Below are 72089 nucleotides of genomic sequence, written 5' to 3'. Positions count from 1 at the left end.
TAATTTGTCTATCTCTCTAAAAATCATAAGCATCATTTTTACTAAGATTGTTAGTAAAACAAAACAAATACTAAGAGTGTTAGTATTATTTACATAATATTCAAGTGTTATATGGTTAATTTCTAGTTAAAATTAATCATATGAGTTGGAGGTTTGTTCTTGGGTGCAAATTAAAGGAGCTCTTCTAATTTGAAGATTGGATGATCTTGCCATTCTTAATAGCTCAAGAACAATCAAGATGGGTGATCTTGGTAGTGCCGAAATACTACCATTTCTCAATGTAAGGAAAATTGTTTTCCTCTTCTTTCATTTTTATGCTTTTATATTGCATGCATGTTACATAGATCATCAAAATAATAAATTATGAGATAATTTAATTTTTATTAGAGAGTCTAATATGGATCTATGATCTTTCATTATATACCGCAAAAAAAACATACACTAAACTAGCTTGACAAGGCAGGCTAAATTTGGATGTAGTTAAGGGTAAAAAGGCAAATTTGGCTAAATGTGGAGTTAAATGGGTAAAAATGAAAGAAAAAGGGAATGTAAGCACCTCCCTGCATGTTACACCAACCACCAACCCGAATGTATGCAGACAAAAAGCAATTGAATTTAATATATGCGCAAATTAATGTTACATGTTATGCAAGGAGTAACTACTCACAATCCTACATGAAACTGGTCATAAATTACACCAGTTTATACGGCTCTAAAACTTAGAATATATGAGTAGCTTGCCAAAATTTCAGGTCAAGTCTGTTTGTTCGGCTATATTTTTAACATTAACTCGTAGATATGCATATGACAAAGCTAATAAGGTGTCAATTCAAGCAAGGCTTAAGCAAAAAGACAAATTATAGTGCAATTTCATCATTGAAATCTACCGTTCCGACTCGACCTATATGCAAAAGTAAACGTAAAATTTTTGAATTAAATAAAAACTTTTAATTTTTATGAGATTTTTGAATTTTTATAAAAATAAACAATAATGTATACAGAAATTAAACGTAATAACATAAATGCAATAAAACATAAATGCAGACACAGATATGGATGCATAACCTCATATAATACACTCGATCGAAAAATTTGACACGGCTGTCGCAACCCTATCAAAGATAAAACCAACTGGCTCTACTAATGCAGCAGAGGTAAGTCGGGTATTGTATCCACATGGAGGCGGTCACTATCTACTCGTTATTCAGTCTGTCTAAAGTCACGAAACGGGGGGTTGAGTTGATTTCTAACCAAGAACCGAATTAAAAGCAAGGATGAAATAAGAGATTAATCAAGTAGGGAGAAATATGCCAGGATATCGGTTCACCATGATATTATACAAATCAGCTAAAGGTGAGGTCAATCGGTCTGATGTGAGAATGGTAAAGGAAAGGTCCTTTCGGTCCGCTATCGGCCCTAAAATACTACTAACTTAGCTTTCACCCTCATTAAAGTATATTGTTCATAACATGTCTGTTCATTCCAATAGTTCGATCTAGGTCTGAATTTAACCAAGTTAACTAATTCAGTTGCATGCATTCAACTAAATGATTATACTTATATTGCTAATGAAACAATTCTCACAACAAAACCTCCTAAACCAACAATCACATCATCGTTATACTACCATGGTTCCCCTAATCCCAGCATTAAAGGACTAGCTACACATGATAACTAGTAAAACAGTAACGAAAGAATAAACAAGAACAAACATAAATAAAAGATTTAAACAAAAGAGAGGAAAGATTAAATAGAAAGAGAGTAAGAGAAATATTACATAAGCGAGATCCAGAAAGTAGAGAAACAAAGTAACGATGAACAGTAAAGAGTTCTTCTGGTGAAAAGTGTTCATCCTAAACCTAATGACGTCTCTCCTATTTATAGGAGAGATATTTATTAAACCTAAGATACTATATTAAGATAAAAATTCCGCGTCCACAGAAAAGCACTCCATCGAGCACTTTCATATCACTCGATCGAACAAATCCAAGCTAAAACCTCTCGATCGAGTACTTTTGTTACTCGATCGAGGATCTCCGATTAAGCACCTCTCGATCGAGTACTTTGGGTGGTCGATCGAGTAGATTAGGTGGTCGATCGAGTAGATTAACCTCTCGATCGAGCAATGCTCAGCGCGTAATTCCTGCTTCGCGCACTAAATTTCATACAGCCGCCATTTCTTCGTTACTTGGGAAAACAGAGCGTTTTTTGTGGTGTTGGAAATATACCAAGACAAGCTTTCATCACCAATTAGAATCACTTGAAAATCTGTTGTAGAACTCGAGATATGGCTTTTCAAAATAGGCACTAGTAATTTAAAGCTCTTCCTTTGCTCGCCTAGCTACCTTACTTCTATGCGCATCTCAAAATAGTAGTCTCCAAGCTACGAATCAACTCATCTCCTAAATGCATGCATATGGGACTGATAAAGCCACAATTCCGCTACTTTTGGATCTGTTCCTGCAATTAAGTCCAAACAAACCAAAGTAGACTATTTGGGGCATTTCGCAATACAAAATTACGAGAATCGCATGGAAATACGTGCATTATAGGCTCAACAAGACTATATAAAATGCACGTATCATAAGACATGACGTCTGATAAGGGATCCGTATGACTTCCGGACCCGGTACGCCTGGGCGTGTCCCGGTACTTTATGGTGAGATGTGGTGTCGTGGGCGTGTTCCTGGCACCGGTGGCTGCGGGTATGTCTGGAGCGTGTCCCGTTACCGACATGGTAACTGTTTTTCATTTACAACTTCGCATGTTGCATATTTATTTACTACGTTGTGTCTCATATTAAAGGATTGAAACTGATCTGTGGTGTGTCTGTGTAATTGTCACCTATTTCCGGGGTGACCTGTTTCGATCCATATGATATTTCCGATCATATAAGGAGCAGGTTGAGTACATGTTAAGTTGATGTCACGTGGGAAGCGGGACGAGCTTTGGACTTATAGTCGAGTCGGCATGAGATAGTTTTCTTTAGTATAGTATAGTAGTCATGAGTTGTATCATTTATTTCATTTATTCATTTATAGTTATGTAATCCACTAAATACTTTATTTATATTAATTGTTTCTTAATTGCAACTCCGATTTCACCGCCTCGCGAAACCGAGATGGTAACATCTCCCAATTACCTTGGCTGGGTAAGAAGGGGGTGTTACAGGTCGGGTAAACCTTTACGTCTTAGCGATGAGTGAAATTTTACCCGATCAAGTAAAGTTTCGCCTTTCAGCTGCAGGCTCGAAAAACAAATTATGATAAATGAGGGAGAGTATGACACAGATTAGGTTAAAACTAATTAATAATGCCTAATACGCTTGTTTTATGGTGATAAAAAAGGCCCAAAATGTCCAAATGTGGGGGTGGAAAATGGTGATATCACTATACATAAAAAAAAAAATTAAGGGATATTTTACATGGTACCCCTTAATTTTTAGCCTTTTTACATGGTATCCCTACACTTTTTAAGACATACATGGTACCCCTAATTATTGTCATTATCACTAAGTGTACCCTTAAACTTTATTTTCCATCAATTAAACTCAGTTTTAGGCGTTGATCACTGACTTGACGCGTAACCAAACTTGTCATTTATTATCCCATGACATAAGGACTCTATTGGGCTCAATATCCATCTCGATCCTAATAATTATTGATATATATGGGCTAAAAAGTTTTTGACGGAAAATTTATCGAATCCTTGCCAAATTATCACGTCCAAAGATGGATATTGAGCCTAATAAAGTCCTTATGTCATGGGATGATAAATGCCAAGGTCGGTTACGCGTCCAAGTAATCACCTAACGCCTAAAACTGAGTTTAATTGACGGAAAATAAAGTTTAGGGGTACATTTAGTGATAATGACAACAATTAGGGGTACCATGTATGTTTTAATAAGTGTAAGGGTACCATGTAGAAAGTCAAAAAATTGAGGGGTACCATGTAGAATATCCCAAAAATTAATTAAGTTGGACCCCAAATTAAAGTAGCAATATTGTCACAGACTAGACCTGGCAAAATGGGTCACTCGGGTCTGGTACGGGTCGGGTCAGTTTGGGTCGGGTCATTTTTGGTCTGTCACATATTTTGGGTCGGGTTGGGTCGGGTCGGGTCACTTTCGGGTTTCGGGTCAATTTCGGGTGACCTGTTGTCGGGTCATTTCGGGTCGGGTCATTTTCGGGTATAGGTTATTTTGGGTCGGGTTGCTTTTGAGTTAATGGCTAAGCACTTAAGCTAATACTATTTTGATTAAGAAATACTAATTTGCAAATTTAACTATTTATTATGGATTATTGTAAACAACGAAACTTTATTTTGATATATCTAGTATCAATGTGAGTTAGTACTAGTCGTTTCGGGTCATTTTGGGTCACTTCAAGTTATTTGGGATCAGGTCAGTTATGAGTCGGGTCTTTTCGGATTGGGTCACCTCGGGTCGGGTCAACATTGGGTCAGACAATGTTCGGGTCGGGTCAATTCGGGTTACGGGTTTAGCAAATTCGAGTCATGTTCGGGTCTCGGGTCAGCTTTTTCGTGTCGAGTCATTCGGGTCTGACCCATTTTGCTAGGTCTATCACAGACACTCAACCTTGGTATCGGAAAATTATGGTGAAGCAAGAGTATGGTGAAGCGGCTGTTGTAGTCTTGTAGAGGACTTTTTAATTGGGTAAAAAGGTAGGTAAAATATAGTATTCCCTCCTAGTCGCCATATTGTTCAATCTTTCTTTTTTTATGCTAGTCGGGTTTTGTTCCCTCTCTCTTTATTTGAAAACCTTTGTGTAGTTCAAATTCAATTTTATGTGGGGTAGAGTGTTTTGTATGGTCCAAATTCATTTCCTTAATTTTTATATCCAAAAGAAAAGGAAACAAAACAGCGGCTGAGAGAGTGTAATATTTAATATAAAAAGTTGAAGGGTAAAAAGGTAGTTAGGTAAAATATATTTAGGTACCTGAATTTCAAATACACCCCAGGGTAGCATTTCATTACCGGTAGCTTATTTAGCTAAAAATGTTACTTGCCAAATGCTTTCAAAAATTAAACTACCTGAAACTTTTGATAAAGAACTACTTCGATAAAAAAAAAAGTACCTTAAACGCGCTGTCAAACAGAGCCTAAAACAAGTAAAACAAGATATATATATATATATATATATATATATATATATATATATATATATATATATATATATATATATATATATGAAACCAAACACATCTAGAAATCTGGTCTCTTGACTCCTTTCTTGCCCAACCATTTTCTTCCTCTTTTGTTTTAGCAAATATTTCTTCGGTCTTTTTTATTGTTTTATTTTTACCTTCTTTAAGATATGAATATATGATTATTTTTACTCTCCATTTTTTAGCATTGGAGAGTTCTTTAAAATTAATACACCTTTACTTTAAATGTTTAAAATAAAGATGAACTTTCACATATAAGGTTCACGAGTTTAATCTTTTACATATAAGGTTCACGAGTTTAATCTCGTGATTTGATTTTAGCAAAACTCTATTAGAAATTGTGTTGGAACTATTTGATTTTTTGGTTGTTTTCTCCAATTTGAGCTTTTATTTGGAATGCATATTTGAATCTTTAAACCTCTAGTAGAGGCTGTGAATTTTTTGGGTTTTTCTCTCCTGTTATTCAATTGTTTTTCTTTGGAACTGTAAAGTTTTATAGGACTTTCTTTGAAAGTACTAATTTGTACCCTTTGTTGCCTTTATTTTGTATGATTTGGGTAATTTGAATGGTTTTGACTTAGTAACCGTTCTCATCTGCGAAGATGTTATGGATCAATTTCGATTGATCTAGTTTTCTTTCCTTATCAAAAAAAAATAATAATATTAGAATTTAGCTCATAAAGGGAATCATCTTATTATTGATAATTTGTTCGTCGTGCCTTGATACAATGAGTCGATCATCATCCCTTATTCACTAAACAAATAGGCGAAACTCTAAATTTTCCAACCTAAAACATACAACTTATAATTAGGCTGCGCTTTATATTTGTAGTATATTCTATATATCATTTTGTTGTGTATAAATGGGTTTAATATTTTAGATTGAAATATTAATCAAAATCAAAATTTTATAATTTACAAAGATTTGTCTCCATTTTTTGTTTGTTTTTTTTTTATGATGGTTAAAAAAATAATGTATAAGAATTTTATGATAAAAGTTTCATTGATTTTTCTAATGATAGTTGCAGCTAAAAATGCGACTAAAAAATAACCTATTAGTAAAACTTTTTACACTAATATAATCAGTTTCGTGTTAAAAAAAAGTCATTGTCGATAATTAAAATACTCATTTTCATGACTTCATTTTACAGTTTTATTTATTTTTTTCCTCAAATCAAAATACAAAGATGAGATAGGTGAAAAATAAAGGAGTTATCAATTTAAAATCCCCTATTCACTAAAAGAATAGGCGAAACTCTAAATTTTCCCGCCTAAAACATACAACTTATAATTGGGTCGGGCTTATATTTGTAGTATATTCTATATATCTATATTGTTGTGTATAAATGGGTTTAATCTTTTAGGTTGAAATATCAATCAAAATCAAATTTTATAATTTACAAAGATTTCGCTCCAGTTTGTTTGTTTTTTTTATGATGGTTAAAAAAATAATTTATAAGAATTTTTTGATAAAAGTTTCATTGATTTTTTTAATGATAAATTGTTACTGATGTGACCATAATTTGAGCATATTTAGCCCCCGAATTAGCCTTGTTCCCATGCTTTTTAGTGCATATTTGGGTCATTTATTGTCTTTAGTCCTTTGTTTTGCATATTCTTTGAGGTTTTGATCCGTTGGTAGGAAAGGAGTGCAAACCTTGCATTTTCATGGCAAAATGGAGCTAAATTGATTGAATTCAATGACCAAACATCAAAGAGAAGACAAGACTAGAAGGACTTTGTACATACTATAGTAGATGGGCAATGATGAGAAAAGATCCTTGCATCCCCGAGGAAATCTTCAAGGATTTTATGAAGAGAAAGGAAGAAAAGAAGAAAGGAAGAAGCTGACAGAGAATCCGAGCGGATTAACCACAATCCGCCCGTCCAGCACAAGCAATCCGAGCGTCTTCCTCAGCTGGACGCTCGTCCAGAACCACCACAATCCGCCCGTCCACCCCAAGAATCCGCTCGTCCAAAAGACCCACAATCCGCCCATCCCGTGCTCTGGACGCTCGGATTGTGTGACAGGTATTTCGTCTTCTACATGTTTTATGAAGGATGCGCATATTTTTCAAAGATCGGCGAAAAGGAGACCGGCATCTCTTTTGAGAGGAGCGATTCCTCAAGGACTTAATCGTCATTTAAGCCCTTAGTAAACCCTAATTTGTGTACCTAATCCCCACTATAAATACCCCATTAGTCTAATTAGGTTATCATGTTCTTCTTAGCAATCTCTAGTGTAGTTTATATCAATCAAATCTCTCTTTAATCTTGTAATCAACTTTTAATCAAGTCTTAATACAAATCTCATTTCCTTAATCTCTCTTTTGTTCATCTTTCATTTTGGGTAATTGAAGATTATTTGGGTTATTATTGGGAGATTGACAACCTTCCAATCAATCATCAAGTACTTCTATTATTCTTTGCTTTATTATTGGAATCATTAGTAGGTATAATTCTCTTAATCCCTTTTTAATTATTGTTAATTATCTTCATTTATTCATCATGTTTTACTTTGTTGGTATGATTGACAACCTTGCTAGCATGTTCAACATGATAATGAGTGAGTAGTTTCCTTAGCTAGGGTTAATGGGTAATTAGGGAAAACAAACATGGGGGATGATTCATGCTTAAATTAATATGTTTTCATAGTTTATTTGCTTGTTTGTTGTGATCTCAACTTATGCAGATGTTATGTTTGATGAAATGCGAGCCTATGAATCCTTGCATTTATTACCCATCACCTATCTTTTCAATGAGACTTGTAAGACATAAACCAACTCGAGTCTTATTAGACCATGCATATAGTTGAGTAGGGAAGATTAAGTCGACTTGTAGGTGTTGTACAATCTAATCGATTCGGGTCCGGGACCCAAACTTTCCTAGGATTGTAAGATATAAACCAACTCGATCCATCACAACAATAATTGTTTGCTTATAATTTGAGAATATGTTTGTATGATCAATTCCCATGAATCCCCTGTGACCCCATGACACCCTAGTGCCTTTTATAAATTGTTTACACCCCTTTTTAATCATCTTGCTTGTTTACTTTCATTGCTATTTAGTTTAGTGATCTTCTATTCAAACCCCAAATTGTGACACCTCTAGACACCGCTAGTTGCAATTGAAAATCTCATCTCAATTCCCGTCCCTTGGGATCTGATCTTTACTTGCCTCTTTACTAATTGTAGAGTTGTTTGTGGAGTTATAAATTGTGTTTTAGTCTAGGTGCTCCTAACGACAAGTACCGAAAACTAAACCTCCAAGTGAGCACGACCAAAAATGGCGCCGTTGCCGGGGACGGTATTAACTTGATTTAGATTTTCTTAAATTGTTATTTGTAGTGTCTTTCTTTACCTTGGGGAAGTAAAGCTCCTCAAGGTTTGTTCTAATTATTTTCGAGTTGTTTGATATTTTGCATGTCTAGAAGATCACAAGGTAACTTGTTACCCTTTGATCACGAAATTGAAAGGACTTTGACAAACAATAGAAGACTTGCTAGAGGAATTTTGAGAGGTATTGGTGAGGTTGTAGATATTCAACCAAACATTATTGAGTTCGTCAACCCTTTTGCAAGAGAAGGTGAGGAGAACCCAACACAAAATCCAACACAAAATCAACCCACAATGCCAAAATTTTCATCACATTCCGTACCAACCGAGGAGAACCTACCCAATGGTACTCCCACACCCCAACACTTAACCGGAAACTTCATTGCCAAATCCGCATTTATCCAATTAGTCGAAAGAAGCCAATTTGGGGGGATGCCTAGTGAAGACCCTCACTCTCACATGGAGACTTTTTGTGACTATTGTGATGCGATTTCTCAAACCGGTGTAACTCAAGACCAAATTCGATGGGTCTTATTTCCTTTTTCTCTAATTGGCACCGCAAAACAATGGTTGAAAGGCCTTGATAAGGCTACCCTCAGAATTGACTCTTGGAAGAAGTTGGCTCTAGCTTTCTACAAAAAGTTCTATCCACCGGAAAAGACTAACATGCTAAGAGCTCAAATTACGGGCTTTAAGAAAAGAGATGAAGAATCCTTATATGAAGCTTGGGAGCGATCCAAGGGAATTGGTCGCTCATGTCCTCATCATGGACTTAGCGAGTGGTTCTTGGTACAACAATTTTGGAATGGTCTTTATGAAGACTCAAGAAACATTCTCAACATGGGATCAAATGGTATGTTCACCGAAGTTGACGACAATCAAACTTGGAACAAGATTGAGGAAATGTCGGTCCATAATTCACAATATAGTAGACCTCGCAAGGCTACTAGAGGAGGAAAGCATGAAGTGGACTCTATTAGTCAATTGGGTGCTCAACTTAGTGCTCACATTGATACCATCAATTTGATGTTCGAAAAAGCTATGGCTAGACTTGAAGAAGCCTCAAAATCACCAAAACATCATGTTAATGCCATGACGGCATGTTCATCAATCCCAAGTGGGATATGTGAGAATTGTGGAACTTTGGGACATGACCAAATTGAATGTAGGGGAACAAATGAACAAGTGAATGCTTTTCAAGCATACAAGAGTGGTACCCCTTATTCAAATTATTACAATCAAAACACCAAATTCCACCCAAATCTCTCATACAAAAGCCAAAATGTTCAAAACCCTCAACCAACATACACCCCATCTCCCATGAGAAACCAAAATCAAAGACCCTTTTACAACCAAAACCAAGGTTACCAAAATCAAACTCCATACAATCAACAAAATGACCAAGGTTTTGATGTTCAAAAAGCGTTCCTCCAAATGCAAAAGAATCAACAAGAGTTTTTCACTCAAATGCAAAAGGATAGTCAAGCAAAGGAAATCACCATCAACAACATCCTAGCCCACACCAAAATGTTGGAAACCCAATTAACTCAACTAGCATCTTCAAGCTCACAAAGACAAAAGGGGTAATTACCACCTCAAAGTAATCCCCCAAGACATGAAACGGTTAGTGCCATTCACTTGAGAAGTGTTACGAGATATGAAGCACCAAAGAAACAAGTTGAGGATGAAGTTGTGGAAGCTAGTGACAAAGAAGAAGTTGTGCAAAACTCCAAGGATGGAGAACCATCAAAAGAAGAAGTTTAAAAGAAAAGCGAAGACAAGGCCAAGGAGAAGAAACCCATTGTGATTAGACTTCCTTTTCCAAGTCGTCAAGCCAAGCCCAAATTTGATGACCAACTTGGAAAATTTATGGAGATTGTGAAGAATTTGGAAGTCTCGATTCCTTTCACGGAATTAATCAATCACGTGCCGGCCTATGCAAAGTACATGAAAGACATCCTTACGAAGAAGAAGTCGATCCGGAAGATTGAGACTATCGCCTTCACTAAGGTGAGTAGTGCAATACTTCAAGGGAGTTCACCTCCAAAACTTAAAGATCCGGGAAGCTTCTCAATACCGTGTACCATTGGCGACACCACGATCAACAAAGCCTTATGTGATCTAGGGGCTAGTGTGAATGTTATGCCATATTCGGTAAGTAAAAGGTTAGGTATGGGAGAGCTTAAATGTACCAATATCACACTCCAAATGGCCGATAGATCGACGAAGACACCATTAGGGATATGGGAAGATGTTCCCGTAAGAATTGGGAAATTTTTCATCCCGGTGGACTTTGTCATTGTTGACATGGAAGAAGACTCCAATATTCCAATCATTCTAGGAAGACCTTTCTTGCACACCGCGGGTGCGGTGATAGATGTGAAGCATGGAGAGCTCACTCTAGAAGTGGGAGATGAAAGCATAACTTTCAATCTTGACAAGACCATGAGAGCTCCCCGTTTGCATGAACCATGTTTTATGGTTGATCATTATAGCCGGAAGGATGATAGGAAGAAGTCGGAATTCCAATGGAAGAAGAAAGTCGATGATGCTCCATCAAGAGAGCAAGGAAATTGTAACAAAGAGAGCTTGAAAAGCTCACCAAAGTCAAGCAATGAAGAAGAGGGCCTCATTGGCCAAAACAAGAAAGTGGGAGAGTTGTCTCTATCAACTCAAGAGATCTTTAGTGATCAAGTAGACGAAGTTTGTGGTCTATGGGACGATGAGTTTGAAGGGATTTTTAATCCCTACATTGGTAATGCTATCGATCAAGACCAACATGAAGGACAACAAGTGCAAAGATCTATTGAGGATCTTTATCATGACAATGAACAAGCTTTTGACTACTTCTTCAAGGTGTTGAGTAACATCAACAACACCTTGGACATGCCCCCATGACATCTCACTAAGGATGAGAGTTTGGTTGAGTCCTCTCCAAACCACCATTTGTAAATATTTCTAACTCCCTAACTTCCATTTTAATTCTTACATTGCATTTTTTGTCATTTTTGGATTTTTATGCCTTGATCAAGATATTTATCATTTTTGAGAGAAGTGAGGGAGGGACTAATGATTTTATTGATGTGTAGTGCTTCAACTTAGTGTGGGGATAGTGATTGTCTAGGCTACTCATGCCTTCGTAGTGCCCCTATAATGAAGAACACGGGATTTGAAGAATGAAAATGACACGGGATATGCAAGTGAACGGATGGAACTGAATCCGGGTAGACCAGGTGGAATCCGAGCGTTCTTAAGGGAATCCGCTCGTCTTATGGGAATCCGAGCGTCTATGGGAGAATCCGTCCGTCCAATTGAGCTGCAAAATTGAAAATTTTGGTTTGTTAGAGAATCCGAGCGTCCCAGCTGAGAAGACGCTCGTCTGAAAGAATCCGCTCGTCTTTACAAGAAGACGCTCGTCTTTTTGCCAGGGCAGATTAAGAAAATTCGCTGTAACAGAATCCGCTCGTCTTTAAGGGAATCCGCTCGTCTTACTTGCAGAATCCGCTCGTCTTAACTGAAAGACGCTCGTCTTTAGGCGAGATTTCCTGAAGCCAAATTGAGCAGAATCCGAGCGTCCCGACAGGAATCTGCTCGTCTTCCCCCTGCAGTTTTGAAAATTTCGGATGTTTTAAATACTCCTTCCCACATTCATTTCATTCATTCATTCATTCAAACACTATCCAAAAACCCAAAAACCCCAAAACCCTCATCCTCTCCATCACCAAAAACAAATTTAACAAAATCAAATTCAAACTTCCTTACAACAACAATTAATCACTCCTTTTACAATAATAATCAATCCAAGCACCAAAATCTTCAAACTTTGAGTCGATTTTTGAAATACAAAGGCAAATTCTTTCATCTTAAAATCGATTTGGGTATAATTGGAAATTGAAGATTTTCAATATTTTCTTGGTATAATCATCAATGGCAAGAACAAAAGGAGCAACAAAGGCACTCAAGGCAAAGGCACTCTCAAAAAGGCAACAATGCCTTCAAGCAAAGAAAGCTTCAATGGCTATGGTGGTTGCTAATGCAAACTTGGAAGTTCAACAACAAGATCTTCCCTTGGAAGCAACAACATCAACAACTCCGGAAATTGCTCAATTATCAAACTATCCGGAAGTAATTTTCATTTCTAACTCCCATAGGAATACATTTGCCAAGTATGCTAAGAAAGCCATTCTACCCACCAAATTCATATGTGAAGATGCCTTGAATAAATTGGGTGTCCTTGAACAAACAAAAGCCTTCTTCGAAGCCATGGGGTTGGGAAAATTGTTTACTAATAGAGAATTGACATACCCCTCCCTTACCTTGGAATTCTTAAGTTCATTGAAAGTGACTAAGGTAGAGACTAGATCATACATCGAGTTTCGCCTTGCCAATGTGAATAGGCGCATCACCTTCGATGTTTTGAGTAAAGCATTAGGCCTTAGTGATACACCATATTATCATAAGATGCCCGAAAAGTATGACCCCGCTCCTCTTTGGGAGGCAATTTCCGGGAATAAATTTGTGAGCTTTCATGCTTGTCGCGCTCTATTAGTCCACCATCCGAGCATTAGAGTGTGGCACAAGGTCATCGGGAATACTATAATTGCAAGAAAAGACACTAACCACTTTTCCAAACTCGATTGTGTTCTACTTGAGTCGGCCTTAAATGTCGGAAGGGAATTCACTAAGCCTTACAATGCTCTAAGGCTTTTGGTGGAAAGATGGCTCAATGTTGATTGTGGTAAGGAAGGCACCGCTTTTATCGTAAATGGAGGTCTAGTTACTCTCTTGGCCAAGCACTTTGACGCAAATTTCAACAAGGATAACACCTATGTGGCGATCAAAGGGGGTCATCTCATTGACATGGATGCCATGATTAACAAGTACAAGTGGGTCAAGCATAACTCTCTTGACACCAACTATGGGTGGCTAACCAATGATGCTAGATCTTTCACTTTGCCTTCCAAGATTTGCCGGTTGAGTGCTCATCGAACAAACTACCTACTTCCACTCTCCAAGGCCGCCGAATACATCATCCGTCAACAAAGGGGCGAGATTGAAGAGCCCTCCTCCTCCATTGTCACACCACCCTATCCATTCAAATATCAAGAGTTCAAACCCAAAGATGTTGAAGTGGGCAATGACTACATGACTCTACTTATGCAAGAGATGCACAAACAAGCTTATAATGATCGAGTAGATGCATACTTGGCCCAATATCCACTCCTCCTTCATTTAGCTAGGCAAGGACTACTTGATCCTTCATGTCCTTTGCCTAGTTGGGCGGATAGGGAAGTCTTCTTTCCAAGCACATCTAGGGGTGAAAGATCGGGTGAAGATGAGAATGTCGATGATGAGGGCGTTGATGATGAGGGCGTTTATGAAGAGGTAGATGAAGAAGAAGAGGCTAATGAAGATGATGAAGGAAGTGAGCAAGGAAGTGAAGAGGGAAGTGGAGATGAGTCCGCTTCTATGGAGGAAAATGATGACAATGATGATATGGTGGAGGACTAGCAAGCTTTGGAGGCTCATACCCTCTTGAGGTTTGTCTACTTCTTTCTTTGTTTTATTTATTTTATCTTGATCATAGTTTGGAGAGTCCTAGCAACATGAGGACTAATACCTCGACCCCATTGAGGTGTTCTTTTATTGTTCCCATTGGAAAATCCAAAATGACAACATTTAGTTTCATGCATTGCATGTTGTGTGCATGAACTACCCCAACATTTAAGACATTAGAAATAATGTCTATCTCGGTTTGGGGGAGTGCATGCATACACAACGGGAGGTAATCTAAATTACGCTCTCCGTCATAAACAAAAAAAACCATGCATCATGTAGTGTAGATTAGTATAGCTTGCATTTAGTATAGAAATCATGCATCATACTTGCTTAATTTCCTATCATATTGGCCATTGAGGACAATGCCCATATTAGTGTGGGGATGGGAAATTCTAACTTAACTTTTATCCAAAAATCCGAAAAAATCAAAAATTTCGAAAAAATCAAAAAAATTGAAAAAATTGAAAATCCAAAAACAGGTTCATTTCCTTTGTAGTGTAGACTTGTATATATTGTTGTATATATTGTGTTTGTTCTATCCTTGTTCACATTGATCGACTACGCTATATCCGAGATATGAGGATATTGAAGACCGCATGGTATGATCTTTCCAATCTCCTTTTTCCTCTTTATGTTAATGACTATGTGGCTTTATTTTGATTGATGCGGTATAAACAATGTGAATTTAGGACTTGTATTTAGATTATATGGCATATTAGTTGGTAGAATCATATGCATTAGGATGTATATATGTTAGTTGCATCATGGCATGTAGTTGCATGTTAGAAAAATTTTGCGAAAACGTCTACTTGGGAAGCTTGACAAGTGTATATAGGCCCTAGTAGATGATTTTTCTTCTTAAGACTTTGCTTGTTAGAATACTTGTAAAACACCTTAGGATGTGTCATGGTAGTATCCTTTGACCCATGGATTAAGGCCTAGTCAAGAGTACCTTGTGGTGTGATAACTCCTTGGCTACCGTTTATTCCAAGGTGACCCTTGAAACCATGCATCCATCATCCATGTTCTACCATATTTTTGTCATCAAAGGGAATGGGCACAAAAAGAAATTGATTTGAGTTCAATGAAATGAAAACTGAAAGAAAGTTTGCAAAAATGCATCAAATGAAAAGAGGAGCAAAAATAGACTCCTAAAGCTTCAAATATAAGGCACCCTCACTACATATGGGGTGACATTGAAAATGTTCAAAAAAAAATGCAGAATTTGAAAAGTTGTCAAGTATTGAAATGCCAAACATCAAAAGAAATGGCAAAAGAAAGTGTTCTCAAATGTTATATGCCACAAGAAATTGGGGGGAAAAACAAAAACAAAGCAAACTCCCAAAATGAAACTCAAATTCTATCGATCCATTTATCCATCCTATCCACTTTTGTGCATGGTAGAGAGGGGACGACCCTTCTTCTTGTCTAGGCAAGAGGGGGAATTCCGCGATCCTCCAGTGTTTCTAACACCATAGGGAGTCTATTCTTGACAAAAGCATTTAACGATTGAGGACAAAGGTACCCTAGCTTGACACAACTTGGAGGTGATTTATTGGTATCCTTCTAGGCTTAGTAGTTTGAAGAAATAGCATCTATGAAGGAGTGTGTACCCTTGAATTGCTTCCCTTGTAGATAATTTCTGCCACTTAGATGAGGAAAGTGGCTATTCTTTTGTAGATGCATCCATTACTTGATTCTATGTGCTTTAATGCTTGGATGTGTCGCCATTTTTGCAAGACCCACCTTGCCTTGCAAGAAGGCATCCTACCTCATGGTTGTCTTGTTGTGAGTTGAAGGGGCGGAGTGAGACCCGCTAGTTGTCTCATATCGGCTATGCTATTAGGTTAGTTTAAATAACGGTCCTAGTCTTTGTCACCTCTTTACTCGGGACAAGCAAAGGTTCGGTTTGGGGATATTTGATGTGACCATAATTTGAGCATATTTAGCCCCCAAATTTGCCTTGTTCCCATGCTTTTTAGTGCATATTTTGGTCATTTATTGTCTTTAGTCCTTTGTTTTGCATATTCTTTGAGGTTTTGATCTCTTGGTAGGAAATGAGTGCAAACCTTGCATTTTCATGGCAAAATGGAGCTAAATTGATTGAATTCAATGACCAAGCATCAAAGAGAAGACAAGTCTAGAAGGCCTTTGTACATACTATAGTAGATGGGCAATGATGAGAAAAGATCCTTGCATCCCCGAGGAAATCCTCAAGGATTTTATGAAGAGAAAGGAAGAAAAGAAGAAAGGAAGAAGCTGACAGAGAATCCGAGCGGATTGACCAAAATCCGCCCGTCCAGCACAAGCAATCCGAGCGTCTTCCTCAGCTGGACGCTCGTCCAGAACCACCACAATCCGCCCGTCCACCCCAAGAATCCGCTCGTCCAAAAGACCCACAATCCGCCCGTCCCGTGCTCTGGACGCTCGGATTGTGTGACAGCTATTTCGTCTTCTACATGTTTTATGCAGGATGCGCATATTTTTCAAAGACCGGCGAAAAGGAGACCGGAGTCTCTCTTGAGACCGGCGATTCATCAAGGACTTAATCGTCATTTAAGCCCTTAGTAAACCCTAATTTGTGTACCTAATCCCCACTATAAATACCTCATTGGTCTAATTAGGTTATCATGTTCTTCTTAGCAATCTCTAGTGTAGTTTATATCGATCAAATCTCTCTTTAATCTTGTAATCAACTTTTAATCAAGTCTTAATACAAATCTCATTTCCTTAATCTCTCTTTTGTTCATCTTTCATTTTGGATAATTGAAGATTATTTGGGTTATTATTGGGAGATTGACAACCTTCCAATCAATCATCAAGTACTTCTATTATTCTTTGCTTTATTATTGGAATCATTAGTAGGTATAATTCTCTTAATCCCTTTTTAATTATTGTTAATTATCTTCATTTATTCATCATGTTTTACTTTGTTGGTATGATTGACAACCTTGCTAGCATGTTCAACATGATAATGAGTGAGTAGTTTCCTTAGCTAAGGTTAATGGGTAATTAGGGGAAACCAACATGGGGGATGATTCATGCTTAAATTAATATGTTTTCATAGTTTATTTGCTTGCTTGTTGTGATCTCAACTTATGCACATGTTATGTTTGATGAAATGCGAGCCTATGAATCCTTGCATTTATTACCCATCACCTATCTTTTTAATGAGACTTGTAAGACATAAACCAACTCGAGTCTTATTAGACCATGCATATAGTTGAGTAGGGAAGATTAAGTCGACTTGTAGGTGTTGTACAATCTAATCGATTCGGCTCCGGGACCCAAACTTTCGTAGGATTGTAAGATATAAACCAACTCGATCCATCACAACAATAATTGCTTGCTTATAATTTGAGAATATGTTTGTATGATCAATTTCCATGAATCCCATGACACCCTAGTGCCTTTTATCAATTGTTTACACCCCTTTTTAATCATCTTGCTTGTTTACTTTCATTGCTATTTAGTTTAGTGATCTTCTATTCAAACCCCAAATTGTGACACCCCTAGACACCGCTAGTTGCAATTGAAAATCTCATCTCAATTCCCGACCCTTGGGATCCGACCTTTACTTGCCTCTTTACTAATTGTAGAGTTGTTTGTGGAGTTATAAATTGTGTTTTGGTGTAGGTGCTCCTAACGACAAGGACCAAAAACTAAACCTCCAAGTGAGCACGACAAGTTACACCTAAAAATGCGACTAAAAAAATAACTTATTAGTTAAACTTTTTACACTAATATAATCAGTTTCGTGCTTAAAAAAAGACATTTTTGTTAATTAAAATAATCATTTTCATGACTTTATTTTACAGTTTTATTTATTTTTTTCCTCAAATCAAAATATAAGATGAGATATGTGAAAAATAAAAGAGTTATCAATTTAAATTATCAATACTATATATTAATTCCAGAAACCAAGGGACTTCCATGTAATTAAATAAATCTATACATATTAATTATACTATATAGTTTTAAATCGCTAGCGTCGTGTGATGGACCTGAACAAGGGACTTCAATGTAAATATTATATAGTTTTGGTTAAAAGTATAAATTTAGAGAATATTAGAATATGGCGAGTTTCCTTAAATAAACGGGTCCTACTTATGATATTAATTAGTATAAATATGTTAATTATTTAACATACATAAATATAATATAAGTATATGTTATATTTTGGAAACTATTAAAAGGTAAGTAAATCAATTCAGATTTCCAAAAAATATAATATTCCATAATTCATTAGATTTGTAATTTAATTAGTAAATAATTATGATTACTCTTAAATAATGTTCTAATCTAATATTTCAGATTTATTTAAATAAATAACTCTAATACAACTAGATAACCAACTATTATGATAGTAACCTTCTATGTGAGTAGTAAAAGCAACAATAATATATAGCAACAGGAGTAGTGAAAGTCATACTAGCAGCAATGGGGTAGTGAAATTAACAATAATAAATGCGGGAGTAGTGAAAGAAAAAATAATGACGGCGGGAGAAGTGAAAGTAATAATAGTCACAACACATATAATGAAAGTAACAGTAGGAACAACAGAAGGAGTATGAAAGTTTAACTAACAATTCGATTTTAAGAAAATATTAATTTATTTAAATATACGAGTTTGACAAAACTAACGGGTTAACCGTAAAAATAGCAGAAATAGTAAAACAAACAACAGTAACCGAAGAAGTAGTGAACGTAATAGTATTAACAGGAGATGTAGTGAAAGTAATAATATTAATAGCGGGAGAGGTGAACGTGTCTCATATTGATTAATTTTACCTCTCATCATAATTTCAATATAGAAATTGTAAATGTATGTGTTAACCAAATTTAGAGAAATCATATTTCATAGAAAATAAAATTTAAATGTTAAATAAAGGTAGCCCGGGCGTAACCGGGCACCAAACCTAGTAGTATATATTAAATCCAGAAACCAAAGGACTTCAATGTAATTAAAGAAAGTTATATAAATTAATTATACTATATAGTTTTAAATCAATAACACCGTGTGATGGACCTGATTAAGGGATCTCAATGCAAATATTATATAGTTTGGGTTAAAATTAAATTATATAGAAGTTTGGTAATTTTCCTAAACATGGTCAATTACCTTAAAATAAAATAATTAATTAAGATGGTCAATTTCCTTAAAATAAAATAATTAATTAGTATAAACATGCACACTTATGCTATTAATTATTATCATCATAAAATTATATATTAAATTTAAAATCTATGCAATTTTATTAAACTTTATAGTTTATTAGATGTATAGAGATGTTAATTATTTAACATAAAAAAATATAATAAGTAGGTTATAAATAATTCAAGTTAGATTCCATAATACTCCCCCTATTCAGGGTTTTCTTCCCTTTGTTTGTTGGCACGAGTATTAAGGCGAGGAATAAAATAAGAGTAAAAGAGTTGGGTGGGGTTGGTGATGGGAGAGAGGGAGGAATAATTAGGAGTTAAATAAGGAATTGTGGGGCCAAAACATTAAGAAAAGTAATAAAATATGGGTAAAAGAGTTGGATGGGTTTGGTGATAGGAGAGAGGAATGAATAAAATAAGAGTAAAGTTTTCAAAATAAAAAAGGGGAAGAAAACCTGAATAATCCGTTTTAGGAAATAGGGAAGAAAACAGTGAATGAGAGAGAGTATATAATATTGCATAATTCTTTCGATTTGAGCATATATGTAATATATTTATATAAATATATAATCCTCTTAAAATTGCACGCCTAAGTAGTAAAAGTAATTTCGTCAGTAAAAAAAAGAATTGTAGTAACATTGAATATAGTTATATGATAGTAATCACTCATTTGAATAGTAAAAGTAACAATATTATCAACGAGATTAGTTAGAGTGGTAGAAACAACAACGGGATTAGTGAAATAATCAATATTAATGCGGCAATAGTGAAAGTAACAATAATTACGGCCGGAGTAGTGAAATTATCAATATTAATGCGGTAGTAGTGACAGTAACAATAATTACAGCGGGAGTAGTGAAAGTAACAATGATTACGGGCAAGTAGTGAAATGTTATTACTATTGTTTCATTAATAAGAGTAAAATATTAATAGCGAGAGTAGTGAATTTGTCTCAAAATTTATTTCATCGTAATTTTATGATATGTTATAAAAAATATATTAATGATAAATTTATGGGTTATGCAACTTTAAGTAATTTTATTTAATGAAAAAAAAAATTAATGGTAAGTAGAGGTAGCCCGGCGGATATATATATATATATATATATATATATATATATATATATATATATATATATATATATATATATATATATATATATATATATATATATATATATATATATATATATATATATATATATATATATATATATATATATATATATATAGTCGGGATCCTGGTGAGAACCACTAATATAATGAGAACCGTGAGAACCCTTACTAAATCATCATCAAATCTAGTTCCGAAAGTTTTGATGGATCATTGACCCTTAGTTTAATTTATTAAAACTCATTTTTAGTATAGCTAAACAAAATTTATTGAGTTTATTAACAAAATATAAAATTAATGTACAAAGTACAATTAGGTATAATAAAATGGCTATAGATGCACGAAAACGAATACTAGGTGCATAAAAATTGTTACATGCATGAAAATGATTACTAGGTGCATGACAATATCAGGCTCTAGGTGCACGAAAACGAGTTCTAGGTGCATGAAAATTGTTAGATACATGAAAATGAGTAGTAGGAGCATGAAAGTTAATAAAATGTTTCTCGTCTCAATTCCGGTCAATAATTTATACTTTTTGGACCAAGAAATATGTTATCTAGCTATAAAATTCTATTCTGAATCCAAATATGTCGTTATTTTTTAGAAAAAAAAATCCGTAAGGTAGAGTTCTCACGGTTCTCACTATGTAGGTGGTTCTCACTGGATCCCAAATATATATATACTAAACAGAACCGAATACTCTACCCTATAATATAATCTAGAATATTCTAAATATACTATCTCTCATTTATTCTATATAACATATTAGTATATGTCATATTCCTAAATTATGATATGTCGATATCTCAACATATTCCAAAAAAAAACAAATCTGGAAATCTATTGATGTAAAGGTTAAAGTGTGGTTTTATGATGACCAGTTCCCATACGGTTGTGCGAAATCATTACACCAGACTGATTACCAGAGTACCCATAACGGATAAGGCCATAACTCCCAAAAACTTAAACAATTACCTATTTTTGACCCAACAAAATCATCAATATTCGTATCCATCCAATTATCTTAAAAACATCAATATAACGACTTGAGATAGTCATGCCTACGTACAGGGGCGATTTTAGGATTCGATAGAAGGTGGTGCATAGAAAAATTTACAATGAAAAAATGAGTTATATATTAAAAAAACTTATTTAAATGAGTAAAATGTACAGTAAAAGAACATAAAAAAAAATTCTCAATTGAAGGATTGAACCCATGACCTTTTGGTAAAAAACAATATCACCAACCACTAAACCAACATAATTAATGTGCTCATACCCATCAAATTTGTATTAAGTTATGAAAAAGGGGGTGTAGATGCATCCCCTGCACCCTCAAGAGAACCGCCTCTACCTACGTATGTAATGTAATAACCTTGAATAAATCACGAGTCGAGGCTGACTTGCATTTGTGTTTGCATGAATCAATCTGTTTGGATTTGGAGTCAATCCCCTATTTACTAAATGAATAGGTATTCTCAGAAATTTTCCCTCCAAAGAGCATCTTTCTAAATAAGGTAACTAATAACAATTATATATACATTAACTAAGTAAGGTAACTAATAAATATAATAATTTATTTCATTAACTTATTATCTTTTCATTAAAATTAATTTTTTCATCAAATTATATTTTTTTTTATAGTATCAAATTATATTTTTTTTGACTGAACTCTAATTTATAATCTTTTAATTAAAACAATTATAATAAAAAAAATTATATCAAACTATGATTTACTAAATATTTTACTAATTCTATTAATTGAGAATGACTTGACTCATACTATGTATAAAACGAAATTATAAACCATTTTAATTACTTTCGAGATAAAAAAATTGAGAAAATTTATAAATTGGAATCATTAGCTTTGCGGTATAAGAAAATATTATTTGCAAAAATATATTTCAACATGCTACTCAATTCTTTTAATTATTTGGGTTTCAACTTTTTATTTTTCAAAATAAAATGCGATGAGAAAAATGAACAACTAATGTGATATCACTATTATATATCTAACTAGTTTGAAAGCCCGTACTTCGTACGGGTTAATGACTTTGATTATTTTAAAACAAAGTTATAGAACATTATCGAATAGGTATTTCGAAGTTCAAATCTGAGTGACACATAATTCTAAAAAAAATGAAATATCATAATTCCTTATGGTCTCTTGATAAGTACTTGATTCTAAGCATTAAGTAGCCTCTAAAGCTTTGTTATCTCGAATTCTAGCAAAACTTATTAAGTAACCTCTAAATTTATTTGTTTTCTATCCTTTATTACATCTTTTTTACCAACCACTTGGTTCGTCGGTTTTGTTACTCGTCGTCAAAAGTTACCTTGACCAAAACAATATTTATAACTTCACAAACTACTCTACTCTTAGTAAAGAGGTAAGTAAAGGTCGGATCCCAAGGGACGGGTATTGATGTAGGATTTTCTATTGCAAATGGTTGTGTCTAGGGGTGTCACAATTTTGGTTGAGGTAGGAGATCAACTAAACTAATCAACAATGTAAATAAAGTAATGAAAATAAGCAAGATGATTAAAATGAGATGTAAACAATTGATTAAAAGCACTAGGGTGTCATGGGTTCATAGGGGATTCATGGGATTTGATCATACAAACATGTTCTCTACTAGATGCAAGCACTTATTGTTGTGATGGGATCGAGTTAGTGTATATCTTACAATCCCTAAGAAGGTTTGGGACCCGGAGCCGAATCGATTAGATTGTACAACACCTACAAGTCGACTTAATCCTTCCTATCCAACTATATGCATGGTATAATGAGACTCGAGTTGGTTTATATTTTACAAGTCTCATTGAAAAGGTAAGTGATGGGTAAAAAATGCAAGGATTAATAGGCTCGCATTTCATCAAACGTAACATGTGCATAAGTTGGAATCACAGCAAGCAAGCAAATTAATTATGAAAACATATTAGATTAAGCATGAATCAATCCCCATGTTGGTTTTCCCTAATTCCCTATTAACCCTAGTTAAGGAAACTACTCACACATTATCAAGTTTAACATGCTAATAAGGTTGCCAATCATACTAGCAAGGCAAAACATGATGAACAAATGAAAATGATTAACAATAATTAAAAAGGATTAGGAGAGAATTATACCTATGAAGATGATTCCAAATAATAAAGCAAAAAATAATAGAAGTACTTGATGATTGATGGAAGGTTTTCAATCCTCCAAATAAACCTAAATAATCTTCTAATTACCCAAAATAAATGATGAACAATAGAGAAATTAAGGAAAGATTAAGGAATAAGATTTGTATTAATACTAGATTAAAAGTTGATTACAAGATTAAGATAGGATTAAGATTGTATTGAGATGACATTGAGATGACATTGAGATGACATGCTAATCTAGGTAGTACAAAGGGGTATTTATACTAAAGATTAGGTACAAAGATTAGGGTTACTAAGGGCTTAAATGACTATTAAGACCCAAGGAGATGCGCATCTCCGTTTTGCTAGTCCCACGAAGATATGCTTGTCCCGAGCGTCTAGGAAGCTGGCACGGTGGAGTCTGTAAGGGGATCCGAGCGGATCATGGGAGAGACGCTCGGATTGCTCGGTTTCAAGACAAGCGTCTTGGCATCGGGACGCTCGGATTTGTGGGCAGGGAGACGCTCGGATTGGCTGCAATCCGCTCGGATTGTGAGACAGGCACTTCTCTTTTCTACTTTCCTCAACAATCCGCGGGGATCTTGTTGGGGATGCAAGGATCCTTTCATCATTGCCCAATCTAATTTATTATCTACATAGGCCTTCTAGTATCGTCTTCCCTTTGATGCATGGTCATTGAATGCGATCAATTTAGCTCCATTTCGCCATGAAAATGCAAGGTTTGCACTCCTCTCCTACCAATAAAATAAAACCTCAAAGAATATGCAAAATGGGAAACTAAAGATAGTAAATGACCCAATTATGCACTATAAAGCATAGGAACGAGGCTAATTCGGGGACCAAATGTGCTCAAATATGAGTCACATTAAATATCCCCAAACCGAACCTTTGCTCGTCCCGAGTAAAGAGGTGACAAAGACTAGGACCCTTATTCAAACTAACCTACTAATATAGCCGATGAAAATGCATGATTCCTAAGCTAAATGCAAATTATATGATATATATACAAAAGTGAATGCAAACTAAACTATGTTATATGATGCATGAATTTTTGTTTGGTTGGAGAGCATAATTTAAATTAACTCCCAATGCATATGCATAAACCTCCCCAAACCAAAATAGACATTATTGCTAATGTCAAAATTTGGGGGAGTTCCTGCATGAGGATGCTATGCATGAAACTACAATTGTCATTTTGGATTTTAAATGTGGGAACAATAAAAGAAACACCTCAATGGGACCGGGGTGTGAGTCCTCTAAATGATGCTAGGACTCAAAATCATGATCAAGATAAAAATTATATGAAAAACAAGAGAAATAAACAAAGCCTAAAGGAGGTGTAGGAGACTCACAAAGTATTGTCGCATCCTCCCAAGAGCTTGCTAATCCTCAATCATCGCCCATGGCGAAATCACTACCATCTCCATCATTATCACCAACTTCTTCACTAGAAGCTTCATCAACCTCCATAGATCTGGAGGCTTCACCACTTTCACTTGAACTTCCTTCTTCTACCTTACTACCCTCTTCTTCTTAACCTTCTTCATTCTCTTCATTTACTTCACCTTCTTTTCCACCACTCTCAACAACAACCTCCTCTTCACCCAAGCGAGCACCCCTAGAAGCACTAGGAAAGAAGACTTCCCTATCCGCCCAACTAGGCAAAGGACAAGATGGGTCAAGAAGTCCTTGCCTAGCTAGATGTAAGAGAGGCGGATATTGTGCTCTATATGCATCGACTCGATCCTCATGGGCTTGCTTGTGCATTTCTTGCATCAAAAGAGTCAAGTAGTCATTCCCCGCCTTCAACATTTTTGGGTTGAAACTCATGGTAGGTGAATGGGTAGGGTGGAGTGATAATAGAGGAGCAGGGCTCTGCAATGTCCTCCCTTTGGTGTTGTATAATATACTCGGCTTCCTCGGAGAGTGGGAGAAGGTAGTTTGGCCTATGGACATTGAGTCGGCAAATTTTGTTCGGTAAAGTGAAGGACTTGGCATCTTTTGTTAACCACTCGAATTTGTTGTCAAGAGTGTCATTCTTGAGCCATTTGAATTTTTGAACCATAGTGGCTAGATCAATGATATGGCCTCCCTTAACCGGTTTATAAGCGTCATCTTTGTTGAAGTCCCGGTTGAAGTGTTTTGCCAACCAAGTTACCAATCCCCCATTAACAATGAAGGCCGTACCTTCCTTGCCATGATAGATATTGAGCCACCTCTCAATTAAGAGTTGAAGAATATTGTACTTTGTGGTGAACTCTCAACCAACATTCAAGGTCGACTCGAGATAGATAAAATCAAGCTCGGTGAAGTGGTTTGTTCCCTTTCTAGCAATCAAAGTGTGCCCAACAACCTTGTGCCACACCCTTATGCCCGGATGATGGACATAAAGGGCACGATAATCATGGTAAGACGTAAACTTTCTTCCGGTAATAGCCTTCCATAAAGGAGCGGGATCATATTTTGTTACGGGTCTCTTCACATAGGTCAAGTCATTGCTAAGGCCAAAAACTTTACCAAACTCGCCAAAAGACATTTTCCTATCAACATTCTCAAGGCGGAATTCAATGTTTGTTCGAGTCTCCACCTTCGTAACTTTCAATGAGCTTAAAAACTCCAAGGTGAGGGATGAGTAGGTCAACTTTTGCATATTAAACAAAGTAAGCAATCCCAAGGACTCGCAGAAATTCTTGGTTTGTTCAAAGACACCCAATTTGGTCAAGGTCTCTTGGCATATAAACTTGGTGGGTAAAATAGATTTCTTAGCAAGGGATACAAATTTCTTCCTATGAGCATCGGATGTGAAAATTACCTCCGGATAATCATGTAGTTGCTCAACAACCGGAGTAGAAGTAGTAGTTTCCACCATAGGAGAAGTAGTCTCTTGAATTTCCATCCTTGCACTTTAAACCACCAAAGCCAAAGCTTTGGAAGCTTGAAGAGCTTGTTGCCTTTTTGAGAGATTATTCTTTGGAAGTGCCTTGTTTCCACCTTTTGTCCTAGCCATCTTCTCCTTGTATGTAGTAACACCAAAAGATTTGCTTGAATTCCTCAAGTTTCAATAAGACCCAAATCGATTTAGGAAATTCGAATTTTGCCTTTGTACCTTAGAAAATCGATTCAAACTTTGAGGATTTTGGTGTTTTAATTGCTTGTTGTTGACAAAGGAGTGATTTATTTGAGTTTTGAGGGAGTTTGGAATTAATTTGGGTGAATTTGGTTGAGAAAATTGATTTTTATGGATGGACGGATTGAGGGTTTTGAGGGTTTTGGAGATGTGTTTGTGTTTTGAATGAGTAAAGTGAAATGGGAAATGGGGGTTTTAATCCCGCTATTTTTGAATTCAGCAGGGGAGACAAGCGTCTTGAGCTCGGGACGCTCGGATTCTCTGTCAACTTATTTCAGAAAAGAAAGCCCGTGCCGAGAAGAGCGTCTTCAGCAGTAGACGAGCGTCTTTCTGAAGGGAGACGAGCGGATTCTTCTGAGGACGCTCAGATTCTTTGTCAGGGAGAAATCCCAAATTTTAATAGTAGCAGGACAAGCGGATCCTCAGTGAGACGAACGTCTTGGTTGAGACGAGCGGATTCTATATGAAGACGCTCGGATCTTCAGTCAGACAAAAATTTACCTCTCCGGCTCTCTCAGGACTAGCGTCTTCTTCACAGGACGCTCGGATTTTCTTCTAGGACGAGCGGATTGCTGTCGGGCCGCTCGGATTGTCCCTGTACCTCACGGATTCAGTTCCACCCGTGGGTATTTCATAACTCGAGTCATTTACTCTTCATTCCTTTGGTCTTCATTGTGGGGGCACTAAGAAGGCTTGGATAGCCTAGGCAATTGCTATCCCCACACTATGTCAAAACACTACACATCAATAAACATATAAGTCCCTCCCTCACTTTCTCTCAAAATGAAAATCTTGATCAAAGCATAAAAATACAAATCCAAAATTGACAAGAATGCAGTACAATAAGTAAAATGCAAGTTAAGGGGTTAGAATATTTACAAATGGTGGTTTACGGAGGACTCCACCAAACTCTCATCCATGTATGAGATGTCAAGGGGGCATAGCCAAGGTGTTGTTGATGTTGCTCAACACCTTGAAGAAGTAATCGAAGGCTTGTTCATTGTTATGATAAAGATCCGCAATAGACCTTTGCACATGTTTTTCTTTATTGTGGTCTTGGGACATAGAATTACCAATATAAGGATTGAATAACCCTTCAAACTCATCATCCCAAAGACCGCATACTTCATCTACTTGTTCCCCAATAGTATCATGAGTTGATGAGAACAACTCCTCTTTCTTCTTGTCATTATGGCCAATGAGGCCTTCCTCTTCTCTTGTCATGAGTGGTGGTGAGCTATTCAAGCTCTCATTCTTGTCGAAACATTCTTGCTCTTTGGATGGAGCATCTTGGAGATTACCCATTTTCTTCTCCCACATGGGTGGTGATTCTTTACCCATAGCTTGTTCCTTGCATTGAGATGCCAACTTCTTCCTATCACTTTCTCGGCTATAATGATCAATCATGAAACATGGCTCATGTAGTCGGGGAGCTCTCATTGTCTTGTCAAGATTAAAAGTGATTGTTTCATCTCCCACTTCGAGTGTGAGCTCTCCATGTTTCACGTCAATCACCGCTCCCGCGGTGTGTAAGAAAGGTCTTCCTAAAATGATAGGAATGTTGGAGTCTTCCTCTATGTCAACAATAACAAAGTCCACCGGGAAGAAGAACTTGCCAATTCTTACCGGCACATCCTCCCATACCCCTAAAGGTGTCTTCGTTGATCGATCCGCCATTTGGAGTATGATATTAGTGCACTTGAACTCTCCCATTCCTAACCTTTTGCACACCGAATATGGCATGGCACTCACACTTGCCCCAAGGTCACATAGAGCTTTGTTGATTGTAGTATCGCCAATGGTGCATGGAATAGAGAAACTTCCCCGATCCTTTAGTTTTGGAGGTGAACTTCCTTGTATGATGGCACTACTCACCTTAGTGAAAGCAATAGTCTCAAGCTTCCGGATGGATTTCTTCTCTGTAAGAATATCTGTCATGTATTTCGCATAGGCCGGAACGTGATTGATCAATTCCGTAAATGGAATTGAGACTTCCATGTTTTTCACAATCTCCATAAACTTCCCAAGTTGTTCATCAAACTTAGGCTTAGCTTGACGACTTGGAAATGGAAGTCGAATCACAATAGGCTCTTTCTCCTTAGCCTTCTCTTCATTCTCCTTTGAAACTTCTTGAATGGTGGTGGGTTCTTCTTCTTTTTTAGAGTCTTCAACTCTTTCCTTGTCACTAGCATTCACAACATCTTCATCAACGGGCCTCTTCGGCCCTTCATACCTTGTACCACTCCTCAAATGGATGGCACTCACCGACTTATGTCTTGGGGGATTACCTTGAGGTGGTAATTGCCCCTTTTGTCTTTGTGAACTAGAAGATGCTAATTGAGACATTTGGGTTTCCAACATCTTCTTGTGAGCTAGTATGTTGTCGATGGTGATGTCTTTTGCTTGACTATCCTTTTGCATTTGAGTTAAAAATTCTTGTTGGTCCTTTTCCATTTGGAGGACCGCTTTTTGAACATCAAAACCTTGGTCATTTGTTTGATTGTATGAAGGTTGGTTTTGATAACTTTGGTTTTGATTGTAAAAGGTTCTTTGAGCTTGGTTTGTCATTGGAGGTGGGGTGTATGTTGGTTGAGGGTTTTGAAAATTTGGCTTTTGTATGAGAGGTTGGGGTGGAATTTGGTGTTTTCATTGTAATAGTTGGAATAAGGGGTACCACTCTTGTATGCTTGGAAAGCATTCACTTGTTCACTTGTTCCCCTACATTCACTTTGGTCATGTCCCAAAGTTCCACAACTCTCACATACTCCACTTGGAAGTGATGATGATGCTACCATAGCATTAACATGTTGCTTGGGTGATTTGGAGGCCTCTTCAAGTTTAGCCATAGCCTTCTCAAACTTCAAATTAATGGTGTCAATGTGAGCACTAAGTTGAGCACCCAATTGAGTAATAGAGTCCACCTCATGCTTTCCTCCTCTAGTAGCCTTCCGAGGTCTACTATATTGTGAGTTATGGACCGCCATTTCTTCAATCTTGTTCCATGTTTGATTGTCATCAACTTCGGTAAACATACCATTTGACCCCATATTGAGAATGTTTCGGGAGTCTTCATATAGACCATTGTAAAATTGTTGTACAAGGAACCACTCGCTAAGTCCATGGTGTGGACAAGATCGACAATTATCCTTGAATCTCTCCCATGCTTCATACAAAGATTCCTCGTCCCTTTGTTTGAACCCGGTGATTTGGGCTCTCAACATATTAGTCTTCTCCGGAGGATAGAATTTCTTGTAGAAAGCAAGTGCCAATTTCTTCCAAGAGTCAATACCAATGTTAATGAACATGTATGAAATCATGAGAGAGAAAGTTAGAGAGAGAAAAGCTCTTTTATCATAAACCCTAATAATATTGTAATAATGACGGCTCTAAAATTCACACAAAATCGCTTTTCGCCATTATATTCTGCTATTAAATCAGCTATCAAATCTTCTAAAGCTTCTATCTTACATTCATCTGAGGATTCTAGCTCGAAAGATCATACATTTGTTCCTTCATCATCTAATACGGGTAAAACAAAGTCCATCAATGCTATTCAGGGTATCCCAGTTCTGAAACTTGGTGAAGCTGAACCAGGAGATACAGATGGATGGAAGATGCGAAAAGGAGGTAAGGACGTCATAGTATTGGAAACAATTGATGAGGAGTAGGATGTTTCAGATTTATTTCAGTTTTCCCATGAAGACATCAAAACTGAGGTAGATTTCTGGACTAACTCTGTTACTTGTTATATACTGGGTGCCAATCCGCCGTGGGATATTTTTGAAGATTATGTGTACCGTGTTTGGGATCATTTTGGGATTGATAGGGTGTCCTTCCTTGATAATGAGGTCTTTATTGTTAGATTTACTAAGTCTGGTGGTAAAGATGCTCTGTTGAAATCTGGTTACTACATGTTTGATAATAAACCTGTTATTATTAAGCCATGGGTCAAGGATATGGAGATGGTAAAAGAAAAGGTTGCGGTGGTGCCTGTGTGGGTCAAACTCCATGGTATCCCCCTGAAGTTTTGGGGGTCATGCTTGCCTAAAATTGCCAACTTGGTTGGTAAATATGTTAAGATGGATTTGGATACACAAGATAAAATCCGCCTGAGTTTTGCAAGGATAATGATTGAGGTGCCTATGGATGAAAAGCTCACTGAGAAAGTGAAGTTTTTGGATGAATCTGGGAATGTGGTGACTGTTACTGTGGAGTATGAGTGGCGCCCTGTTTCTTGTACAAGTTGCAAGGGGATAGGCCATGAAGCTGCTCAGTGCAGGAAACCTGGTGGTAAGAAGAGAATACATACACAAGAACCTAAGAAGGTTTCTAAACCCCAGCAGAGGACTGAATGGAGGCCTATTGTGAAACCAGCTCCTGTGCCTGCAGGTGTTCAAACCCCTCCTATTCTTACTCCTACTAATTTTCCTCCTTTGCATAATGTCAGGAATTCTCCTATTATTAGGTCTACCCCTGTGAAACAAATTATTATACTTAATAGGCAGGATGGAATGGTGGGAGTGAAACTGTCTGGGAAATTTAGCAACTACACCTTCATGGATGCTCTTAAAAATAATGTTGCTGCACATGAACAGGTGGTGGAAAGTGGTAAGGACCCTCCTTCTTCCAATATCCATGCATAGCATTGGATTTTAGAATGTTAGGGGTCTTAATGACCTGAATAAGCAGAGAGTGGTGAAATGGTTTATGCACAATAATGGGGTGGGTTTATTTGGCTTGCTTGAAACAAAGCTTAAACCTGGAACTCTTTTAAAACGTGATACCTCTATTTGTGATGGTTGGAGTGTCTCCACTAACTGCAGCTGGCATAAGGGTGGTAGAATATGGATTTTGTGGAAACCTAGTCTCTTTGATATTCAGTTTCTTTCTTATAGTGCCCAACACATTCATATGTTGGTTTCTTCTCAAACTGATGGAAAAAAATTCTTGTTTATTATGGTCTATGCCTTTAATGGTTTATATGAAAGAGTAGAGATTTGGAATATTCTCAAGGGGATTGCTGGTGAGTGTAATGATCCTTGGTTGTGGCTTGGGGATTTTAATACTGTGTTATCTCTTGTTGAAAGACTTGGTGGGAATACTTCTGATGCTGAAATGGAACATTTTCAGGATTGTGTATCAATTTGTGAAATGGAGGACATTCCTGCTACTGGTGCTTTGTTTACTTGGTCCAATAAGCAAGGCCCTTGTGATAGAGTGTATAGTAGGTTGGATAGAGTTATGGGAAATCAAAAGTGGATGGACAATTTTGGTACTAGCCTTGCTCACTTTCACCCTGAGGGGCTTTTTGACCATTGTCCTTGCACTATTATGGATAATAATACCGAGCTTGATGGTAAGAAGAGTTTTAAATACTTCAATATGTGGGGTAGTGCTCCCACTTTTAAGGATTCTGTTGCTATGTCTTGGACTAATGGGTGTAGAGGCGCTAAGATGTTTGTTGTGGTTAAAAAACTCAAGGCTCTTAAGTATGTCCTAAAAAGTTTGAATAGAGAGTGCTTTTCTGATATTGAGAATAATACCAATATTGCTAGTCTGGCTTTGGAAACTATTCAAAAAGCCTTAATTATTACTCATAGTGATCTTGATTTATTACAGCAGGAGGTGGATTTATCTCATGATTTGAAGGAGCTAATTGCTGCTAGGGATAGCTTTCTACTTCAAAAGGCTAAGATACAGTGGTCCTTGGAAGGGGATCTTAATACCTCGTATTTTCATCATATCATTAAAAAAAGGATGATGCTCAATAAGGTGTTCCAAATAGAGGATAAAGATGGGATAGTTTGTACTGAGGGATCTTCTATACAAGCTGCTTTTTTGGACTACTATATTGATCTCCTAGGGTCTCATACTGCTACTGATGAGGTTAATGTTAATGTGGTTAGAAGAGGGGCATGCTGTTCTGAGGAGTATTGGAATATTTTGGCTCAACCTGTCACTCCTGATGAGGTGAAGAGTTGTATCTTCAGCATTCCTAAAAACAAGTCACCTGGACCAGATGGCTACTCTAGCCAATTCTATAGGGATGCATGGGAGATTATTTGGGGTGATATCTGTGATGCTGTTTGTGACTTCTTTTCTACTGGGAAGCTACTGTCTCAAATTAATGCTACCATTATCACCTTAATACCAAAGAATGAGAGACCAACTATTGTTAAACATTTCAGGCCCATCTCTTGTTGCAATGTTCTTTATAAAGCTATTTCAAAGATTCTATGTAATAGGTTGGTCAGGGTGCTACCTGATATTATCAGTAAGAACCAAGGAGCTTTTGTGAAGGGTAGAAGTATTCTTGAGAATATTTTGATCTGTCAAGACCTAATAAGGATGTATCACAGAGGTAGAGCATCACCTAGGTGTATGTTTAAGCTAGACTTGCAGAAAGCTTATGACTCTATAGAGTGGCCATTTCTGAATCAGATGTTAGAGGCCTTGAGATTCCCTGAGAAATTTAGGTTACTTGTTATGGCCTGGCTTTCCTCTCCATCTTATACCCTTAACCTGAATGGTGCCCACATTGGATATTTTAAGGGTAGAAGGGGGTTAAGGCAAGGGGACCCTATTTCCCCTCTAATATTTTGTCTGTGTATGGAGTATTTGACTAGAATTATGGATTTTATAACTAATCATTGGTATTTCAGCTATCACCCCATTTGCAAGAGCCTAAAGTTAACTCATTTGTTATTTGCTGATGATTTGCTTATGTTCAGCAAAGGGGATGTTAAATCTATTATGCTTATTCTGAGAGCTATAGCAACCTTCTCTGCTGCTTCTGGACTCAAGGTTAATGCATCCAAGTCTGAAGTGGTTTTCAGTGGTGTAGCTGAAGAATTGAAGTATGATATTACTCAGATTTCAGGGTTCCAAGAGGGGCATCTACCTTTCAAGTATCTGGGTGTCCCCATCCAACCTGGTAGGCTCACTAAATCTGACTGTAATGTGCTTTTAGAGAAGATTGTGGCTAAAGTTAGAGGCATAGGAGCAAGAAAGCTTAGTTATGCAGGGCGTCTTGTTCTTATAAATTTTGTTCTCAACACACTTCATAATTACTGGGTTCAATATTCCTAATTCCTAAAGGGGTTATCAAGAGGATAGAAGCTATTTTTTGGAACTTCTTATGGTGTGGAGAGTCTAATTATAGCAGAACACCTTTGGTTTCATGGCATGGCATCTGCTGTAGCAAAAAAGAGGGTGGTCTGGGTATAAAGGAAGCTGGGGTGTGGAATACTGCAAGTGTAGGTAAGCTTGTTAATTGGTTATATACTAAGGCTGATAGGCTTTGGGTCCTCTGGATTGATCATGTGTATTTGAAAGGGGCACAGTGGTACACTTATGTACCTCCTCCTGATTCCAATTGGAACTGGAGAAATATTTGTCGTGTAAAAGGTTTGCTGGAAAGTGGATTTCAGAACAGCTCTTGGATAGCTACCCCTGGTAGTTATTCAGTGGGTGCTGGGTACCAATGGTTGCAGGGATCACACCCTCATGTGCAGTGGTATAAAGATGTATGGGATACTTGGATTTTACCAAAACACTCGTTCATTGGCTGGTTGATTCAGAAGAAGGCTTTAAATACTCGGGCTAAACTTTACCAGCTCGGCTTCTGTATGTCTGATAGATGTATTCTTTGTGAAGTTGGGGAGGAAACTCATGAACACCTCTTTGGAGATTGTGTTTACAGTACTCAGGTGTTTGACTGTATTGAGCAGTGGCTCTGTCTTCGTCTTAATGGCCCTATGACCCATTATTCGAAGCTGCAGAGGAAGACTTGTAGAATGGTAAGGATGGCTGTGTGCTACATTATGTGGACTGAACGCAACAACTGCAGGATGGAATTACAACTTCGAAGGCATGAGCATCTGGTAACAGCTCTTAAGTAGCAGCTGCACTATAGAATTGTACATAATGTGCATTCTGTTGTGCAGCAAACTGATTGTACTTGGCTTAGTCTACTATCCATTCAATGTAATTTGTGTACTTAGCTTTGCTAGAGAAAACTGATACATGTGCTGATTGTAATATCCTTTTGGAAGTTTTATTATATATAAAAATGCTCACATGTTACCAAAAAAAAAGTCAATACCAAGAGTGGCCTTATCTAGGCTCTTCAACCATTGTTTCGCGGAACCAATCAAAGAAAAAGGAAATAAGACCCATCGAATTTGGTCTTGAGTAACTCCGGTTTGAGAAATCGCATCTCAATAGTCACAAAAAGTCTCCATATGAGAATGAGGTTCTCCACTAGGCCTCCCCCCAAATTGACTTCTCTCAACTAGTTTTATAAATGCGGATTTTGCAATGAAATTACCGGTTAGATGTTGTGGGGTAGGAGTACCATTTGGTAGGTTCTCCTCGGTTGGTACGGAATGTGATGAAAATTTTGGCTTTGTGGGTTGATTTTGTGGTTGGTTTTGTGTTGGGATATCTTCATCTTCTCTTGCAAAAGGGTTGATGAACTCAATATTATTTGGTTGAATGTCCACAATCTCACCAATACCTCTCAAAGTATTTCTAGCAAGTCTTCTATTGTTGGTCAAAGTTCTTTCAATTTCAAGACTAATGGGTAACAAGTTACCTTGTGATCTCCTAGACATGCAAAATATCAAACAACTCGAAAACAATTAGAATGAACCTTGAGGAGTTTAACTTCCCCAAGGTAAAGAAAGACACAACTAAAAATAATTAAAGAAAATCAAATCAAGTTAACACCGTCCCCGGCAACGGCGCCATTTTTGGTTCGTCGGTTTTGTTACTCGTCATCAAAAGTTACCTTGACCAAAGCAATATTTATAACTTCACAAACAATATTTGATGTGACCATAATTAGCGCATATTTAGTCCCCGAATTAGCCTTGTTCCCATGCTTTTTAGTGCATATTTGGGTCATTTATTGTCTTTAGTTCTTTGTTTTGCATATTCTTTGAGGTTTTGTGTCCTTGGTAGGAAAGGAGTGCAAACCTTGCATTTTCATGGCAAAATAAGACTAAATTGATTGAATTCAATAACCAAGCATCAAGGAGAGACAAGATTAGAAGGCCTTTGTACATATTATAGTAGTTGGGCAATGATGAGGAAAGATCCTTGCATTCCCGAGGAAATCCCCAAGGATTTTATGAAGAAAAGGGAAGAAAAGAAGAAGAAAGTACGCTGCATGACAATCCGTGCGGATTGCCAAGGAGACGCCCGTCCTCCACATTACAATCCGTGCGTCTTCTACCAAAGACGCCCGGGCAGCAGCCACCAGAAGACGCCCGTCTTCTCCCAAAGACGCCCGGGCAGAGACTCCTGAATCCGGCCGTCCCGAGCCTAAGACGCACGGATTCTAAGACAGCACAAATTCGTTTCTTCAAGCTTCAAGAAAGATGCCCTTCCTTCAGAAAATACCGGCGTTTCCCTAAGTAGGGACTTAATCGTCATTTAAGGCCTTAGTTAACCCTAATGCATCCACCTAATTTCCACTATAATACTCCATTAGTCTAATTAGAAGAGCATGTTCTTCTTACCAATTCTTAGTGTAGTTAATATCAATCAAATCTCTCTTTAGTTTTGTAATCAACAATTAATCAAGTTTTAATACAAGTTTCATTTCCTTAATCTCTCTCTTGTTCATCCTTTATTTTGGGTAATTGAAGATTATTTGGGTTATTATTGGGAGATTGACAACCTCTCAATCAAGCATCAAGTACTTCTTTTATTCTTTGCTTTATTATTGGAATCATTAGTAGGTATAATTCTCTTAATCCCTTTTTAATTATTGCTAATTACTTTCATTTATTCATCATGTTTCACTTTGTTGGTATGATTGACAACCTTGCTAGCATGTTCAACATGATAATGAGTGAGTAGTCACCTAGCTAGGGTTAATGGGTAATTAGGGGAAACCAACATGGGGAATGATTCATGCTTAAATTAATATGCTTTCATGGTTTATTTGCTTGCTTGTTTTGATCTCAACTCATGCACATATTATGTTTGATGAAATGCGAGCCTATGAATCCTTGCATTTTTTACCCATCACCTATCTTTTCAATGAGACTTGTAAGACATAAACCAACTCAAGTCTCATTAGACCATGCATGTTGTTGAGTAGGAAAGACTAAGTCGACTTGTAGGTGTTGTACAATCTAATCGATTCGGCTCCGGGACCCAAACTTTCCTAGGATTGTAAGATATACCCCAACTCAATCCATCACAACAATAATCGCTTGCTTATAATTTGAGAACATGTTTGTATGATCAATTCCCTTGATTCCCCTATGACCCCATGATACCCTAGTGCTTTTTATCAATTGTTTACAACCCTTTTAATTCATCTTGCTTGTTTATTTTCATTGCTATTTAGTTTAGTGACCTTCTACATCAACTCAAATTGTGACACCCCTAAGACACCACTAGTTTCAATAGAAATCTCATCTCAATTCCCGTCCCATGGGATCCGACCTTTACTTGCCTCTTTTCTAATTGTAGAGTTGTTTGTGAAGCTATAAATTGTGTTTTGGTCTAGGTACTCCTAACGACAAGTTACCGAAAAGATTTAGCCCGACCAAAAATGGCGCCGTTGCTTAGACTATGTTAACTTGATTTAGATTTTCTTATATTGTTATTAGTTGTGTCTTTCTTTGCCTTGGGGAAGTAAAACTCCTCAAGGTTTGTTCTAATTGTTTTCGAGTTGTTTGATATTTTGCATGTCTAGCAGGTCACAAGGTGATTTGTTACCTTTTGATCATGAAATTGAAAGAACTTTGACAACCAATAGAAGACTTGCTAGGAGAAATTTGAGAGGTATTAGTGAGGTTATTCAACCAACTATTGAGTTCATCAATCCTTTTGCAAGAGAAGGTGAGGAGAACCCAACACAAAATCAACCACAAAATCAACCCACAATGCCTAAGTTTTCATCACATTCCGTACCCACCGAGGAGAACCTACCCAATGGTACTCCCACACCACAACATTTGACCGGAAATTTCATTGCTAAATCCGCATTTATCCAATTAGTCGAAAGGAGCCAATTTGGGGGGATGCCTAGTGAAGACCCTCATTCTCATATGGAAACCTTTTGTGACTATTGTGATGCGATTTCTCAAACCGGTGTAACTCAAGACAAAATTCGATGGGTCTTATTTCCTTTTTCTCTGATTGGCACCGCGAAACAATGGTTGAAGGGCCTTGATAAGGCCACTCTCGGAATTGATTCTTGGAAGAAGTTGGCTCTAGCTTTCTACAAAAAATTCTACCCACCGGAAAAGACTAACATGCTAAGAGCTCAAATTATGGGTTTTAAGCAAAGGGATGAAGAATCTTTGTATGAAGCTTGGGAGCGGTTCAAAGGAATTTGTCGCTCATGTCCTCACTATGGACTTAGCGAGTGGTTCTTGGTGCAACAATTTTGGAACGGTCTATATGAAGATTCAAGGAACATTCTCAACATGGGATCAAATGGAATGTACACCGAAGTTGATGACAATCAAACTTGGAACAAAATTGAGCAAATGGCGGTCCATAACTCACAATATAGTAGACCTCGCAAGGCTACTAGGGGAGGAAAGCTTGAAGTGGACTCCGTTACTCAATTGGGTGCTCAACTTAGTGCTCACATTGATACAATCAATTTGAAGTTTGAAAAAGCTATGGCTAGACTTGAAGAAGCCTCAAAATCACCAAAGCATCATGTTAATGCCATGACGGCATCTTCATCAATCCCAAGTGGGATATGTGAGAATTGTGGAACTTTGGGACATGACCAAAGTGAATGTAGGGGAAAAAATGAACAAGTGAATGCTTTCCAAGCATACAAGAGTGGTACCCCTTATTCCAACTATTACAATGAAAACACCAAATTCCATCCAAATCTCTCATACAAAAGCCAAAATGTTCAAAACCCTCAAACAACATACACCCCACCTCCCATGAGAAACCAAAATCAAAGACCCTTTTACAACCAAAACCAAGGTTACCAAAATCAAAATCCATACAATCAACAAAATGACCAAGGTTTTGATGTTCAAAAAGCAGTCCTTCAAATGCAAAAGAATCAACAAGAATTTTTCACTCAAATGCAAAAAGATAGTCAAGCAAAGGAAACCACCATCAACAACATCCTAGCTCACACCAAAATGTTGGAAATCCAATTGACTCAACTAGCATCTTCAAGCTCACAAAGACAAAAGGGGCAATTACCACCTCAAGGCAATCCCCCAAGACATGAAACGGTTAGTGCCATTCACTTGAGAAGTGGTATAAGGTATGAAGCACCGAAGAAGCAAGTTGAGGATGAAGTGGTGGAAGCTAGTGACAAAGAAGAAAATGTGCAAAATTCCAAGGATAGAGAACCATCAAAAGAAGAAATTTCAAAGAAAAATGAAGACAAGGTCAAGGAGAAGGAGCCCATTGTGATTAGACTTCCTTTTCCAAGTCGTCAAGCAAAGCCCAAATTTGATGACCAACTTGGAAAGTTTATGGAAATTGTGAAGAATTTGGAAGTCTCAATTCCTTTTACGGAATTAATCAATCACGTGCCGGCCTATGCGAAATACTTGAAAGACATCCTCACAAAGAAGAAGTCGATCCGGAAGCTTGAGACTATCGCCTTCACTAAGGTGAGTAGTGCAATACTTCAAGGGAGTTCACCTCCAAAACTCAAGGATCCGGGAATCTTCTCAATACCGTGTACCATTGGTGACACCACGATCAACAAAGCCTTATGTGATCTAGGGGCTAGTGTGAGTGTTATGCCGTACTCGGTGAGTAAAAGGTTGGGGATGGGAGAGCTTAAATGCACCAATATCACACTCCAAATGGCCGATAGATCGACGAAGACACCATTAGGGATATGGGAAGATGTTCCTGTACGAGTTGGGAAGTTTTTCATCCCGGTGGACTTTGTCATTGTTGATATGGAAGAAGACTCCAACATTCCAATCATCCTAGGAAGACCTTTCTTACACACCGCGGGTGCGGTGATTGATGTGAAACATGGAGAGCTCACTCTAGAAGTGGGAGATGAGAGTATAACTTTTAATCTTGACAAGACCATGAGAGCTCCACGTTTGCATGAACCATATTTTATGATTGATCATTATAGCCGGAAGGATGATAGGAAGAAGTCGGAACTCCAATGGAAGAAGAAAATTGAAGATGCTCCATTCAAAGAGCAAGTGAATTGTAACAAAGAGAGCTTGCAAAGCTCATCAAATTCAAGCAAATAAGAAGAGGATGGCCTCACTGGCCAAGACAAGAAATTGGGAGAGTTGTCTCTATCAACTCAAGAGATCTTGAGTGATCAAGTGGATGAAGTTTGTGGTCTTTAGGACGACGAGTTTGAAGGGATTTTCAATCCCTATATTGGTAATGCTATCGATCAAGACCGACAACAAGGGCAAAGATCTATTGAAGAACTTTATCATGACAATGAACAAGCTTTTGATTACTTTTTCAAGATGTTGAGCAACATCAACAACACCTTGAACATGCCCCCTTGATATCTCATCAAGAATGAGAGTTTGGTGGAGTCCTCCCTAAACCACCATTTGTAAATATTTCTAACTCCCTAACTTGCATTTTAATTCTTGAATTGCATTTTTGTAATTTTTTGATTTTTATACTTTGATCAAGATAATTATCATGTTTGAGAGAAGTGAGGGAGGGACTAATGATTTCAATTGATGCGTAGTGCTTTAGCTTAGTGTGGGGATTGCAATTGCCTAGGCTATTCATGCCTTAGTAGTGCCCCCACAACGAAGAACACGAGATTTTGAAGAATGAAAAATGACAAGGGATATGCAAAGTACACGGATGGAACTGAATCCGGGTAAAAGGGGTAGAATTCGAGCGAGTTCAGGAGAATCCGCCCGTCTTCAGGCAATCCGGGCATATTGGGCAGAAGACGCCCGTCCTCATGAGCTGAACTTTTGAAATTTTGTGACTGTCAACAAATCCGGGCCTCCTACAATATAATCCGCCCGTCTTCAAAAAGTCGCCCGTCTTCACTGAAAGACGCCCGTCTTTTTGGCTGAGAAAACAAGAAAAATCCCTGTAAAGGAATCCGCCCGTCTTCTCTGAAAGACGCTCGTCCCGCATTTTCAAATCCGCCCGTCTTTATTCAAATCCGCCCGTCTTTAGGCGAGAATTCTGAAACCCAGAACAGGCAGAATCCGGGCGTCCCGAAGGAAAACCGCCCGTCTTCCCCCTGTATTTCAAATTTTTCGGGTTTATTATAAATCCCTCCCACATTCATTTCTTCATTTCTTCATTCAAAACACTACCCATAAACCCCATAACTCCAAAACCCTCATCCTCTCCATCCCAAAAACAAGATTCCTCAACAACATTCACCAAAATCAAATCAAAACATCCTTTTAACAACAAATTAATCACTCCTCTTTCAACAAAAATCAAAACCAAGCACAAAATCTTCAACCTTTGAGTCGATTTTTGAATTCATAAAGGCAAAGCCTTTCATCTTTAAATCGATTTGGGTACACTAGAAAATTGAAAATTTTCTCTCTTTTCTTGGTTTAATCATCAATGGCAAGGACTAAGGGAGCAACAAAAGCAACAAAGGAAAAGGCACCAAAGGCAAAGGCACTCTCATCAAGACAAAAGAGTCTTCAAGCAAAGAAAGCATTGGCTATGGTGGTAGCTAGCCCAAACTTGGAAGTGCAACAACAACAAACTCCCATGGAAGCAACAACATCTACTACTCCTGAAATTGCTCAACTTTCGAACTATCCGGAGGTAATTTTCATTTCCAAATCCCATAGGGACACTTTTGCCAAGTATGCTAGAAAAGCATTTCTATCCACCAAGTTTATTTGTGAAGATGCCTTAGATATTTTGGGTGTCCTTGAGCAAACTAGAGCCTTCTTTAAAGCCATGGGGTTGGAGAAATTGTTTAAAACAAAGGAATTGACATACCCCTCCCTTACCTTAGAATTTTTGAGTTCTTTGAAAGTTAACAAGGTAGAGACCATGGAAACCATCGAGTTCCGCCTAGCTAATGTTAGTAGGCGCATCTCCTTTGAGGAAATGGGTAAAGCTTTGGGTCTTAGTGATTCACCGAGTTATTTCAAGAATGTTGGCAAATATGACCCCGACCCTCTTTGGGAGGCGATTTTCGGAAGGAAATTTGAGAGCTTTCATGCTAGTCGCGCTCTATTAGTCCACCATCCGGGCATTAGAGTGTAGCACAAGGTCATAGGAAACACCATCATTGCAAGAAAAGACACCAACCATTTCACCAAACTCGATTTTGTTCTTCTTTAGTCGGCCTTGAACATTGGAAGGGAATTCACCAAGCCTTACAACTCTCTAAGGATTTTGGTGGATAGATGGCTAAACATTGATTGTGGGAAGCAAGGCACTACCGTTATTGTGAATGGAGGTCAAGTCACTATTTTAGCTAAATACTTTGATCCGAACTTCAACAAGGATAACAAGTATGTGGCGAATAAGGGTGGTCATCTCATTGATATTGATACTATGATACACAAGTACAAGTGGGTCTCTCATAACCCTCTTGACACCAAGTATGGATGGCTCACTAGTGAGGCTAGGTCTTTTACTTTGCCTTCGAAGATTTGTCGTTTAAGTGTCCACCGGACCAACTATCTCCTTCCCCTTTCAAAAGAGGCCGAGTATATCATTAAACAACAAAAGGGTGAAATTGAAATGCCCTCCTCTTCCATTATCACACCACCCTATCCTTTCGAGTACCAAGAGTTCAAACCCGAAGGCGTCGAAGCAAGAAATGATTATGTGGCTCTTCTTATGCAAGAGATGCACAAGCAAGCCTTCAAGGACCGGGAAAATGCTTATTTAGCCCAATATCCACCCCTCCTACATTTAGCTAGGCAAGGACTACTTGATCCTTCATGTGATTTGCCTAGTTGGGCGGATAGGGAGGTCTTCTTTCCGAGTGCATCTATGGGTATTCCGGGTGATGATGAGGTTGTTGGTGATGCGGTTGATGCGGTTGTTGATGATAACATTGATGAAGAGGCTAGTGAAGAAGGAGAAGAGGATGATGAACAAAGTGAACAACAAAGTGAAGAGGGAATTGGTGATGATCCCACTTCTAGTGAGGAAGATGATGATAGTGATGATATGGTGGAAGATTAGCAAGCTTGGAGGCTCCTACCCTCTTGAGGTTTGCTTACTTCTTTCTTTGTTTTATTTATTTATCTTGATCATTGTTGGAGTAGTCCTAGCACCATAGAGGACTAACACCTCGGCCCCATTGAGGTGTTCTCATTTTATTGTTCCCACCTTTTGAAAACCCAAAATGACAAATTAGTACATGCATACACAACGGGAGGTAATCTAAATTATCCTCTCCGTCATAAACAAAAACCATGCATCATGTAGTGTAGATTAGTGTAGCTTTCATTTAGTGTAGAAATCATGCATCATATTTGCATAATTTCCCATCATTTTGGCCATTGAGGACAATGCCCATATTAGTGTGGGGATGGGGAATTCTAACTTTTATTCAAAAAAATCCAAAAAAATTGAAAAATTTCGAAAAATCATAAAAATTTGAAATTTGAAAAACAAAAAACAAGTTCTTTTTCCTTTGAAGTGTAGTTATGTATATATTGTTGTATATATTGTGTTTGTTCTACCCTTGTTCACATTGATTGACTACGCCACATCCGAGACATAAGGATATTGAAGACCGCATGGTATGATCATTCCAATCTCCTTTTTCCTCTTTATGTTAATGACTATGTGGCTTTATTTTGATTGATGCGGTATAACAATGTGAACTTAGGACTTGTATTTAGTTTATATGTCATATTAGTTGGTAGAATCACTTGCATTAAGATGTATATAATAGTTGCATCATGGCATATAGTTGCATTTAGATGAAATGTTTTGAAAAGTGCCTAATTGAGAACTTTGACAAGAGCAATTAAGCCATTACAAATACTTTTTCAACTTAAGACTTCGCCTACTAGAATGGTTGTAAAACACCCTAGATAGTGTCATACTAGTGTCTTTTGACCCATGACCCAAAGCATAGTCAAGGGTTTGCATGTGAGTCACCTATTCCAACCCCGTGATGTGATGTGGACTTGGTTAACTTGTCTAGGTGACCTTGATTGACCTTGTGGTATGGCAACCCAAAAATTCTTTCTATCAATAAGTTTGAAGTGCTCATTTCAAAGATTTTGTATGTGGAAACGTTTTATTGCCAAGGAAACCTCAAATGTTATGAAATGTTGAAATGTTGAGAATTTTAGTTGTTTTGATGGAGGCGTACCACTTCGATGTGCTTTGGAGAGGGATCCATTGAATTGGGCCCCCACACGGTTGTGAATTCGACCGCCCAGAGACAGAGTGACTATCACCCCGAAAAGCTATTGTCTAGAGGTTAATCGGTTGCCTAATAAGCGATTGGCGAAAGCAAAGGACATTAGCACGGAAGGGACAAACCCCATCTCTAATTTTTGAAATGTGAAAGTTAAATGAGGTCAATTTTTGAATACTAGTCATATCCACCCTTGTTTGCAATGATTTGAGCATTTCACTCCCAAAAAGCCTTTTTGTCAAGCCACTTTGTCGAGCTTGGGACGATACATGACCTTTACTTTTGTAGAGAACTCGAGACTTGTCATGTCATATGCTACTAGCATCATGGGGATCATCATTCCATACCATCCGATCGCTCTTGACGAAAGTATTTGGAAATTGAGGACGAAAGTAGTCTAGTTTAACACCATTTGGAGGTGATTTAGTGCCATCCTCTTAGCCTTAGTAATTTGTTGAACTAGTATTTGTAACGGAATATATGCTCTTAAATTTGTTCTCTTTTAGTTGATTCCGCCACTTGATGAGGAAGTGGCTATTCCTTTTGTAGATGCATCCATTATTTGTTTTTGTGTGCTTAATGTTTGGATGTGTCGCCATTTTAGCAAGACCCACCTTGCCTTGTAAGAAGGCATCCTACCTCATGGTTGTCTTGTTGTGAGTTGAAGGGGCGGAGTGAGACCCGCTAATTGTCTCATGTCGGCTATGTTATTAGGTTAGTTTAAATAATGGTCCTAGTCTTTGTCACCTCTTTACTCGGGACGAGCAAAGGTTCGGTTTGGGGATATTTGATGTGACCATAATTAGCGCATATTTAGTCCCCGAATTAGCCTTGTTCCCATGCTTTTTAGTGCATATTTGGGTCATTTATTGTCTTTAGTTCTTTGTTTTGCATATTCTTTGAGGTTTTGTGTCCTTGGTAGGAAAGGAGTGCAAACCTTGCATTTTCATGGCAAAATGAGACTAAATTTATTGAATTCAATAACCAAGCATCAAGGAGAGACAAGATTAGAAGGCTTTTGTACATATTATAGTAGTTGGGCAATGACGAGGAAAGATCCTTGCATCCCCGAGGAAATCCCCAAGGATTTTATGAAGAAAAGGGAAGAAAAGAAGAAGAAAGTACGCTGCATGACAATCCGTGCGGATTGCCAAGGAGACGCCCGTCCTCCACATTACAATCCGTTCGTCTTCTACTAAAGACGCCCGGGCAGCAGCCACCAGAAGACGCCCGTCTTCTCCCAAAGATGCCCGGGCAGAGACTCCTGAATCCGGCCGTCCCGAGCCTAAGATGCACGGATTCCAAGACAGCACAAATTCGTTTCTTCAAGCTTCAAGAAAGATGTCCTTCCTTCAGAAAATACCGACGTTTCCCTAAGTAGGGACTTAATCGTCATTTAAGCCCTTAGTTAACCCTAATGCATCCACCTAATTTCCACTATAAATACCACATTAGTCTAATTAGAAGAGCATGTTCTTCTTACCAATTCTTAGTGTAGTTAATATCAATCAAATATCTCTTTAGTTTTGTAGTCAACAATTAATCAAGTTTTAATACAAGTTTCATTTCCTTAATCTCTCTCTTGTTCATCCTTTATTTTGGGTAATTGAAGATTATTTGGGTTATTATTGGGAGATTGACAACCTCTCAATCAAGCATCAAGTACTTCTTTTATTCTTTGCTTTATTATTGGAATCATTAGTAGGTATAATTCTCTTAATCCCTTTTTAATTATTGCTAATTACTTTCATTTATTCATCATGTTTCACTTTGTTGGTATGATTGACAACCTTGCTAGCATGTTCAACATGATAATGAGTGAGTAGTCACCTAGCTAGGGTTAATGGGTAATTAGGGGAAACCAACATGGGGAATGATTCATGCTTAAATTAATATGCTTTCATGGTTTATTTGCTTGCTTGTTTTGATCTCAACTCATGCACATGTTATGTTTGATAAAATGCGAGCCTATGAATCCTTGCATTTTTTACCCATCACCTATCTTTTCAATGAGACTTGTAAGACATAAACCAACACGAGTCTCATTAGACCATGCATGTTTTTGAGTAGGAAAGACTAAGTCGACTTGTAGGTGTTGTACAATCTAATCGATTTGGCTCCGGGACCCAAACTTTCCTAGGATTGTAAGATATACCCCAACTCAATCCATCACAACAATAATCGCTTGCTTATAATTTGAGAACATGTTTGTATGATCAATTCCCATGATTCCCCTATGACCCCATGATACCCTAGTGCTTTTTATCAATTGTTTACAACCCTTTTAATTCATCTTGCTTGTTTATTTTCATTGCTATTTAGTTTAGTGACCTTCTACATCAACCCAAATTGTGACACCCCTAAGACACCACTAGTTTCAATAGAAATCTCATCTCAATTCCCTTCCCTTGGGATCCGACCTTTACTTGCCTCTTTACTAATTGTAGAGTTGTTTGTGAAGCTATAAATTGTGTTTTGGTCTAGGTACTCCTAACGACAAGTTACCGAAAAGATTTAGCCCGACCAAGAGGTAAGTAAAGGTCGAATCCCAAGGGACGGGTATTGATGTAGGATTTTCTATTGCAAATGGTTGTGTCTAGGGGTGTCACAATTTGGGTTGAGGTAGGAGATCAACTAAACTAATTAACAATATAAAAGCAAAGTAATAAAAACAAGCAAGTTGATTAAAATGAGATGTAAATAATTGATTAAAAGCACTAGGGTGTCATAGGTTCATAGGGGATTCATTGGAGTTGATCATACAAACATGTTCTCTACTAGATGCAAGCACTTATTGTTGTGATGGGATCGAGTTAGTCTATATCTTACAATCCCTAAGAAGGTTTGGGTCCCGGAGCCGAATCGATTAGATTGTACAACACCTACAAGTCGACTTAATCCTTCCTATCCAACTATATGCATGGTCTAATGAGACTCGAGTTGATTTATATTTTACAACTCTCATTGAAAAGGTAAGTGATGGGTAAAAAATGCAAGGATTCATAGGCTCGCATTTCATCAAACATAACATGTGCATAAGTTGGAATCACAACAAGCAAGCAAATTAATTATGAAAACATATTTGATTAAACATGAATCAATCCCCATGTTAGTTTTCCCTAATTCCCCATTAATCCTAGTTAAGGAAACTACTCACTCATTATCAAGTTTAACATGCTAACAAGGTTGCCAATCATACTAGCAAGGCAAAACATGATGAACAAATGAAAATGATTAACAATAATTAAAAATGATTAAGAAAGAATTATACCTATGAAGATGATTCCAAATAATAAAGCAAAGAATAATAGAAGTACTTGATGATTGATGGAAGGTTTTCAATCCTCCAAATAAACCCAAATAATCTTCTAATTACCCAAAATAAATGATGAACAATAGAGAAATTAAGGAAAGATTAAGGAATGAGATTTTTATTAATACTAGATTAAAATTTGATTACAAGATTAAGATAGGATTAAGACTATATTGAGATGACATTGAGATGACATTGAGATGACATGCTAATCTAGGTAGTACAAAGGGGTATTTATACTAAAGATTAGGTACAAAGATTAGGGTTACTAAGGGCTTAAATGACTATTAAGACCCATAAGAAAAGTTGAGGAAGTGCTCCTCTCCAAGGAGATGCGCATCTCCGTTTTGCTAGTCCCACGAAGATATGCTCGTCCCGAGCATCTAGGAAGCTGGCACGATGGAGTCTGTAAGGGGATCCGAGCGGATCATGGGAGAGACGCTCGGATTGCTCGGCTTCAAGACGAGCGTCTTGGCATCGGGACGCTCGGATTTGTGGGCAGGGAGACGCTCGGATTGGCTGCAATCCGCTCGGATTGGCTGCAATCCGCTCGGATTGTGAGACAGGCACATCTCTTTTCTTCTTTCCTCAACAATCCGCGGAGATCTTGTTGGGGATCCAAGGATCCTTTCATCATTGCCCAATCTACTTTATTATCTACATAGACCTTCTAGTATCGTCTTCCCTTTGATGCTTGGTCATTGAATGCGATCAATTTAGCTCCATTTCGCCATAAAAATGCAAGGTTTGCACTCCTCTCCTACCAAGGAAACAAAACCTCAAAGAATATGCAAAATGGGAAACTAAAGATAGTAAATGACCCCATTATGCACTATAAAGCATAAGAACGAGGCTAATTCGGGGACTAAATGTGCTCAAATATGAGTCACATCACCACTTTCTTATAAATTTTACTTGGTTTACTTTTAAGGTATTCCGGACCCTTAAATTTTACTTCTGTTTTCAAAATCGTTTTAATCTTTATTATTGATTTAAATTTTAAGTTTTTATAAAAGAAATCCGGACTTCGATTTTAAAACCTATAAGTTTACATTGACTTTTGTATTATGTTTCGCTCTCCCTTTTGTTTTTTCATTTTTCCTTTTCTATTTTTTTCGTATTTAGAGGTGTGCGTTCACCCATGGACGGTTCCAAAGGATAATTCATGTCAGCTAACACCAAATCATTTTGGGATTAAGGCTCTGATGTTGTTGTTGTTGTTGTTGTCATAAGTGTAAGGGAATCGGGGCGCTTTTATAACCCTTATGATTAATATAAAGACATGTGTGAAATTAATGAATAGTTTACATTTACTGTATTTTATGAGGGGAACAAAGCAAATGTAAACTATTGACTGAAACGGAGGGAGTATATATTTTGTTTGAACCATATACCTACCATTCAAATATGGACAATTTACTTACACATGTCATGCTTTTAAATTAGTCATTTCAAATTTTTTTGTTCAATTATTAAGTCCGTCTTACATAATAATAATAATAATAATAATCATAATAATAATAATAATTAATCTTCTAATTACTGATACATAGAGTTCATTTTTATGTTCTGTCTTTCACAAAGCACATGTAATGTATACTCCTATGATCATCAATAATTGCGTGCATAAGCTAGGTTGGCGAACCTATGATATAGTTAAAAAAATTATGAAAATAATATGATTAAATTCATGGTAAAAAACTTTTATCATTAAAGTATAGGTTTCGTATTATTTGCACATATTACAGATGGTATACTTCTTAGCATGTTACATATCCTAAATTGAATGTAAAAATAATAGAATTGTCCCACATCGAAAGATTACCTACCCTTCAAATGTGGACAATTTACTTACACATGTCATGCTTTTAAATTAGTCATTTCAATTTTTTTTGTTCAATTAATAAGACCGTCTTACATAATAATAATAAATAATCTTCTAGTTACTGATATACAGAGTTCATTTTTATATTCTTTATTTCACAATGCACATGTATGTAATGTATACTCCTATGATCATTTTATTACTGTCATTCCACCGTAAAGGCGTAAAAGAAAAACTCATCTATGTTTTTGGCCACTATAAGCAAACATACAATTTAGTGATAACAAAAATATAGTTTGTTAAATTTTAATTTTAACTTTTAATAATAGAAACTCTTAAGAGCTCTCTTTCACAATGGTTAAGTGACTCAAAAGATTTTGAATTGATTCCCAAATTTCAAGGACGACTTCTATTTATAATCATAAGATTACCATACCTTATGCTAATCTTTCGATTTGGGACAATTCTACTATTTATACATAATATATTCATAACACCTCCATTATTTTTCAATGTGGGACAAATAACATACTAAGAAATACACCATCTTTTTCACACCTAGCTCGACGTCCAACCTGAATCCCGAAATACGGACAATTGTTACTCATTATATCTAGTAGTAGTTATATTTAATAATATGAGCAAATACTATATGTTAATATAGTACGTTCAACATACAATCTGATTAATAATGAGCAAATACTAACAAACTAATCTTATCTAGAGTCTAAAATTTTTTGCACGTGTATAGGTAACATTTGTGCAATTTTATCTTATTCTTAACAATCTAATCTTATCTTAAGTCCAAAGTTTTTCTTAGGTATAAAATTATCATTTTTTTCTTATAAATATTAAGTAGTTTTTAAGGGTTAGACTCTCTAGATAAAAAAATGTTAAAACTTGAAAAAGTAACATTATGTAACGTTACTTTCAAAGTCTCTTATATAATAAGTATACTACTGATGTATCTTCGTTATTTAAAAATTCAGCTTAAAAATTAAAAAATAAATAACTTATTGCTACACTACTAGATTTTAGTAAAAAAGAAGATGATATAACTATATATAATATATAATTGTGAAACCACCAAAATCAAAAATATAATACAAATAAATTTCACTATTGTGGAGGTAATAATACAAACTCTTATAAGAGCTATCTATGAAAATACTTAAGAGACTCAAAGATTTTGGGTTGATATTTAAGCTCCAAGGATGACTCATATTTATAATCATAGGATCACTCCACATTATGTTAATCTTTCGATGTGGGACAATTATACTATTTATAATAATAGGATCAACACACCTTATGTTAATCTTTCGATGTGGAAAAATTCTACTATTTATAAGACAAATACTATCCTACAACCAGTTGTATAGTAGCAATGTGCAACCGCCTCAAAGTTATTGAGCTCTTACACATAGTTGTTGAGCTATTTTACAAGTTATTGAGCTATTTTACAAAGTTATTGAGCTTAATAATTATTCTGTTAAGCTCAATAACTTTGTATCATTGCTCGATAATTTTGTTAGCAGAGCTCAATAACTTTATAACAAAGCTCAACTACATTGAATAAGTTGTATATACAAGCAGTTGTATAATACATTAACTGTATTTATAATAGGATGACCCCACCTTTTCTACTATTTATACGAAGTATGTTCACCCCATCTACATTATTTTTCAATGTGTGACATATAACATACTAAGAAGTACATTATCTTTTTTGCATCTAATTCGACGTCCAACGCGATTTAATAACGATTTTTTCTTTGGAGTCAGGCCTCATACTCCCTCTTAATTGATGTATGAACTCTGTTTGTAAGTATTACTTAAACAAAATATTTAGTGAGTTGGTCTCATTGTAATGAAATCATACCTAACTCATTTTTATATTCTCATTCTCATTAAATCGAATTATTAAAACATTATAAACATTATAACCCATTTTAATATAGGGAATATTATTATAATAATTAAAAATTCTCCACGTTATTTTTTTATATCATATTGTAAAGATAATTATACAAACTCTTAAGAATTCTCTAAGACAATACTTGAGTGACTCAAAAGATTTTGGGTTGATAAATAAATTCCAAGGATACCTTCTATTTATAGTCATAGGATCATTCTATCTTATGCTAATCTTTCGATGTGGGACAATTTTATTATTTATATATGTTCAATGTAGAACATATAAAATACCACTCAATCCTATTCAGTGTATAGTTGTAATACTCCGTATTTATAAGTCTTGGGGTACTCTATCGAGTAGGCCTTACTCTGTCGAGTAAGGGTAAGTTGCGTTTTAGAAAAGTTTCTGACCTGTAGGGTACTCTATCAAGTAGCCTTAGGTACTCGATAGAGTAAGGGGGTACTCTATCGAGTAGCCTTAGGTACTCGATAGAGTAAGGGGGTACTCTATCGAGTAGCCTTAGGTACTCGATAGAGTAAGGGGGTACTCGATCGAGTAGCCTTGGGTACTCGATCGAGTAGCCGGTTTTACGGGGAGTTTTCTCGGGTTTTGTTAATTATGCGATTAAGGTATATAAGCTTTGTCGTCATTATTCTAAATCACTTTTGCAAAACCTAAATTACTGTTTAAGAGAGAAAGCAAGCAAGTTCTTCATCCTAATCGCATTATTAGCAATACCCGGAGTTTGGAAGGTCGGGTTACGAGCGTTGATTATACCGTTGAGTTCCTTGCGTCGAGGGTAAGATCTATGTACCCTTTTTATTGTCTTTCGTCAAGTTTCATTAAACCCTAATTTTAGGATTGGGGGTTTTGTGTTAGTTTAGTGATTGTTAGTAATTATGTGATTATATGTTAGGAGGAGGATTCGTAGAAAAGGATTTGTGATACAGCTGTTGAGACCGTCTGATTGTGTTGCTGTTCCAGGTAGGATTTCCTACTCAGTATTAGTCCCATAATGGGATATTGGTTGATGTATTGTGTTTGGTTGTTTGATATAATAATTGTATTGTGATTGTGGTTGTGATCGTTGTTGGTGGTTCGCGAGGCGTGGCCTCGGCTGAGTGGGGTCACTTGCGGGAGTGGCTTCACGCCCTAGTTTCGCCTTCTGTGGAACCCGCCACAGAAGGGATGTGCACATTAATGGACAGGGTTATCGCTCACTATGTGGAGCAGGGATTTGGTGGATACGGCTGCGGTCCCCCACTGGCAGGGCTGGTCCAGTGGACAGTCAGTGATTGAGATGATTGGATTTGGCGTGATTGTGTGTGTGTGACAGTTAAACTGTCTGTTTATCTTATTGTTGATATATATTGAGTTGTGTGATTAGTACTGACCCCGTTTAAATGTTTTAAAAACTGTGGTGTTCCATTCGGGGGTGGTGAGCAGTATTTGAGCAGGTATGATATGACACGTATGGGATAGCTGGGATGAGTCATCACGTGGCAGTTAGAAGTCTTCCGCTGTGTCAGACGATGTTTTATAGCTTTGATAGTTTTAGCAGTAGACCGTCTAAGGATCTTGTATTTCTTTTTATCAGTTTGGTATTGCTATGTAATCACTTTAAACTTTATTTACTTTTAAAGTTGTTTCGTTATTGTCTTATGAATATCATGCCTCGGGTAACCGAGATGGTGGCATCCTTATACCTGAGTGGTTCTGGTAAGGCACTTGGAGTATGGGGGTGTGACAAATGGTATCAGAGCGACGATCCTGAAACCTGTAACCAATGAACCTAATGAACATAGGGAGTCAATTAAAATGAACCTGGGGTAAAGGTTGTAGGAGCTAATGCAAAGTCTTAGGAGACGTCCTGAAGTCGCAAACTCGCCCTACAATTTTGAACCGGTCACATGGGGGTAGTATGTCAAGGTCGTATGTGTTGCTTGTTAGCTTGTATGTGAATGTGATGATGTATGTTGTAATTGTTGGATGTTTGGAGTAGAAGATCGAGTTTGTGAATGAAAGGTTGGTGAAGTATATAGAACTGTTGTTGATTGAAAGCATGTTGCATGATAGTTGGTTTACAATGTTGGTTGGAATTATTAGAAAAGTGCATGAGAATGATGAGTAATGTGGTGGAAAAGGGGAGTAGTTCATATGTGATATGATTATACATAATTTTGTTTGTGTAATTTTATATAATGATTTCATATACATGCCTACTATTGTTCATATGTACATGTTGTATGAAGAATGTGGTTGAAATGGATGAATTGATTGGAAAAGATGGAGTGGCAATAGCATGAGAATACGAATTTTGTGATTATGAATATGTTTAGGTGACGAAGTGTATTTGTAATATTGATGTATTAGTAACATGGAATAGGATTTGTAATGTATGAGTATGATTTGTCTTACGAAAGGCTATAGAATAAAAGCATGTGGGTAGTGCATGATGAATATTGTTGCTTGGCTTTTGAAAATAGTAACATATGATTATGAATACTGGTTTTATGAGTTTTGGACTGGTTTTGTTTGCTTGGTTGTTGTTTAAGTTGTTTGGAAGTAAAATCAAGTAGTTGTGTTTTTCGATTATAAAGAGGTTGTCTTTAAACTGTTATAACTTGAGATGCATAAATGATTTTGATGTGATTCCAATTGGAGGTGATAGCTTGTTCTTTTACGATTCTAACGATAGGTCACATGCCAAAAACTACCAAGAAATGAGTGAGTTATGACTGTTTTACGAAAACTGGACAGTGCTGAGAATTGGGGTACTCGATCGAGTATCCTTGGTACTCGATCGAGTAAGGGGGCACTCGATCGAGTACGTTAGTTACTCGATCGAGTAGCCCTGGTGATTTGTTTTACGTGCTTCTGATCTTGACCTACTCGATCGAGTAAGTCCCTTACTCGATCGAGTGGCCTGTACTCGATCTAGTGACCCTTGTTTTGGGTCATATGCTTATCTTTTGACTTCGTTGCATATTATGTTTAATTCAAAGTGGTTATTTTGCTTCTTTATGCATTGTTTTACATGTATGTTGGTCTTGATACGTAAGTTACCCCATCCTATGGGGTGGTGAGTGGCACCTTTTGGTGAGCATGAGTTTGGTGGGAGGAGACGAGCTATATGTGGTTGTGATAGATAGTGGAAAAAGAAAAGAAAGATCGTTATGGCTTAATTGAGACATAGAGCATGTTTTGTGAGATGAGATGAGCGATATGTTTGTATGTTGAGTAATGTAAAAGTAAATGAATGTGGGCAAGGGATGATGTGAGTTTATGGAACGTGAGAATGAAAAGATTGAAATGAGGGACGCAAATGATGGCAAACTTGAGATGTGTAAAGAATTATGGAGGGAGATGGTTAGGAGTCGTGTAGGTTATGGATATATGTAGTGAAAGTTCGTTTTAAAGGGGGTTGAGAAGAGTGGTAAACAGTGAACTTTATGGAGACATGTCGCGAGGTAGATTTGCACACAGTGAGTGAGTTTGGGAGATTTGGTTTATTAAGAGATAAAACTACTGTGGGATTTCCTTGGGCATTTAACGGTATGAAATGAATTCTGATTTCTAAAGAGGTACAAAAGAGATACAATTGTTTAAACAGTGAACGTTGATTTTATGGATAGATTAGTGGCAAATGTGAGTGATAGCATAATAAGAGAAGATCCATGGTAAGAAAGAGGGAGATGATATCGATATAAAATAATGGGATTTGAGTTTTGGAGCGATGAGAAGGTAATTGGTGCACTAAGGGGTTAGATAGAACTAATAAGGAGTTGAGCTATTAAATGGTATTGTTGAGTATAAAGAGAGAAGAAGGATAAAAGTAAGCTGAGAAAAATGTTCACCGGAGTTATGTAACATAAAAGTAAGGAATCGTCGAGACGTATGATACTATCAGGAGTAAGTAAGTTAATGGTTATACGAAGTTTCAGACAACATGATTAATCATGAGTTTCGAGGAATTAAGGGAGTAAGAAGTTGGTAGAATATCTGCATGATATGAGATTTTGGTGGAGAGTTAGATGATGACATAATTAAGAATAGTATTGGGAAGAATGTTGAGGTAGTTTTGGTGATGGATTCGATGTTCGTTATTTGGGATGTTAACCAAAGATAGGAAAGATATCGCGATGTTTAGAGATGAGTGTAAGAGGTTTGATGTCCGGACAGTGGTAGTGTTATGGTTTGCGACTAGTGGTTAAGGGTGACGGTATATTAGAAAAGCAGCAAATCTAAAGAGGTTGATTTTGTAGGGACCAGATTGATAAGTATGGTTATGAAAGAGTATAAGATGTGGTTATATGAGGCGGTTGTTAATAGTTGAGCATTAATGGAGTGGCTACATTTGGCAGAGGGCGATGGATATGCGAATGGGAGAATATGTTATGAGGTGTATACGAGTTAAGATCGGGTGAGAGGTAACTTTTATCACCGGTAACTTACGTGATCGGGATTGACTTGGTTGGATGTGATTACGGTCCGTGATATATAAATGTTTGTGTGAGGTTTTGACCTCACAAGACGTGGTATGGTGTGATTATCATAAAGTTGTTATTTGAATGTTCTGTAATGCATGTTAAGTACGCTAATCTAATTGAATGATATTCAAAAAGGTAATAATTTGAGTGATCTGGCATGACTGGCTATACTTGTATGTATTCATGATACATGTCAATTTGTGATATGGTAAGGGGATGATATTCACGAGGTTATTATCTGTTTAATTCATAAAATATGTTGTGTTATGATTTAGTAAAGTGGATTTGAGTAAGTTCTTCTTGTCTGAGAAGTTATTCTGAGTCAGTATTTATGGGAGTTGTATGTAGTTGTGATGAATATCGATGTGGTTGTGGTGCCTCGGGTGGTGATCCGGGCACGATATTTAGTGTTGTGATGCGGGTATTTTCACACTGCGGTGTGGCTGATGGTGGCGGTGTTGTGATGCCGTCACCGGTTGTGGTTAAGTAGGCGGGATGATTATGATTCGAGTTTCGAAAGTTCATACCAGTCATACATAGATTGTTGTTTTGTTTGATGTTGCTTCGTGTGAGTTTCGGTTTGTAGGCAGATAGACATTGTTTTGTTATCGATGTTTCTTACCCGTTAAATTTTGGAATGAGGGTAGAGTATGATATGAAAGAGAGTTGTACATGTTTTCGTTATTGTCATGGTATAGTGACATTCTGTTGATGGGACATAGTTGTGAGAAGTTGTTACAATAATTTTGATATTGTTTTAAGTTGAGGCATCAGTAGTCATAGTCATGATCTGATATATGCAGGTGGTTCATAATCCTTTGTTGAGACAGTGAGTGTAGGGTGTTCAGTAATTAGTGTCGTGTTAAGTTATGTATGAGTCTTGCGGTAATGAAAGAAAGGAACTTGAGGATCTAGTGTGAGTGTACGTAACAAGTGTGGATCGTGAGTTATGCTTTTGACGATAAGAGTTTTATATAGTTTATATAGAGAGGTGTGTCATGTTGCGGTAATAGGGAACAAGTGAAGTTTTGGATTAAGTTAAGGATTTTGTGGTATAGGTTAGGTGGTGTGACGAGTGAAGTGAAGTATGAGAGTTGTTTAAGTAAGGGAGCCTTGGATATGTGCATGGCGAGTGTTTAGGTTCTAGGTGGTTATCTTTGACATGCGGTGATGATGAGGATAATGAAAAGATATATCTAGGATTTAGTATTAGTGAGTTACGAGGACGTAACATTTATCTTAAGGGGAGTAGGATGCGATAAAAAGAGATTTTGATGGTTGTACATATGGTAGTATATTTGGAAGTAGAGTGTTGGTGTAGCATAAGGTATGGATTTGTATTTGTTGTGGTTGATAGTGTTAAAAGGTCATGGACGTGCTTGTAGTAGTTCAATGTTAGGAATGCGAGAATACTTCGATAGTGTGGACAGTTGGATGATGAGGTTATGAGTCTGAGTAAACTTCGAGGACGAAGTTCCTTTTAAGGGTGGTAGAATGTAACATTCCGTTTGATGTCTATGAGTGTCTTGATTTTGGATTTGATAGTGGATGATATTATGGAGCTAGCAGTGTTAGTGGATGGTGGTTGGTTATGTATGAAGTTAGTGTCGTGAGAGATATATATGTGGTGGATACGATATCGTGAGTCATGTTAAGGAAGTAAACATAATTGGTGGAGTGGGTGTTAAGAGTTCATGTTTTATGTTTGGTCGAGTTTTTGAGTTCTTAGTTATGTTGTTGTGTCTTGGTCGAGTTAGTATGGTTGTTTTTAGAGTATGGGTTGAACTTCGGGGACGAAGTTCTTTTTAAGGAGGGAAGACAGTAATACTCCGTATTTATAAGTCTTGGGGTACTCTATCGAGTAGGCCTTACTCTGTCGAGTAAGGGTAAGTTGCGTTTTAGAAAAGTTTCGACAGAGGGGTACTCTATCAAGTAGCCTTAGGTACTCGATAGAGTAAGGGGGTACTCTATCAAGTAGCCTTAGGTACTCGATAGAGTAAGGGGGTACTCTATCGAGTAGCCTTAGGTACTCGATAGAGTAGCCTTGGGTACTCGATCGAGTAGCCTTGGGTACTCGATCGAGTAGCCGGTTTTACGGGGAGTTTTCTCGGGTTTTGTTAATTATGCGATTAAGGTATATAAGCTTTGTCGTCATTATTCTAAATCACTTTTGCAAAACCTAAATTACTGTTTAAGAGAGAAAGCAAGCAAGTTCTTCATCCTAATCGCATTATTAGCAATACCCGGAGTTTGGAAGGTCAGTTCTGAGCGTTGATTATACCGTTGAGTTCCTTGCGTCGAGGGTAAGATCTATGTACCCTTTTTATTGTCTTTCGTCAAGTTTCATTAAACCGTAATTTTAGGATTGGGGGTTTTGTGTTAGTTTAGTGATTGTTAGTAATTATGTGATTATATGTTAGGAGGAGGATTCGTAGAAAAGGATTTGTGATACAGCTGTTGAGACCGTCTGATTGTGTTGCTGTTCCAGGTAGGATTTCCTACTCAGTATTAGTACCATAATGGGATATTGGTTGATGTATTGTGTTTGGTTGTTTGATATAATAATTGTATTGTGATTGTGGTTGTGATCGTTGTTGGTGGTTCGCGAGGCGTGGCCTCGGCTAAGTGGGGTCACTTGCGGGAGTGGCTTCACGCCCTAGTTTCGCCTTCTGTGGAACCCGCCACAGAAGGGATGTGCACATTAATGGACAGGGTTATCGCTCACTATGTGGAGCGGGGATTTGGTGGGTACGGCTGCGGTCCCCCACTGGCAGGGCTGGTCCAGTGGACAGTCAGTGATTGAGATGATTGGATTTGGCGTGATTGTGTGTGTGTGACAGTTAAACTGTCTGTTTATCTTATTGTTGATATATATTGAGTTGTGTGATTAGTACTGACCCCGTTTAAATGTTTTAAAAACTGTGGTGATCCATTCGGGGGTGGTGAGCAGTATTTGAGCAGGTATGATATGACACGTATGGGATAGCTGGGATGAGTCATCACGTGGCAGTTAGAAGTCTTCCGCTGTGTCAGACGATGTTTTATAACTTTGATAGTTTTAGCAGTAGACCGTCTGAGGATCTTATATTTCTTTTTATCAGTTTGGTATTGCTATGTAATCACTTTAAACTTTATTTACTTTTAAAGTTGTTTCGTTATTGTCTTATGAATATCATGCCTCGGGTAACCGAGATGGTGGCATCCTTATACCTGAGTGGTCCTGGTAAGGCACTTGGAGTATGGGGGTGTTACAATAGTTCTCATTTCTCTAATATATGTGAGGAGTATTATAATGAAAGGGAAAGTATAGGCTGAATAACAAGGAGTACGAAGTATATCATTTTTAATATGTGCAAATAATATGAAATCTATACTCTAGTGATAGAATTTCTTACCACGAATCTAATTATACTATTTTCATAATTTTTTTAACGATACTTTTTTCGTCAAATGAAATGTAAAACGTTTTTATATAAAAATTAGAAAAACCACTTGAATATAATTTAGGAAATATATGTGGACAGCTTAGAATCGCTCGAAAAAAGCCTCTTTTAAAAATATACTAGGTAGGATCCCGTGTTTTGCACGGCCTGCTTATATATTCTGTTGTTAAAACACTAAAACGTTATTTTGGTTGAATACTCGTAATAATATATCATTTATGAACTAACTAATTAATCTATTATTCTATGATGTAAAAATGAACATGGAAATTACTATTATTATTATCATGGATTTGACTACTCTTGTTTCTTTATTTCCTTCCATTTTAGTTTTAGTTAATTTTTTTCTTATTTCAATTATAGTCTTAAGCGTCGTACATAAGTCTAAATACAAATTCGGTCATAATAAAGGAGCGAGATTATAACAGTTTTGGGACAATATGGTAATTTTAAGCATACATTTTGAAATTTAGTTTTAAGAAATACTTTTCAATTAAAAACATACTATTATCGTGTTTTATGAACTCAAACTAAATATAGTACTCTTTTATAGGCTGATAGTCAACTCATTATGATATCTACAAACGGTATCATATCCTATTATAGTGTTTTATGAACAAACCTCCTCTTGATTAATTTATTTAATCCAAGTTGGATGTATGGATAACTGTTTGTCTATTCTGATACTCATTCTCGCTTTTCTTACCCATCTCTACTCTATTAGATAATTTTTTTTCGTCCGCTATTCTATTAGATAATCAAAGTACCCTAAAAGGCTAGAAAAATTATTCGTCTCAGTATCCATGTCATTCTCGTCGTCATGCTAGATCTCTGCCTTATCTCATTTACAATTGATATAGTATGTCTTTCTCCATTTCTATTACTTTTTGGGCTGCTATTTTGACCGTCTCCTCTCCAAGATCCAACCAGGGTTACTGGATTCGCTCGGCGAATTATGGATAGTTAGGTGAATTATATCTTGTACGTCTCTTACTGAAATACATATAGCAAATATAATCTAAGAAAGCAAATCGTAAACCATTAAGGGCATATTCATAGCGCATTCGGTAATCATGATACAAATATTAAGAATTAGTCTATACTACTCCGTAAAGCACTATGTGTTTCTTGGTTACTTAACCATTAAGGAAGGTTTTTTCTTTTAACATTTTCAATAAAAAATCACTCAATACCGATATACTCTTTATTTGTAAGTTGTTGCTAATCATGAAGGTGGATTAAGTTTATTTCTTTTATTTGTTACACAATAACCTGGCCAAGCATACTAACTTATTATCTATCTAGAATTTACTGAGAATATCAAACTTTAAAATGAAACAAACCTCAAATAAAATGGGTAAGACGATTATGTTTTATCAATTATTCGCAGATTTCTTTCACAGAATTCCTCACATGTGCCCTATTTTTACTTCTTACCTCGTTGAACACTGGTAACGGGGTTGATGTACATGAGCAAATAATTATTTGAAAAAAAATTAATTTGTTAATATGAAAGTTGTAATAAACTCAAACGCCAATATTGCTGCGGTTGATTCCTTTTGATGGCTTAGTCATGTTTCATGGCCCAATTAGAGGATTGGCACTAAAAAAATTCAAGGTCATCCATTGCTCGACATCTGACGATAGAATGCTTGATCTTTTACCTCCTTGTCATCCTTATAGGTTCCATTTCTAGGTTAAGCATAACTTTTAAGTTTGACGAACAAAACCGCACTTGCAAATGAAGTTGTTGCATCATTGATGAAAACGTAAGAAACCGGAGAACTTACTTTTGGTGACTCGTATTTTTTTCAGATTGTCTTATGATTCAAAAAATAAGAAACTTTAGTTCATTACTCCGTACTCTCTTGTGAGAATAAAAAATGTGGAGTAAATCTATATTTATAGGTTATAGAGAAGTGTGTTAACACTAATATGTACATAGCACAAAGATTTAAGAGTTTTTGAATACTTTTAATGTGTTAAAAAATTATAGTATTTGTAATTTTAGTTGGAATATGCATGTATCTTGGAATTATAAAAATTAAAGTTAAATGTATGCAAAATGCATACGTTTTAGACTTCTAATGCACCAATATACTCCGTACAATGTATCTTCATTGTTCAACAAACTTAAGTTGGGAATTGTACATTCACATTGATTGAAATGTCACTTTACTGTACTTTTGCTGTAATTTAAAGAAAAGTAAATACAGAGTAAATTATATGTCACATGCCGCATGTCAACGAATTCCAAATATTTTTTTAATGGATTTAATGGTCTATGTTTTATCAATATCTCATAATGTATTTTTACGTAAATGTAAAACACTGATACTCACTTTAATCATTTATACATATCAAAATATTTCAATAAATATAATGAAAATTATACTCAATTAAAAGCATTTTTCATAATGGAGGCTGAGGCGATGTTGGTGGGAGTGCAGCTGGCGATGAGGGAAGGGGTGCGTGAAGTCATCATGGAGGGTGACTGTAAAGAGGTTGTGGAAGCTCTCAAACGGAAGGATCGCGGCCGCAGCGACTTTTATAGAGTTATTAGCGAGATCATTTCGTGTTGTAATCATTTTCGTTTAATCTCCTGGTCTTTCGTTCGTAGAAACGGTAATAGAGTAGCGCATGATTTGGCACATCGATGCTCTATAGGGTGTAGCGAGTTCTTTAACACTGCGACTTTTCCGAGTTGTATTGTTAGACTAGCCAAGCTTGATTTGAATGAAAGTTTATAAACCCACCTTGGGGTTTATTTCAAAAAAAAAAAAAAAAAGCATTTTTCGCAATGAACGTAATTATTTATATTTTAGAATTTTTATTAAAATAAGTTTTTAGTAAATTTAGAATCAAATCACCGTAATTATTTAATGTAATTTTATAATAAAATTTATTAAACTATAATTAATATTTTGCTGAGATTTATACAGCATTTATTATATTCATATTAAATAGTTAGCTGTAAATAATGCTTGTCATTAAGGCTGTATAGGACATGTGGCGCATCCACAGCGTTTCAACCCAGTTTTATATACATATTAGGTAGTATCCCGCGCTTCGCACGGTCTATTTTAAAATTTTATTATTTTAATTGAAGAAAAATAATATAATTCATATATGATCTTTAATATTTTTACTTAGAAATAAAAATAAATTATTTTTTCTCAAATTTAATTTTTTTTAGATTTAACTTCAATGTTTTAAAATAAAATACATACACTTTTAATTATTAAAACTAATAAGTGATAATTAATTATGCATGATTAGTGTTTTATAAATAAATTTATTACTTTTCTAATATCATATTGATTAAAATAAAATTTATTCGAATAACGCAACGATGAACATTGAGTTCTCACATTATATTATTTAACGATACATTATGTCCCGAATCAGTTAATATTTGTTCAAAATGATGTAATATAATTTTATGTAATTTATATTTTCTTATGTATAACGTGTGATATTTATGTATTAAACATATAGCGTCCAAACTCAACTTATTCAATCCTTTTGATTGTGTGCTGCAAGTGGTATGTGTTAAACATATCTATAAGAAATTTACACCTTTTGTTTTTTAAACAACTATCAATTATATTATTTTTCTACAATGATGTTTAATAAATTACCTGTAAATAAAATAGGTTAAACTGTCTCAAATAATTTTTTTTTTTTGAGTTTCAACTTCAAAGTATTTAAAAGATAACATAAAAAACATTTAACTAAAAGTAATATTTAGTTAGTCATAATCAATATTTTATACTTGACGCATACATATTTAATTGAAGATAATATTAAAGAAAAATGTAACGTGTTTTCTACTTTTTCATGGCGTTTATAATACTATATTACTTAATAATTATTACTTTTATTTTGATTATTTTAATGTACTCGCGATCAATGTGTTACTGTGTAGATACATACTCCTTATCACACTATTTAAACCTATCAAAATCTAACATGTATTCAATTTCTCGCAATATAATTTTTTTCATTCTCACACAATAAAAACTTATCTCTTAGTAGTTTTCTTTAAGTTCTATTTTTAATAAATATAATGACTCTCCCAAATATATTTTTCTTATCGGATTTAATGGTTTAAGTTTTATAACTTTCTCAAAAAAATATTTTACGTAAATGTATAATATCAAAATATTTCAATAAATATAATCAAAATTATACTCAATTGAAAGCATTTTTCGCAATGAACGTAATTATTTACATTTTAGAATTTTTATCAAAATATACTAAATTTAAAATCAAATTACCGTTATTTTTTTTGTAATTTTATAATAAATTTATTAAACTATAATTAATATTTTGCTGAGATTTACACAGCATTTATAATGATCATATTAAATGATTAGCTGTAATTAATGATCATATATATATTTATAATATATATTAAATATATATATATATATATATATATATATATATATATATATATATATATATATATATATATATATATATATATATATATATATATATATATAGTATTAGGATCAACGAAGTCCTTCTACTAAGTGTGAGTCCATAAGTTCCATTGTCTACCCTTAGATCTTGCATATGAATGGCTTAGATTAAAAGTAAAAAGCAACTAATAATATTATTCTAATGGCTATTTTAATTACCTCTCTCATCCTACCTCTCATAGGTTATGAGCATGCATGCAGGTTGTCAATCAAACATCATACACGTCCCACTGTCTTCCCCCCATTTCTCATTTCACTCAATTATTCAAAAATAAATTTTCCCCAAATTATTTCCCCCAAATTAAACCCCAATAATATCAACCGTCTAAGAAAAAAATTGCTCTCAAAATCTCCCAACTCTATCGCTTTTTTGTTACCTTATTATCGGTTTCTTCTCAACTTTCTTCACTCACTTGCAACCTGCCATTTTCGTCCATTCAGATTACTTTTTGTAGGTTATAAAGGTAATTGTTTTTTTGGTTTTTAGAGTTTTATGATTTTTTCTCTTCATTTATTTTGATTAGACGATTTTTTTAATTTATTGGGCATTGTTATGTAATTGCCATTCGCCATTGTTGTTGTACTATTCTATTTGATCACTGTATTGGCTTACTTCATTTTGATTACCCAGTTATTTTTAGCACATTTAGGACATTTACTTAACTATTTTAGCACATACATTCAGTGTGTTATGTTGTACTATTCCATTGAAGCACATGAATTCAGATTTTTAAACTCTTCATGTTAATTGAGATTACCCAGAAATTTTAGCACTTTTTGATTGTTATGTTCATATTCATTCAAATTACCCAGAGATTTTTGAAAAATCACACTTTTGTTGCTTACAATTACTCTTTGTCTGTTAAAATTACAGTTTTGTCGCTCAAAATCACTTTTTTGTCAAAATTACACTTTTGTTGATTAAAATTACACTTTTGTCTGTTAAAATTACACTTTTATCCGTTAAAATTACACTTTTGTCTGTTAAAATTATACTTTTGTATATGTTAAAATTACACTTTAGTTGCTTAAAATTACACATGTATCTGTTAAAATTATACCTTTGTTGCTTAAAATTACACTTTTGTAATTTTTTTGTCAAAATTACACTTTTGTTGATTAAAATTACACTTTTGTCTGTTAAAATTATACTTTTGTCCGTCAAAATTACACTTTTGTCTGTTAAAATTATACTTTTGTATCTGTTAAAATTACACTTTTGTTGATTAAAATTACACTTTTGTTGATTAAAATTACACTTTTGTCTGTTAAAATTATACTTTTATCCGTTAAAATTACACTTTTGTCTGTTAAAATTATACTTTTGTATCTGTTAAAATTACACTTTAGTTGCTTAAAATTACACTTGTATCTGTTAAAATTGCACTTTTTTTGCTTAGAATTACACTTTTGTCTGTTAAAATTACACTTTTTTGAGTTAGAATTACACTTTTGTCTGTTAAAATTACACTTTTGTCTATTAAAATTACACTTTATGCTGCGACAATTACACTTTTTTTTTGTTAAAATTACACTTTTGTCTGTTAAAATTTCACTTTATTTTTTGTGTTATGTAAGGTCTATCTGCCACATTGTTAATTAATTTTTGTTTCTTCAGCAGATGTCAGATCATGATGAGGCTAAAGCAGCCAAGACCAAAAAAGCAAAGGTGTCTGTCAAGTGCCGACCGAAGCAACTTGTTGAGCTGGTTGAAAACCTTAATGATGCCCAGCGAGACGCGGTATGGAAGATTGGTTTTGGCGATATTTTGGAGCTTAAGTTCAAATCATATCCAATGGGTCATGTTAAAGATTTTCTCAAAGCATTCAGCGACGAGTCGTATATTTTTCGGGCCTCTAAAGATAAAGAGTTCATGGTCACGAAGCATGACGTATATGACTATTTTATGTTACCACTTGGTCCTAAAACAGTCGATCTAGTACCTACGGGCCGCCAAAAGGATTTTCAAGCGCCAGAGAACAAGCAATTGAAAGACAAATGGTGGAAAGCGTACAACATAAAAGGGGTTAACGAAGGGCTAAATTTAGGAATTGTCTTCAAAGATATCTTAAAAAAAAATACAAAAACGGAGGTCCTCAATTCTGCAGGCTGTTTGTTCTGCTCACCATGTCATCATTCCTAACTCCAACTTCATACAGCGGGATCGACTTCAAGCTTTTGAGAGCCGTTGAAGATGTGAAGTGGTCGGTCCGCTTTGAGCTTAGATTTCGGTTACTTATCGTTAGGTGCACCTAGACCAAAACAATATTTATAACTTCACAAACAACTCTACTACTAGTAAAGAGGCAAGTAAAGGTCGGATCCCAAGGGACGGGTATTGATGTAGGATTTTCGATTGCAAGTAGTGGTGTCTAGGGGTGTCACAATTTGGGTTGAGATAAGAAGATCACTAAACTAAATAACAATAAAAGTAAACAAGCAAGATGACTAAAATGAGATGTAAACAATTGATTAAAAGCACTAGGGTGTCATGGGTTTATAGGGGATTCATGGGAATTGATCATACAAACATATTCTCAAATTATAAGCAAGCAATTATTGTTGTGATAGGATCGAGTTGGTTTATATCTTACAATTCTAGGAAGGGTTGGGTCTCGGAGCCGAATCGATTAGATTGTACAACACCTACAAGTCGACTTAATCCTCCCTACTCAACTATATGCATGGTCTAATGAGACTCGAGTTGGTTTATGTCTTACAAGTCTCATTGAAAAGATATGTGATGGGTAAAAAATGCAAGGATTCATAGGCTCGCATTTCATCAAACATAACATGTGCATAAGTTGAGATCACAACAAGCAAGCAAATAAATTATGTGAACATATTAGATTAAGCATGAATCATCCCCCATGTTGGTTTCCTCTAATTCCCCATTAACCCTAGTTAAGGAAACTACTCACTCATTATCAAGTTTAACATGTTAACAAGGTTGTCAATCATATTAACAAAGCAAAACATGATGAACAAGTAAGAAAGATTAACAATAATTAAAACAAGGATTTAGAGAATTATACCTAATGATGATTCCAAAATAATAAGCAAAGAATAATAGAAGTACTTGATGAATGATTGGAAGGTTGTCAATCCTCCAAATAAACCCAAATAATCTTCAATTACCCAAAATAAAGGATGAACAATGGAGAAATTAAGGAAATGAGATTTGTATTAAGACTTGATTAAAAATTGATTACAAGATTAAAGGGAGATTAGAATAATATAAACTACACTAAAGATTGATAAGACGAACATGATAATCTAAATAGACTAATGGGGTATTTATAGTGGGGATTAGGTGCACAAATTAGGGTTACTGAGGGCTTAAATGACGATTAAGTCCTTAAGGAATCGCTCCTCTCAAGAAAAGATGTGGGTCTCCTTTTAGCTAGTCTTTCAAAAATATGCGCATCTCGAATGGAGAAAGAAGAGGACGTCTTGCACTGAAGGACAATCTGAGCGTCCAAAAGGTCGGGACGAGCGGATTGTGTAGGCGGTGGACGAGCGGACTGGCAGCTTGGACGAGCGGATTGTGGAGCTTCTGGACGAGCGTCCCGATAGGTGAGACGCTCGGATCCTAGTCTAGCGTGCCATTTCTTCTTTTCTTCTTTTCTTCTTCCAACAATCCTCCGGGATTTTGTCGGAGATGCAAGGATCTTCTTCATCATTGCCCATCTACTACATTATGTACAAAGGCCTTCTAGTCTTGTCTTCTCTTTATTGCTTGGTCATTAGATTCGATCAATTTAGCTCTATTTTGCCATGAAAATGCAAGGTTTGCACTCCTCTCCTACCAATTAAACAGAACCTCAAAGAATATGCAAATCAAAGGACTAAAGATAGTAAATGACCCAAATATGCACTAAAAAGCATAGGAACGTGGCTAATTGGGGGACTAAATATGCTCAAGTATTGATCACATTATGAAGGCTATTACGCAGTATGATTGGTGTAGTTATGTCCTAGAAAATTTGGTTAAGGCCGCGGCAGCTATTGGTGAAAATAAACAGACCCTGCTCGGTTGTATCCCTTTCTTAATGATTACGTATTTTCAACGTTTCGATTTCCGTGGTAAGAGCTATCGCCACGGCCTCCCTCTCATGAAGCACTGGGATCGGAAGACGCTTTCTGAAAGATTACATGGTGAGCTTGACAAGAACCGTTTGGGTCGGCAAACTTGGTCCTTGGTCAAGTATCCTCGGTGCCTTCAAAAGGAAGTGTTAAGCTGATGTGACCATAATTGGCGCATATTTAGCCCCCGAATTACCATTGTTTTCATGCTTTTTAGTGTCTATTTGGGTCATTTCTTATCTTTAGTTCTTTGTTTTGCATATTCTTTGAGATTTTGATCCCTTGGTAGGAAAGGAGTAAGAATCTTGCATTTTCATGGCAAAACAAGGCTAAATTGATCATATTCAATGACCAAGCATCAAGGAGAGACAAGACTAGAAGGCCTTTGTACATAGCATAGTAGAAGAGCAATGTTGAGAAAAGGATCCTTGAGTCCCCAAGGAAATCCCCAAGGAATTCATGAAGAAAAGGGAAGAAAAAAGAAGAAAAGATGTCTTTGACAAACAATCCGAACGGATTGTACACAATCCGTCCGTCCGCCCAAGCACAATCCGAAAGCGTCCCGCAAAGGAATCCGCTCGGATTCCCCTCGCCAATCCGAGCGTCTTGCCCAAGAATCCGCTCGGACTCCTCAGCTCAGATCCGGCCGTCCCGACTCCCATCCGCACGGATTGCGGACAAAGACGTTTTCATTCTTCTAGCAACGATAAGAGAAGCCCTTCTCTCGGAGAATCCCGGAGTCTCCTTACTCAACTTAAAAAGTGTAATTACTAGTTTAGCCCTTAGTTAACCCTAATGCATCCTCCCTAATTTTCACTATAAATACCCCATTAGTCTAATTAGAGGAGCATGTTCTTCTTATCAATAATTAGTGTAGTTAATATCAATCAAATCTCTCTTCAATATTGTAATCAAATATTAATCAAGTTTTAATCCAAGTTTTAGTTCTTTAATCTCTCTCTTGTTCTTACTTTATTTTGGGTAATTGAAGATTATTTGGGTTATTATTGGGAGATTGACAACCTCTCAATCTAGGATTCAAGTACTTCTATTATTCTTGCTTTATTATTGGAATCATTAGTAGGTATAATATCTTAATCCCTTTTTAATTATTGCTAATTACTTTCATTTATTCATCATGTTTCATTATGTTAGTATGATTGACAACCTTTCTAGCATGATCAATATGATAATGAGTGAGTAGTCTCTTAGCTAGGGTTTAATGGGTGATTAGGGAAACCAACATGGGGAATGATTCATGCTTAAATTAATATGCTTTCATATCTTATTTGCTTGCTTGTTTTGATCTTAATACATGCACATGTTATATTTGATGAAATGCTAAGCCTATGAATCCTTGCATTTACTATCATCTTCTATCCTTTCAACTTGACTTGTAAGACATAACCCAACTCGAGTCTTGTTAGACCATGCATGTGTTAAGTAGGGAAGATTAAGTCGACTTGTAGGTGTTGTACAACTAATCGATTCGGCTCCCGGACCCAAACTTTCCTAGGATTGTAAGATATAACCCAACTCAATCCATCACAACAATAATTGCTTGCTTATAGTTTTAGAACATGTTTGTATGATCATATCCCATGATTCCCCTATGAACCCATGACACCCTAGTGCTTTTAATCAATTGTTTACACCCCTTATTTTATTTACCTTGTTAGTTTATTTTCATTGCTATCTTAGTTTAGTAACCTTCTACATCAACCCAATTTGTGACACCCCTAGACACCACTAGTTACAATAGAATCTTCATTTCAATACCCGTCCCTTGGGATCCGACCTTTACTTGCCTCTTTACTAATTGTAGAGTTGTTTGTGAAGTATAAATTGTGTTTTGTATCGACCATTGACCAACGACCACATATGCTTAATTGTGAACACGAAATGGACTCGATCAAAAAATGGTGCCGTTGCCGGGGACGGTGTTTAATTGATTTAAGTTTTCTTTTATTGTTTTTAGTTGTGTCTTTTTCACCTTGGGGAAGTAAAATTCCTCAAGGTTTGTTCTAATTGTTTTCGAGTTGTTTGATATTTTGCATGTCTAGAAGGTTACAAAGAGATTTGTTACCTTTTGACCGTGAAATCGAAAGAACCTTGACGAATAATAGGAGACTTGTTAGGAGGAATTTGGGAGGTGTTGGTGAAGTTGTTCAACCCACTAGTGAGTTTGTCAATCCTTTCGCAATAGAAGGAGAAGAAAACCCATTAAACAATACCACACAAAATCCACCTACAATGCCTAAATTCTCGTCACACTCTATACCCACCGAGGAGGATTTACCAAATGGTACTCCTACCCCACAACATCTTACCGGAAACTTTATTGCCAAGTCCGCCTTCATTCAACTAGTTGAGAGGAGCCAATTCGGGGGAATGCCTAGTGAGGACCCTCATTCTCATATGGAAACCTTTTGCGATTATTGTGAAGCTATCTCTCAAACGGGCGTGACTCAAGACCAAATAAGATGGGTCTTATTTCCTTTTTCGTTAATCGGCACCGCAAAGCAATGGTTGAAGGGCCTTGATAAGGCCACCCTTGGAATAGATTCTTGGAAGAAGCTAGCTCCAGCTTTCTACCAAAAATTCTACCCACCGGAAAAGACCAATATGCTAAGAGCTCAAATTACGGGTTTTAAGCAAAGGGATGAAGAATCTTTGTATGAAGCTTGGGAGCGGTTCAAAGGTATTTGTCGCTCATGTCCTCACCATGGACTTAGCGAATGGTTTTTAGTGCAACAATTTTGGAATGGTTTATATGAAGATTCTAGGAACATTCTCAATATGGGATCAAATGGAATGTTCACCGAAGTTAATGACAATCAAACATGGAACAAGATTGAGGAAATGGCGGTCCATAATTCACAATATAGTAGGCCTCGCAAGGCTACTAGAGGAGGAAGGTATGAAGTGGACACCGTTACTCAATTGGGTGCTCAACTTAGTGCTCACATTGACACAATCAACTTGAAGTTTGAACAAGCTATGGCTAGACTTGAGGAAAACTCAAAATCATCAAAGCATCATGTCAATGCCATGACGGCATCCTCATCAATCCCAAGCGGGATATGTGAGAATTGTGGAACCTTGGGTCATGACTCAAGTGAGTGTAGGGGAACAACCGAACAAGTTAATGCTTTCCAAGCTTACAAAAGTGGTACCCCTTATTCAAATTTTTACAATGAAAACACCAAGTTCCATCCAAATCTTTCATACAAAAGCCAAAATGTCCAAAACCCTCAAACAACATACACTCCACCACCCATGAGAAATCAAAATCAAAGACCCTTTTACAATCAAAACCAAGGTTACCAAAATCAAAATCCATACAATCACCACAATGACCAAGGTTTTGATGTCCAAAAAGCGGTCCTCCAAATGCAAAAGAATCAACAAGAATTTTTCACCCAAATGCAAAAAGATAGCCAAGCAAAAGACACCACCATCAACAACATTCTAGCTCACACCAAGATGTTGGAAACACAATTGACCCAACTAGCATCTTCAAGCTCACAAAGACAAAAGGGGCAATTACCACCACAAAGTAATCCCCCTAGACATGAAACGGTTAGTGCCATTCACTTGAGAAGTGGTACAAGATATGAAGCACCGAAGAAGCAAGTTGAGGATGAAGTTGTGAGAGCTAGTGAGAATGAAGTTGTGGTGCAAGAAGGGGAATCATCAAAAGAAGAAAGCTCAAAGAAAAATGAAGACAAAGCCAAAGAAAAGGAGCCCATTGTGATTAGACTTCCTTTTCCAAGTCGTCAAGCCAAGCCTAAATTTGATGATCAACTTGGGAAGTTCATGGAGATTGTGAAGAACTTAGAAGTCTCAATTCCTTTCACGGAATTAATCAATCACGTTCCGGCCTATGCAAAGTACATGAAAGATATCCTCACAAAGAAGAAGTCGATCCGGAAACTTGAGACTATCGCCTTCACTAAGGTGAGTAGTGCAATACTTCAAGGGAGTTCACCTCCAAAGTTAAAGGATCCGGGAAGCTTCTCAATACCGTGTACCATTGGCGACACAACGATCAACAAAGCCTTATGTGATCTAGGGGCTAGTGTGAGTGTCATGCCGTACTCGGTAAGTAAAAGGTTGGGAATGGGAGAGCTTAAATGCACCAATATCACTCTTCAAATGGCCGATAGATCGACGAAGACACCATTAGGGATATGGGAAGATGTCCCCGTGCGAATTGGGAAGTTTTTCATCCCGGTGGACTTTGTCATTGTTGACATGGAGGAAGATTCCATCATTCCAATCATCTTAGGAAGACCTTTCCTACACACCGCGGGTGCGGTGATTGATGTGAAACATGGAGAGCTCACTCTAGAAGTGGGAGATGAAAGCATAACTTTTAATCTTGACAAGACCATGAGAGCTCCTCGTTTGCATGAGCCATGTTTCATGATTGATCATTATAGCCGAAAAGATGAAAAGAAGAAATTGGAACTCCAATGGAGGAAGAAAGTTGAAGATGCTCCATTCAAAAAGCAAGTGAATTTTGACAAGGAGAGCTTGCAAAGCTCATCAA

At 36.5% G+C, this 72089-nt stretch overlaps 1 protein-coding gene and 4 non-coding genes across 5 annotated transcripts; 2 read left to right on the top strand and 3 right to left on the bottom strand.

Annotated features, from left to right (window-relative positions):
- Positions 1 to 9191: 9191 nt before the first annotated feature.
- LOC141639378 (small nucleolar RNA R71) lies at positions 9192 to 9298 on the bottom strand. Its single transcript, XR_012542498.1, has one exon. It is a non-coding gene; the product is annotated as a small nucleolar RNA R71 (small nucleolar RNA).
- A 20453-nt stretch (positions 9299 to 29751) lies between these two features.
- Positions 29752 to 29858, top strand: LOC141639380 (small nucleolar RNA R71). Its single transcript, XR_012542500.1, has one exon. It is a non-coding gene; the product is annotated as a small nucleolar RNA R71 (small nucleolar RNA).
- A 156-nt stretch (positions 29859 to 30014) lies between these two features.
- LOC141639376 (uncharacterized) lies at positions 30015 to 34538 on the top strand. Its single transcript, XM_074448524.1, has 4 exons — positions 30015 to 30264; positions 30358 to 31232; positions 31327 to 33631; positions 33736 to 34538. Exons 1-4 carry the CDS (start codon positions 30015 to 30017, stop codon positions 34536 to 34538), a joined length of 4233 nt encoding a protein of 1410 aa, XP_074304625.1.
- A 3375-nt stretch (positions 34539 to 37913) lies between these two features.
- On the bottom strand, positions 37914 to 38020 carry LOC141639379 (small nucleolar RNA R71). The gene has a single exon (XR_012542499.1). It is a non-coding gene; the product is annotated as a small nucleolar RNA R71 (small nucleolar RNA).
- A 32139-nt stretch (positions 38021 to 70159) lies between these two features.
- LOC141639377 (small nucleolar RNA R71) lies at positions 70160 to 70266 on the bottom strand. The gene has a single exon (XR_012542497.1). It is a non-coding gene; the product is annotated as a small nucleolar RNA R71 (small nucleolar RNA).
- Between the last annotated feature and the right edge of the window lie 1823 nt (positions 70267 to 72089).

This window comes from Silene latifolia, unplaced genomic scaffold (assembly GCF_048544455.1).
Source record: "Silene latifolia isolate original U9 population unplaced genomic scaffold, ASM4854445v1 scaffold_359, whole genome shotgun sequence".
In the NCBI taxonomy this organism is placed as follows: Eukaryota; Viridiplantae; Streptophyta; class Magnoliopsida; order Caryophyllales; family Caryophyllaceae; genus Silene; species Silene latifolia.
The sequence above is the reverse complement of the archived record's forward strand: the minus strand, read 5'-3'. Positions and strand labels throughout refer to the sequence as shown.

Coding starts and splice junctions, on each gene's coding strand:
- LOC141639376 (XM_074448524.1), top strand. CDS start 30,015: ATGACGGCTCTAAAATTCACACAAAATCGCTTTTCGCCATTATATTCT. Junction 31,233..31,326: donor ATGTTGCTGCACATGAACAG/GTGGTGGAAAGT, acceptor CTGAATAAGCAG/AGAGTGGTGAAATGGTTTAT. Junction 33,632..33,735: donor GATTGTGGCTAAAGTTAGAG/GCATAGGAGCAA, acceptor TAATTCCTAAAG/GGGTTATCAAGAGGATAGAA.